This window comes from Zingiber officinale, chromosome 1B (genome assembly GCF_018446385.1).
Source record: "Zingiber officinale cultivar Zhangliang chromosome 1B, Zo_v1.1, whole genome shotgun sequence".
Lineage (NCBI taxonomy): Eukaryota > Viridiplantae > Streptophyta > Magnoliopsida > Zingiberales > Zingiberaceae > Zingiber > Zingiber officinale.
The window spans coordinates 23,503,086-23,570,125 of NC_055986.1; the positions used below are offsets into that span (position 1 = coordinate 23,503,086).

A 67,040-nucleotide genomic window follows, 5' to 3' on the forward strand; every position below is an offset into this window, starting at 1 on the left:
AGACATATAAGAAGAATTGGCCAGAGAATTTCAACAATTATCGTGAGATTTGTATGAAGCATTTACAAAATAGTAAAGTTAAGACTTGAAAAATAGTAAACTTAAGATCATCAAGTTAAGCATAACACAAAACTAATATCCATCCATAATTAAAAAAAGACAAATGTCGACATTATCCATAATTACATTTCTTTATCACATTACAACACTAGCACTACTTAACTAGGCCAACCAACAAACAAAACAAGTATATAGCCAAAAGAATTAAATTCACTATCACTAATATCCAGACCATAAGCGGTAGATTCCAATTTCCCCTATTATATCCTGGATAAGCAATGTGTTCACTTACCACCCTTGACTCAACTCTTGGCAACATCTTAAAATGTATATCATTAGTGTCTTCATTTAATCCATTTAATCCAGTATCAGACCTCACCCACTTTAACCATCCATGATGCTTACATCCATAATATAGTCTTCCTGGGTTCTTGATCGATCTAGAGACTAGCACCAATGCTCTTAGTCCGCAGTCCCTGCATCGCACAGTTTCATATTTGGTATGATTGATGCTGCTGTTACTTGATGAAGTCATTCTAGCGCAACCTAAAAAGTAAAATTTGAGAAAATTAAGCTAAACAATAGCAATTTGCTTAAGCAATGGGAAATCACACAATTTTATAAAAAATTTGACCAATTTGCATTAAAAGTAGCCACAATTTGCATTAAAATACCTAAATTTCCTCAATTCATACCCACCACAATTTTAAGCTCATTCAGGACTACAATCAACAGATTCAACAGTGACTTTGAAATTTGAAGCATCGCATGAAGTTACAAGATATGGGTTTGCAAAGAAGCCAAGTAAACAAGTATACATGACTATGATCAACTTTGATCAAAAGATTAAGCACCAACAGATAAATAATGCAGTAACCAAATGATTTTATCAACAGAAAAATTATAGTGTATGATAAGATTATTGCTTGACTTTTTAAGATCATGTAAATACAACCATGGACACATGTGTCACACAGGAATATTGCAGTAGCAATAACAATAAATCACTGTTGTTTAAGCCATTTCTCAATAATTCTAGTACCCCAATCAGTGTTTTGCCTAATACATCCTCTGTTTTTTTCCAAGTTGCAAGTGTTACACATTAGAACCCTATCAATCAACTCCTACAATAAAATTAACTTACAATAAAGGTGCCCGATACAGACAATTGTCACCTTTATTCCCATGTTTTCAAAATTAGATACCATAGGTAATTAAATTTTTGAAGTGAACGAAGAAATGAGATTGCTGGAAATTAAGAAAAGTGAAAGAAGAAATGAAGTTTAATCAGAAGTTAATCAAGTCTATACAAAATGTATTAAGTAGTTTCAGAGATTAGGAATGGTGAAAGAAAAAATGAGAATGCAGGATCGTGTTACCAGTCTTGCTTAAAAGACGGCGACGACGTGGGAAAACCCTAGCTTCCTCTTCGACGGGTGTGTCGCGACGAAGGATGAAGTTGAGGACTCGTAGCTTCCTCTTCAACAAGTGCGTCGCGACGTGGGAAAACCCTAGCTTCCTCTTCAACAAGTGGAAAGTAGAGCTTCGTGCGGAGGAGCTAGTAGCTTCCTCTGCGGCGAGAGACGGCGGGTGCGAAGGAGGAAGGTGGACTCGACTCTGTTTAGGAGGAAGGAGCCGTCGGCGAGAGACGAAGCAGAAGTCCGCTGCGGAAATTAGGGTTGAGAGCTGGTATAAAAAAACTTATAAAAACTTATAAGATTGACGCGGACCTGCCACGAGGGCAGGTCCGCAGCATTCCGCACGAACAGGTCCGCAGCGGATCTGTTCTGATTTTCAGCATATGGAGGTGATGTGAAGGACGCTAAAACACAAAATTTTGCCAACTTTTTTAATACAAGAGAAGCTGCAAATACTCCACTTCTGTGAGTTCTTGCCGCAATAACTTCTCGTCCTATTTCTTTTCAACTGGTTGACTAACATGCGCAATTGAATTATCTAGGGTTCAGGGGAACAAGTTCTTCTAGCTAGTAGCTAGCGTTCAGGCAGAATACCCAGCCAAAAATACAAAGATGGTACATTTCAGCAATGCCATCCTCAAAATGTTTCTACTTTCAATGTAGAATTTAGTTTTAAGCTTTGAGATTGGTTTATAAAAATTCTATACGATTGTTTAACTGATTCCTATTCTCAAAGAGTTATGAAACGAAGTTTCTATTCAATTTCATATATTAAACTGATTCAAAAGGAACAAATTAACAAAAAGAAGTAACATCTAACAAATCAAATAACGAAATCAAACATTCAAATCATAAATAAAAAACTATATCTGAAAAAGAAATAAAATTTTAAAGCATCATAACACATCTCAAATCCCAGTAAATATATTCTCTGTTGCATTGACAGAAGCAAAAGTTTTCTATAATAGTTTCTCAATTTATGATTGTCGATGTTGAAAAATGTCTAGATAAATGACAAAAATTTTATTAAAGGAATCCAAATTAATTGATGTGGAGAAAAATGGTGCAGCTAGCATGTTTTTGTAAAAAAATTGATATTTGATGTCTAATTTACGTCCACTAATCTTAAGATGACTAGTTTGATCCTATCAAAGTTTTTTATTGATTAGTAAAATAAATCGAAAAGTGTTCATAATGTACGATCAATCAGTCTATTTTTAGGTCAATTATCTATTAAAAAAATTCATTTATTAATTCATCAATACTAAAATTTAATTTTTATAGGCCGAGAAATTGAGAAGGTGCTATATTAAATAAAGTATACAATATTTACATTCAGATTAATTATTATTGTTATTAATTTTACGTTTTTTGGAAAAAAAAAAAAACGCGTGTCCAAGTGGAGCTATGATTGGCAATTTTGTGGGCGGAGAAGAGTCCTGAAAGTTTCAGCATGTTAGAGGTCGACGTTGGATCTGCGACTACCCGTTGAGAGACCTCTAATGTTGGCTTGGAAGTGTCTTCAGTGAGACATGATCAATATTGTATCATATTGCATTTGGTGATGTATGATCAGGATTGTGTGGACAAACAATCAATTGGAGAATAGAAAATCTAAGGGGGCGTTTGGTACGCGCGTTTTCCATTTTCATTTTCTGAAAAACGCGCGTTTTCTTAAAAATGATGTTTGTTTTGCGTTTTCCGCGCGCATTTTCTGAAAAATTGTCTATCGTTTTCTAGAAAAACAGAGAATGACAAAAAATCGTTTTCTGTTTTCTAGAAAACGCGCATTTTCCAGAAAATGAAAATGAAAACGGTGCAAACCAAACGCACCCTAAGTTGGCGAGCAAAGTGAAAATTTTCCAACCCAAATGCCCATATTTCTCTCAGTCATGAATCAGAAATGTTTCCAACTTGAATGAGGAAGTTTAGTCAACATGTAATATCAAGTCAAAATCAATTTGCTTCACAAAATAAACACTAACTCGCAATAACAAAGATCTACTACCGGGAAAACAACATGAACTTTAAATTCTAAAAAGAATATTGGATATCACTTCAGCAAGGTCTCCATGGCTTCAAAGAAGAATGCTGCCATATCTGGGCTTGGTGTCTTCACTGCACATTTTACTCCGGGAATACCAAGAACAGCAGTAAGCTCTATGAGGAAAGGAATTCCTTGAGGAATTTTGGCTGACAAGTACAGCAGATCTTTGTTGGCATTCCTTCGTTTTGCGACGAAGAAGACGTTGGCAGCAGCTAAGTGTTCAATTGTAGCATCAACATTGTTGATGGTGGAATTTGTCAAGTCCTTCCCCACTTCATTTGTGTCTGGAAGGGACTTCCATGTCTGCATTTGGCCACAAGACAAAAGCAAATCTACTTAGACATTATTGCATTTACCCAGTCATTAGATCTTGACCAGTAGAATCATTCTTGCTGAGATACAAACAATGTTTCAAATCGAAATAAAGAATTGTTCTGATTTTTATCTAGTTCATGTGAAAAATAAATGGAATCCACAAACCGGGCAGAAAAACTGGTTTTGCCTGTTTTAGTTTATGGCACAAACATAAAACAATGTTTAATTGACAAATAAATGTGTAGTTTGACAACTATGACATTTCTTGTTGATCGGAAGTTTCTAAAAACTCTCAGATTTAAGGTAATATGCTACCTTACTATACCAATCTGAGAAGTATGACAAAGTGTTCATGCAATCCAATCACATAGGAATTATTTTATTGGTATCAACATCTAAGGAAATGAAGTTCAATTTCTAGATGAAAAGCAATCTCATTCTCCACCAAAAAAAAAAGAAGAAATATCTAAGGCGGGTGCTCTAAAAAAAAGTAGTTTCAATTTGGGAGTGAGCATAGAAGGTAGAAAGCTCCTTAACTCTAATTTGATTCTTTTTCATCAAAGGAGAATACCCAACATTATAGATCCTTCCTTTAACTACGATCATCTCTGTTCTTGATTTATACCAATATTTTTTGTTATTTCCTCAAAAGGAAACCAAATAAAGAAAAGAATATATATGAGAAGAAGCAAATTGCGTCAACAATTTAGGCCCCAAATGATCTAGAATCACAAAAAACAATCAGGTCTTGGTCATTTCTTAAATGTACCGTGCAGCATGAATAATTAAAATACATTTCAGAAACTTCTTACCTCAAGAAAATTTGTGCGTTCCATTTTACCATCTTCGCCAAAGAAAACATGCAGTGAAATTTTGTCATTGAAATACCAGACTGGCTGCTGATTATTTTTAACTGCAACTTGCAAAAGTGTGCTAGGAGGGCCAGGTGAGATATTCTGGGATAAAACTAGAGGAAGAAGGGTTCTCGCTGAAGATCCAGGTTGCAACGGCGGGACCTACAAACCGTAAATACAAAATGAAAGAATAAATCAATAAAATTTTTGAAGTTTGAACTACGAAAAAACATGTCAGCAGAATGTAAAACTTGGTGACCAGTCAATTCATCAATAAGCATACTATTGAGATCATATAAAAAACAATCACCTGCAGAGGCCCTGCAGCTGCAAGACCGAATGTATTTTTGTTAAACTGTATCATGAATCCATCTAATACAACCTGTGTGTTGTTCTCAAACATTATAGCATAAAATATCTGGCCATCTTGGCGAATCAGCTGTGCACTTATCTGTAAACCTTGTCCAGTAGATGCAGGAAGCAATACAGGTAAGGGAGGTCTGAATAACAAGTAAAAGGCATCAATCTAAAAAATATTCAAAACAAGTAAATAAACTCTAAATACCAAATGGAATAAAAAGGTGAGGACCATACTCAGTAGGTGTTGTTGGCTGGTCTACAGGCACAATAGCATTATCAAGACCAATTAAATCTCCTAGTACATCTGGCACAGGTGCAGAGATTTCAGCTGTTGCTCGTGCCTGCTGTCTTGTTTCAGCATGAGAAACATTACTAGGAGAAGCACCTGTACCATCAATAGCATGAGACTGTGTCTCAGAATAAGTTGTTTCTCCTCCCTCAGCAAAATCATCATCCTCTGGTTTAGTTGCAGCTGACTTTGCACGGCTTATAAAAGCATCTGGTATCTTATGGTAAACAGAAGAAAGGGTGGCAATATTTACAAGAAGCTCATCCAAAAGTGAGGGATCAAGTTGGTTTGCATCATCACTGATTACTGGTTTTTCAGCTAAAACAACATCTTTAGCAGCCTAAGAGAAGGAAATAAGCATACATCATATAAATGCCATCTTTAGAAATTAGTATGTTTCAACTGACTCTACCTCAGGATCAGTAGAAAGGAGACGCCAATAAATGTATGCACGATCACGCAAATCGGGGTTGTCTGTCTCCATTGTTGCATTATTAAGAACAGCCTATCGCATACATTAATCCATATTAGAATTATGCATTTAAGTAAAACTAGCTGAAACTTAAGAGGGTGACCACATAACATTAATAAAATTCTCAGCCATAAGCAAGAAATTCTACAACAAAATATCAAATTATATCACGTTATTCCTCTAACTAAATTACGATAGAAAACACTTGCAAGCTGTGATTGACCGGAAAATAAAAGGAAAGATAATTATAACTTTCTTCCCTAGAGTCTACACACACATTGTGGCAACTAACAGGGTGCCAACTAGCATGGCAAGAATGCAGTTGGTTTTTGAGGTTTATACTTAACCAATGCAAACTGAGACACAGCAATTCATTGCTTGGTTGAAGCACTGTATAATTATAGATCTCACTAGAAAACCCTTTTCAGCACTCATAAAAGAAGGCAATGCTGAAAATCATTAGCTTATTGATTAATATCTAGTTTGTCCAAAAACTGACAAAATCCATCAACTTTATTTAATATAATTAAAAGTGATAATATTACTAGTGACATAGTATTACATAGAATTGAATGGGAAGATAAAGTGTAACTAATTCCAAATGAATTCATGTCTTATTTTTGTTGATGTAGATAAAGGTGGCAAATAACGAGTAAAAGAGGATCACCATCTCTTTGGCAAGAAAAAAAGGTTTCTGAATTGCATTTGGTAAAAGTAGTTGTATGTGACAATCCAAGGGATCATCTCAGTCAGTGTACACACAAAATAAATAAATAAATAAAAAGAAGCAAATTGATCATCTTTCTTCAAAAACAATTAATAGCAAAATAGTTGTGTGGATATTTGACTTATTGACACCCACAATGAGTATTGAATGACACTTAAATAAATGAGAAAGTATTGTATAGTAAATGCAACTCAAATAAGTAACATGCTACTTCTGATATCTATGAATTAACATGCAAATATTACTCCAAAAATGTTTTGATTTGATGTCGTATGCAGAATCAACACATAATAGCATGTTGCCACAAGAAGCAGAAATTCATTTGTTCTGGATTATCTCATAATTGTCTCATAGTCATTAATTAAAAAGAGATGGAAATGGGAGTTCATTTGGTGATGATATCAAGAAATCAAATCCTAGAATGGATCCTTAAAGATCCAAAGTCTACAAGTCTAATCTTAACTTGAAGAGAGACAAAGCCAGATGAAATGCCAAGTCAGAATAATTTGGCTCTTACATATTTTTTTTAAGGAAAAAAAAAAAAGAATATTGATATCTGAACCAAATTGCCTACATGAATTGTCAGACATATGAGGCTACATGGACATCTACATTTTGTATAAGAAGAATAACACCTGAATCATCTGCTGCGGGCTTTCAGTTGGCTTCTTAAGGAACAGCTTGACTGTTGCAGTGAGCAGTTGCAATTGTACTAGTGCAGGTTCTTCAGGGAAAGTTTCTAGAAAGCTCTCAAGGAGCTCATCAGCATTGTCAATCCTTTCAGCATATTCACCAATTATCCATATCATTGATGCCTGAGGCAAGCAATGCATTTTTGAGATAACAAGAAAAAATTAGCCTAACTCTCATGACAAACAGATACCTTAGCCTCTGGCTCGTCTAATGTGTCCAAACTTTCACATAGTGTCGCAATGATGGATTCGTAGCTGAAGAAAATGCAGAACTAGATAATAAGAATCAAGAAAATGTTGCAGAATGCATTTCAAACAGAGATGATAATGCCACAAAGGCAAAAACTCACACTAAGTAACTCACGTGTTAGGATAGCGTCGGAAGATATCCTTTATGACAATGATAGCTTCTTGCACAACATAGTTGACTTTTATCTTTATCAGCTCAAGCAGTACACTGATGCACCGTTCAGCAGCTCTCTCTAACTTGATGGCACAGCGTCCAATTGCACGTACGGCCTTTCTAACAAAGTCTACATCTACTTCTGTGGCGTACTCTTTGAATTCCAATAAAACCTGCAGTGGATAAATTAGCCTCTGAAATAGGACCATAAATACTAGTTTGTTTTCTTAGTCTAGAAATTCTGCAAAACACATAATATAAACAACCTTCAATAAGTCTTTGAAAAAGGTCCATCAATGTCATTTTTTCTTCCTTAATCTAAACAATTATTGAAAACATGTATTATGTACTGACATATGATGGAATGATACCAAAACATTTTATAACAATATGTACAAGATAAAAAAGGATTGGTTAGTTCTTACTGCAAAGGCACCTCTCCTTATGTAAAGCATCAGATTTCTTCAAATCTTAAAGACTATCAGGGCAAGCACAAAATTTGAGTTGATATAGAATACAAACTTTGCCATTTTGGGTACCATCATCGACTAAATTCTAGCTTGTGTCAGATTAACCAATTAACCTGGATTGCATTAATAAACCACACCCTTGTATTTAAGCATTTATTTATTCATAACCTTGGGGCTAAGGAGGTCACAAATTCTCCAATTACTGTTGTCACCTAATGAGAAAACATTTAAAATGCATTTATATGTGCTGGGATAGAGAAGAGTGCATAAGATTCCTGTAACAAAGAGTTTTTTAACAGCTGCTAAACAGACACTGTGCCCTCCCATTGAATGTTCACATCTTCTTTATCAAAAGACCAAGATTTAAATTAGCTGCTTTTCTCTTGCATAAAAAGGGATGATAAGAAACCAAATGATCATTTAAAATAACAGGAACCAACAAAATCACAGTCACATCTTTATACCTGGTCTATGTTTCGATCTGAGGCTAGCTTTATCATGATCTCCAATTTTTCCATCTTAACATAGATAGGATCATTATACTTGCAAAAGAAAACCTAAAAAAGAAGCATAAGAACAAACAGTAAAATTAAGAAAAAATTAATGAAATTTCATTAAAGAAGCCAATTTGCACTAACCTTGATCTCATGTGCAAGTATTGTAGGTCTTTTCTGCACAATAAGATTGATGTTGCGCAAGGCTACATACTGAATTTCTGGTTCTGCAGAAAGAAGAGTTACCAGAGGTGGCGCCATCTTCTTGCAAAGATTTCGAATCACATCAGTACTAGTTATCAGCTCCATTTGGAGAAGGATCATCTGCAGAGAGATTAAGTCATTGCTATATTTGAAGAAGAAAGAAAACCAATAAATTTTCTCACATAATATATTTGGCTGCAAAATCTGTTTTACAAAGCATTAATTTGACCTTAAGCGCATGCATAGATTTTTCAGATATGAAATCGAGCAACGAGATATAGTAAAGTTAATCATCTAACATTCAGTGAAGCCAACTGTGTCCTAATGCTGTCTTCAAGAAAAAAGTGGGGAAATAAAAACTGTTTTCTGAGGTTCAACTCTCATAGCCTGATGCTCAGCTCACATTGTACTTTGAGCTAAATAATTAAAGAACCAAGGTCATGTGTTGACCATAAACAAGCAATGTATGAATTTTGTACACTAACGATTTCACAATTGAAGATACACAGCATGGGTGTGTATACCTACCTTGACAGCAGAAAGCACAACAGCACAATTTGCATGTTGAAGGCGTGGGGTTACTCTCTCTACTGTATTTTCAGCTTCTCGTGCATCAGAGGCTTTATACCTTGATAAAGCATCCAAAATGAATACTTGACCCCATCTGCAATGAAATTATGTTAAGATTAGATTGCCCACCGTGCAAAATATTAGTTAGGCATTTGTAACCTGAATTCTGGACATGTGTATAACATCATTTTGCACTTAATTTCTAAGACTTGCTGGATGGTTAGGTGCAATACAAAACAGAATTGCAAGCTAAGCTTGCAAAATGATTACTCATCTAGGAAAGATAACATCATTGTAAGGAATCTTGCAGTTGTAAATGCAACTTTCTCACTGTTGAGTTAAGATTTTAAAGTGTATACAAGCAATAAGCAATTAACATACTGCGACATATTGTATGCAGGAGCAAATGCAATAATTACTAAAAAAAATGATCTACAAGTCTCTATTATCTACAAATGGACAAACAAATATATTAATCAAACCTATACAATCTATAATTCAATGTAAACAAGGTTATATTAAAGAATCTATATTAACCAAAAATGTAGAATAGATCATGCAAGTAAACATAAAATACGTGTTTAATTTAACGCTTACAATTTACTAACAAAAAGTAGCTTATAGAAGTGTTTCATAATTACAAGAATAAATCTTACTAAAAGGAGAGAAATATCATAAATGCAACCATTATTTCAAAGGGAGCTAATGTGATAATTAATAATTAGGATTTTTATTAGATTTTATTCAATCTTTTGATTTGAATGAACTACAGAATTTTGTCAGACCACATATGGTATATAGGATGTGATCTTCTATCACATGAGCATAGAAAACTGCATTTGCAACTGCTATAACCATTTTTTAAAATACTGAATCAAGTTTTATCTAAGGTCAATAATAGCAAAGCCACTTAGATAACTAATTACTTTACGTAATTCATATCTTTTTAAATTAATTTTAACATTATATTGTTTTGATGTACTAAAGCATGTCAAACATTCTAAGAAAATACTTGGATTATACCATAAATAAGGCCAACAATAAGAAACAACAAAGAGTAAAGAGGCTTGTGAAAGAGACTGCCAAAGGAAGTGAGCTACTAAAGGAATTAGATAGTGATGTTTTGTGTTTCAACCTATAAAAAATTAAATATTCAAAATGCACGTGTATCTAATTCACATCAATACATAACTTGGTCTAAGTGACTTCTTTATGTTTTAATTGAAATTTGCATTATAAAATGATGATCTGTTCCTTAGTGACTTCTTTTAAGAACCACCAAGTTTTGGTTGAGGTTCACAACTTCACATTATAAAACAATAATTCGTGTTCCTTAGGATGCAGCAAACCTCTATCTTCAAAATGAATATTTCTGAATTTCTAGGAAACCACCTCGCATATCCATGAGAAGCCTAGCTATGTTAGTTATTTAAAGGCCATTTTGCTACTTTGTTTCACCAAACGCAATGCACTGAAATTGACTTTAACGATGCTGAGAATGTTTCAGATCTTGGGTTTGCATAACTTAATCAGAACTCAGAAATGAAATTAAGAAGAATTTGCATTTACTAACAAGTAAAGACGGACTTGACCAGCTAGAGCCTTGAATCATTAGTCTTAATGGCACTTAGTGAGTTGAATAACTACTGGCCAGGGCATAGCACTAAATCACTTTAGAAAACTCCATGTTGTGCATATTTTCAATAGGTTTATCAACACAGTAGTCAGTAAGATTTCAATTAAAGCAAAAGTCCACCATCATCTACCAAATGGCCTTAAGGAAGCCAAATGAATCAACAAATGACCTTTCTTATGTCTTAAATGGAGAAGATGCATTTAGAGGGACTTGATTTAGTGTCCAGGCAGTTTCAATTACTTATGCTAGATCGTTTTCCAACATGTCAGAAACCAAGTTCCATTAGAACAGCTAGTCTCAGTCTATAACAAGAAGTTCAGCAAGCAAAACACAACATCTAAAGCATGTTGCAAATTAGCACAGATGAAACAACTGCTCCATGAAAAAAATAGCCAACTCTGAAGGAGAAAGCTTACTCAGTGCATTCATTCAAAGCAGTCAGAAGCTTTGATAGTGTCTGACTAGTAATCTCAAAGATCGGTTGGCTGCTAGTTTCCTGGATCTCTGCAAGTGCTGCAACTGCATTTGCTACAACCATTGGATTGTTGTCAGATATCAAATCCTTGAGTGTATCCAAGAAACCCCTATCTTCCACCAACTCAGCATTTATGTCATATAATTTAGCTACACATATTGCTGCTGTCTTTCGGACATAAGGATCATCATCCTGTGTAAACATATTTACAATTCAAAAAAACTATAGGAGTATAACATAGACAAATCATTAACAAAGTGGAGAACATATTTCTAAAAACTTACAACACTGGTATAGTTAACAAAAAGTGGAAGGTAAAGAACTGGAGAAACAGAAGACCTTTAGACATCTTTGAAGAGGATCACACAGGTATTCTGTGATTTTGTCAACACGGATGCAGCCCATTGTCCTCACAGCTAAGGCACGAATCAGAGGATTAGGGTCTTGTGAGTCCTACAAAGTTCAATGAAATCATGATCCACAGTTATAATGTCCAAGCTTAGTTAATGAATAATCAGTCCAGAAATGCACTAAAAACACTGAAGAACTTGCAAGTTAATGTGGCAGAAGTTAATATTTGCCTTCCATGAGCAATCTATTTTTTTCTTTAACATCAAGAAAAATCATATCATGGAGTACAGAAGGACTTGCCACTTCAAGAATTTGTGCACAACTTCCATCATGCACAACTTCCATCATCCCAAATTCTAATCGGGATGCTTAACTTAACACATCATATATTGTAAATAAACAAATTCCAGTTCAAATACAATCTTAGCCGGAGGAGGTCTAAATATCAATGAAGAGACATCAATTCAAATCCTGGATCGTCGAATTGAGAGAGATATTGAGAGAGATCAAGAATTCTCACTATTTCTTAGATTCATGGATCAAATTCAATTCAGTGGGATCTTTCACTCACATTTTTTTCCATCAAGAACGCTTTTTGACCCCCGAATTTGGAGTATCCTACTTTCACGTGATTCGCAGGGTTCAACAAGCAATCGATATTTCATGATCAAAGGTGTAGTACTGCTTGTAGTAGCGGTCCTTATATCTCGTATTAACAATCGAAAGATGGTCGAAAGAAAAAATCTCTATTTGATGGGGCTTCTTCCTATACCTATGAATTCCATTGGACCTGGAAATGAGACATTGGAAGAATCTTTTTGGTCTTCCAATATCAATAGGTTGATTGTTTCGCTCCTGTATCTTCCAAAAGGGAAAAAGCTTTCTGAGAGTTGTTTCATGGATCCGCAAGAAAATACTTGGGTTCTCCCAATAAATCAAAAGTGTATCATGCCTGAATCTAACCGGAGTTCACGGTGGTGGAGGTGGGGGAAGCGGATCGGAAAAAAAAGGGATTCTAGTTGTAAGATATCTAATGAAACCGTAGCAGGAATTGAGATCTCATTCAAAGAGAAAGATAGCAAATATCTGGAGTTTCTTTTTTTATCCTATACGGATGATCCGATCCGCAAGGACCATGATTGGGAATTGTTTGATTGTCTTTCTTCGAGGAAGAAGCGAAACATAATCAACTTGAATTCGGGACAGCTATTCGAAATCTTAGGGAAAGACTTGATTTCTTATCTCATGTCTGCTTTTCGTGAAAAAAGACCAATTGAAGGGGAGGGTTTCTTCAAACAACAAGGAGCTAAGGCAACTATTCAATCAAATGATATTGAGCATGTTTCCCATCTCTTCTCGAGAAACAAGTGGGGTATTTCTTTGCAAAATTGTGCTCAATTTCATATGTGGCAATATCTCTTCGTTAGTTGAGGGGAAGAATGAGCATGAATCGGATTTTTTGAGGAACGTATCGAGAGAGAATTTGATTTGGTTAGACAATGTGTGGTTGGATCGGTTTTTTAGCAAGGTACGGAATGTATTGTCAAATATTCAATATGATTCCACAAGATCAAGATCTATTTTCGTTCAAGTAAGGGATTCTAGCCAATTGAAAGGATCTTTTGATCAATCCATAGATCATTTCGATTCCATTAGAAATGAGGATTCAGAATATCCCACATTGATCGATCAAACAGAGATTCAGCAACTAAAAGAAAGATCGATTCTTTGGGATCCTTCCTTTCTTCAAACGGAACGAACAGAGATAGAATCAGATCAATTCCCGAAATGCCTTTTTGGATCTTCCTCAATGTCCCGACTATTCACGGAATGTGAGAAGCAGATGATTATTGTAAATAAGAATTTGTGCACAACTTCCATCATTCACTAACTTTCAAATTGTAAATATATTGACATGTATTTTGCATCAAATGCCCATTAAGTCAACATTAATGTCTCAAAATATGAAGTTTATTTTTAACCTAAATTTTGGAGTTAATCTTGATTCAATATAAGCAAAATAATGTTTTATTTCTACTAATTTTCCACATCTAATGACCTAAATAGCTAGAGAAAATCTAATGGCAAACATTGAGGTCAATCATTAGTTACAAAAAAGATGTAGAGAAGATGAGTGATTAGTTCCTAAGGAAATTAAATGTGATATAGATTGAAAATTTAACTACACCCTTGCCACAATATAGTAAACAAGTTTGAGAAAAGATAAACAAATGAAGAAGTTTGTTAGAAAATAATTCAATTTTCAAGTTTTGGCTATAACTTAAAAAAATTAATCTACATCCTTCCTACAGTATAGTAAACAAATTTGAAAAAAGCAAAAAAAAAGTGAAGAGATTTGCTGGAAAATATTTCAATTTTCAAATTTTGGTTACAACTTGAAAATTTATCATAATAGATGTAGCCTACCAAGTTAGATTTGGTGGATGACCACTAATTCCAAAAGGTTTGTTTTGAGATGTCGGACTTATTTCACAAACACTAAAGCTAGGTAGCCCCCTCTACCTTTCTTTATATATGTGTTAAGGCGACTAGAGAATATTACAAGATAGACCATTTGCCTCTTACATATTTACACATGAGCCCTTTGCCCATAACAGCATTAAACTATGAGAAAATATCCAACAATATAGACTTATATACCTGGCACTGATCCAAATGTGGAATTGGACTGGAGTAAGCCTAAGCTGAATATAGTGGATTGACTCAGTTGGGGCATATTATTTCACTATAATTGATGGGAAGGAACCTAATCTATTTTTTTAATTTTTTGTAAACCACTTATACAATTACAGGAATTATGCTATAAACAAGTCAACAACTACTTGAAGTTTGGAAGCAGTATCAATGAAAGGTAATTATGGTTCCGACATTAAATGTTCAAGAGAAGAATCCACAATGACAGGAGAAAAAAAATATGATTCGTGAGCATATTTCTACCTTAACAAATGTATTCACAGCGAGTATGGCAAGATCTGGTTGACTCTTTGCATAGTTTATCAGGTACAAATAGACAAGTTTCTTCAGTTCCAGATTCTCTGTTTGCATGCAGTTTACAACGTCTGTGAACAATGATGACACATCTTTCCCAACAGTCATTGCAGCTATCACCTTCTTCACGGCATCTTTTCTCTTATCCTATAGAGAATATTAGTATGTAGTAAATACTAACGTGCAACCTCATCACAATCTTCAAAAATTAAACATAAATTTCAAAATATTACTATTATTCTATGGAAACATTCATAATTCTATAAATAGGCAACAGCAATATAGTGAAAAGTAATAAAATAAAATAAAAAACTGGAGGTGAACAAATTAAAAATTTGAGCATGTATTACTTGTGCCCAGGTAAATATTATTATTGAGAATAGCTGATAGGAGAATGAGCCATCCAGGTTAAGCAATAGATTGTTGATAGTACTTACAAGAGGAAAGAACAGCATTAATTACCATAGTGCTTCTAAGTTCTAACAAATAACCAAAGTTCGTCACCAATCAATTAAGTTCCTTGCAATCAAATAGATAAAGATACCCTAAAGTATGGTATGATTGATATATCGATCCACCAAGACCAGTTAAGGTTTTGTTCGAGAAGCAATTCTACCAAGTTAGCTTGTTCAGTTGTTAGTTTTAAAATTAAGGTACAGCGGACTATGGAAAAAAAAAAGTTTACCACCAAAAATTGTTACACCTTTACCAAATGTTGCGAAAATAGTTCGAGAGACACTTGTATCAGATTATATGCTCCATTATTCTTGTTATTGCGTGCAAAAGCTCTTTAATAAGAAAAGGAAAACAAGTTATTTGTCATACGCATACGCGGAACCGGACGAGACTCGTTAATTCTCAAAATACGCTACTGCGATCAAACTACTATTTTTACAAATTCATTCGTCAATCCCAAAATAAAATTATAATCTGGAACACGCTTTCCTCTTTAACTTGTATTTTCTCACAGACATCCGTCTATGAAAAAAAAAAAGAACAGATCGCAAAAATGAAAAAATAGAATGGGTCGAAATCAAACAGATTCATCAGATTTGATGCAGGGTTTCGGGATCCAAATGGATCCGGCCCTACCCGAGGTCATCCGAAACCTAGATGGATCAGATCCGAGGTGAGAAGCGTACCTTGTACTGCGAATTGAGCTCTTCCTTGAGCTCGGGGATCTCTCCCTTCTTGGTGGTGGAGAAGTATTTGGAGTCGTGACCGCTCATCGCTGCCACCCCGCTTCCTTACGTTTCTTCTTTGTCTTCGTCCGCCGCGAAGGAACCAGGCGAGGAAACGGAGACAACGGAGAGGGAACGATGAAGTTGTTATCGGTCTGCGTTGGAGACCACGAGTGGCGCTTCTTCGCCCAGGAGCCGAGAAATGAGCCGAATCAACATGGTGAGTGTGAACCGATTGAACCCGACTTCCGGCTCATAAAATATGGGTTGGGAAATATCTGGAAATTATCATACCCTGGAAGTTCATCTATACTCAAAATATTAATATCAAAATGCCTTAGATTTTCTCTTATAGATGACAATGAATCAAATTTGGATCGAATTTTATATTCTTCGTTTTTATACTCATCTGATATAGGATATTCGATAAGTATATTTATACTCATTAAATGATCAGATATCTTGTATAGTTATAATTTTTTTTCTTTCTATCCAACTATTATCATTCAACAAAAATATATTAAAATTAACAACCTATTAATATATATATATATATATATAATTAAAAAAATAGATTAAATATCTATATAGTCTCCTCCTAATATCAACAAAAATAATAAGTTGATTTTGGAAAAAAAACAAATCTTTAATATAGGTATATCTATTATTTAATCGGGTATTCGGGTCGATATAGTTCTTCCATACTCTTCTCTATTCGGATTGAATATCAGATCCTTCATCGGGTTCAAATGGAATTATCATCTCTAATTTCTCCTCTCCTCAAAATATCTCTTTAAAAAAAATAACTAGATGAGATGACATCGAATCTGATTAACTAATCCGGCTCTATAAAAATTTTCTATTTACCATCACTCAAAATATCTCTTTTAATAGCGAATGAAGAGATTAATATTTGTGGAATGTATTTTTTAAAATAGAAATTATTTCTAGACTAATGTATTATTTTACCTAATACTAGCAACTAGCAATTGTACTTTCATTCGAAACTAAAATTTATTGTATGTTTCTTAAAAAAAAAAAAAAAAAAAAAAAAAACAGTTTAGTTCCTAAGGTTTTTGACTTGTCTATGTACTATTTTTTAGGCAGAAAATATTTCGAATAATCCAGTAATTCAATATTTATGTAATGCACAGACAGTTCCCTGTTGAGAAATATCTCATTTTTCAAAATTTAATTCGTGCAGTGCAAAATTTATATCAGAATAAATACGGTAAATTAATTATAATAAATAAATTATGTTCATTTGATGTTTCAATCCGACCTTAGCTCAGTTGGTAGAGCGGAGGACTGTAGTGTGTAACAGTAATCCTTAGGTCGCTGGTTCGAATCCGGCAGGTCGGAAATTTTTCATATTTTATAATTTTTTTCTCCATAAAGAATTTCACCATTCTAAATAAAATTTTTAGAGTAGTTGTAATACGAATACTATTTAATGTATTGCCCACAATTCAATTTATAAGGTTGTAAATAAGTCAAGTTTAGTCCAATTTTATAGTGTTTAAAATGTATTTGATAAAGTGTTCGAGTTTAAAGTAAATAAGTGTTTAAATGATTATTTAATTTTGACTTGATTTTTTTTTATAAATTTTAGTTTAGTTTGTTTATATATTATCTAACCCTCAATTCAATTTTATTTGATTATTTAAATTTTTTATATTTTAAATTTATTTGATCAGTTATTAAATTCAATAATACAAACTTATTTAATCATTTTAAAAATTTATTTATTTATTTAGTTTGTATAAAAATTTTATTATAAACTTTATTGGTTGACATTGTTTAAGAATAATGTTCATATCAATTCAAATTAAGCATGGTAAATAAAAAAGTAGAAATACCACAGGTTTAGATTTAGAATGAACAATATTCACTAATATTAAGAGTATTATTTATGAATATTAACAACTCAAATACATATATTTTAATTTGTTTGTTTAATTTAACTTAATTATTTAATTGATCTAATAAATATTGAATAAATATAAATAAATTTTTACTAAATTTGAATACTAAATTTGTTGATTTATTTATAACCCTAACAATTTAAATGTTGTTAAAGACATTTATATATATAGTTGCTATTATGGGCGGATAATATTTTGGGCCGAGCTACTTCGGCCCATCACTATCCCTAAACTGTTGGCTGGGTCGTAATTGCTAGTGTCATACAGGGTGGCAGTTGAAGAATGCGGAAGCATTCGGTGCGGCGGGCGAGAAACAAAGAGGAAACTGGGGCGAGTTAGCGAGGGCCTCCTTCTCTATCTTTTGATTCTTCTGGCGAATGGTCTGAGAGAGCGGTAGACGAGGAAGACGTCTTCTCCTCATTCCCACCCTCCTCCACCCTCCGCCGCCTCCGCTTTCGCTTCCGCTTCCGCCTCCGCCACCGCTCGCAATGGAGTCCCCCAAGCAGCACCGCGATTCATCCCCCGATACTGCTCCCCGCCGTTCGCATCCCCCCAGATCTCCAACCGCAGGTAACATCTCGTCGCTTCGCTTCGCGCTCTCTGTTTGCACAAGATAAAAGATAGGCGCGTATCTTTCGAGTTGAAATTGTTGGGTTGTTTTAATCTGCAATAGTAGTGATGAGCAATATGGAAACCGCTGGTGTGGGATTTTGAGGTGGTTGTCTGGAAGTCGATTGAGGTTAGAGCTAGTGAGTGTGCTTGCGTTGTTCTCGAGGCCATTTAAAGTTTTAGTGTTTTTTTGGATAACGAATTTGGCTAGATTTATTTATGCTTAAAAAACCCCCTAGCAGTTGAGGTCCTGAGAAAAAGTTTTCAGTTTCATGATAGGCAAGATTGGAAAAAAAAAAAGGAAAACAGGGTCGAATGGGCAGCACACTGATTTTAAGGTCCATTTTTATTTTTTTATGCGGGTTGACTTTTTTCTTGATTCAGTTTCACTCTCATTTGTAAATTAGCACTGGAGAGGTTCAGTTGATTGTATTCCTTCAAATGATTATTTGATATGTCCAAGCTTGTCTTTATTTCACTAGTCTATAGAATTATTTTGAAAGGTTGTTCCTTATATTTTTCCTTATAGTGTATCATGCTATTTACAGAGTATGACTATACTAATATAGTTTGGAGAACATTTAATAGTTATTTTTGTCTAGCAGAGTAGTTGAGTGATCGGGTTGTGTTGTCTCTTTGACTAAGCTATAAAATGACTTGAAGTAAAATTTGGTGTATGTTATGAATGCTATAATTTGTGGTATACATCTCTCCTGTTTTCCTCGTCTTACCCCTTTTTTCAAGCTCCTTCCATTCTTCTCCATCAGATAGTCTACATGCGTCTTCCTTGTGCAATTTGTGTACCTTTTAAAGTTCTCTGGTATAATTTCAAGTATGTCTGTGTATTATGTTGAAGTTTTTTTTTTTTTTGCCTGTGTTATCATACTACACTACAATTGTATACACTTGATCTCTTTCTCGTTTAGATCAATGAACCTGATTTTTGGGATGTTAATTCTTTAGGGGATGAGGAGAAGCAAACCCACATAAGAATTCTTGTATCTAACACAGCAGCTGGTTGTATCATTGGCAAGGGTGGATCTACGATATCTGAATTTCAGTCACAATCGGGAGCTCGTATTCAATTGTCACGTAATCATGAAGTTTTTCCAGGAACATCAGATAGAATACTATTGATTTCTGGGGCACTTGGAGATGTAATAAAGGCTATGGAATTGATCCAGGAAAAATTGCTTAGCGAGGTCTACACCTGTGTATTATATGATATTTCTAGTTAAAAATGGCTATTTACTACCTGTGTTTTTTCACTTGACTTACAGTTGGAAGATGGCAATGATGCTGAAGGTAGATCAAAAGTCAGGCTTATTGTTCCTAATAGCTCATGTGGTGCTCTAATTGGAAAAGGAGGTTCAACTATAAAGTATACTTTTATTCAGGCATATTCTTTGATAGTTGAGTTGTACATTCCGTTATGTAGAAAGCAGGAAGATTTTTTTTAGGTCTTAAGCAATCTTTGCAATTTGTTGTGGTTGTTGGATATTGCGCCAAATGGTCTAAATTGACAATGCATAATCGAAGAAATAGGACTATTTTTTTTTTTTTTTTCTTTTTGTTTGTGCAGACTGTTTTATAATGTAGACCTATTCTCATATAACCTTATTCTGAGTAAATTTAAGTCGGGGAACTACATTACTTTTTCAGGTCATTTATAGAAGAATCAAGGGCTGGTATCAAGATATCTCCTCAGGATAATAATGCCGGCCTAAATGATAGGCTAGTTACTTTGACGGGATCTTTTGAAGAACAAATGCGTGCAATCTTTTTGATATTGTCAAGATTAATAGAAGATGCTCACTATCCACAGACATTGAACTCACCTTACCAATATTCAGGTGTATCTATTGTGTTCATCACTAAATTTGATCTATCCTTTTCCATTATCATTTCTTGATATATGGATGCTGTAAGATGCCTTATTTGCCCATTGTTAGGCTCTAGATTAATTCTTATTGCCATGAGAAGTGCCTATACCTGCTATCTCTTCTTTATTGTGCTTAAGACCTTTTAGATGTATATTGTATTACGTACGATTGAATATGTATATATGTACAATATACAAATAAAAATATTTGTCCAGAAATTTTACAATTAATAAAAGAATCAGATCTATAGAATGAAGTAAATTTAGATTAGTTAGCTGAACCTCCAAGAATTAATAGTAGACCACCTTTTTTGCCTACATCTTGCCTGCCTCTTCTAATATCTTTATAAAATTGTGAGAAATAATTGAGTGGAATAATAGATTATTCAATTTCCAAAAATATAAAAATGGCATGTTTTTCTCAATACTAAATGAAAGTGCAAGATCCAAAACTTAAGCAAAATTGGAAGATGAGTCATAATAAATAAATTGGCAATAATAATAATAATAATTATTATTATTATTATTATTAATTCAATAAAGATGAGAGAAACAATGTTCAAAAAGCGTATGAATGAAAATATTAAAATATTGGCATTAAATTTCTTTTTTTTTTCATGGAAAACGATATATTGCAGTCATATATGAATATATCCATCAATATTAATGAATAATGTAAAATTGATTCATTAGAGGTTAATTAATAAATCTATCACATAATTTACCATGTTGAAGTTTTTATATTAAATCTACCGACTGGTTGCTTTTCATCTTACTGATAAATTGATAACCTGACATTGACAGTGACAGAATTCCAAATCATCCATTAATCTACATCTTGATTTGTTGGAAAAAACTCAGATTCACGTGAAACTCAGATCTCCACCTCCCGCTTTGTTGACTCAATCTTCTTTTCCTTTTAGTGACTTTTTTTCTCTGGTCTTTCTGGATCCTTCTTTATATCACAATCTTATTGTGCTTTTATGCCCACTATATGACCTGAACTATCGCAGTTTCTATCATTATTGTGAATGAATGGGCATCATTCTTACAACTTTTGTCTTGGGAAATAATCTGAGTTCCCAAGTGTCTGTAAAATATTATTTGCTAATTTATCTTCTTTCCTTCTTCATTTCTACTCTTAGGTATTAATTTTCCTGGTGTTCCTGTTGGATATATGATTCCTTCTGTAGCATACAGTCCTGTGACTTACAGACCAAATGGGTCTGGAGGAAAGTATTCAAATAACAAGGTTAGATATACTCTTCTTGTATATAGTTCTTTCTGATAGAAAATCCAGACATAATTCTCTTACACTTGCTCATGTAGTCATGTTTATATGAAAGAGTGCCAATTCTGTTTTGCATGTTAATCTATCCTATCATTGAATCTCACATCTATTGTAGAATCTCCTTGATGAAAAAAAGGAATGGTCAAATTTTGAATTTCAAATTATGATGTAGATTAGGAATAAGATTTATATTTCAAATTCTGTTTTTAGTTGTTTGGTAATTAATTATTATTTTCTTGCTACCTTTAATTTGGAGTCAAATTAATGGTGATACTTGTATTTCCTGATTTAGTTCTTAGGTTGTTTAGGGATGAGTGTATCAATGTCGTGTTCTATTTGTGTAATATTGAAGTTTTGCTTAAGGAAATATTCCACTTTTCAATCTTCCTGTGATGGTTTTTTCTATTAGTGATATAGTTACTTCCTTTACTTAATCAATTTCGTCTAAGTTCTTGTGTGATTCAACTCAACGGTTCAAATTTGGTGCTGCATCAGCCCTTGTTCCAGTGTCCTTTTCCATGCACAAGCATGTTGAAACTTAGGTTATTGTTGAAGTAGCTACAATTAGTGTTTTTTTCTTTTTAAAACTAGCATTTGGAGTAGGGACTAATGAACATTATTTTTCTTAATAGCTTGAACAGGTAATCTGATTTCAAACAGTAGGTTGTTTTACAAATACACCAATGAACATAATCAAATTTTTTGAGTTTTGATATTCGTGCACCGGGCTGCCCTTTTTTTTTAGCAGTAGGATTAAATTGGTAAGGTGAATTATGGAGAAAAATTTTAACACACGGAGGATATATGTGAAATTGATGTAAACTGAATGCACAAACAAACTTAAAATTTATACTTTTAGATATATAATTTAGCAAGGAGATATATGTGAATATCATTAATAGCAAAAAAAAAAAAATGGATGGAGAGTTTTTAATGTGACATCGTGTTGTTAAGATGCATTATGTTAAAAAATTTTGTTAGTGTAGAAGAGAATATGAAGTTGGATACATGACATAGAGAAGTAATTAGGTATAACTTCAATAGATGATAAAATGTGAGTAATTAAGTTAGATGGTATGAGAATCAACAAAGTGGAAGATGCAAGAACAAAGAAAACTTTAACTAATGTAAGAAGAGCTAAAATTCTAGCCTTGTATTAGAACAGAGAGGCTATAGGCTAAGGACATTCTTAGGCAGACATTTTTATGGGACTTAAGCCTCTCAATAGCTAACAAAGACGTGCTAAGGTTCCCAGGGCCTTTTGAGTGCAAAGGCAAAAGAGAGAAGGGAGCTTGACTATAAGACCCACTCTTCGAGCCTTAGTATGACACAACTAAGTCAAGAATTCCTCGGACAAAAGTCAGCCGTAGTGATCCGGTGGTGCCTAGTGGCAGCATTGTCACCCAATAGATAAGAGTTACTCTAGGAATAAGTTGATCTTCAAGAATTCACATCAATAGGAAGAAAATGATTATTGATTTAATAGTACTAGTGACACAACTTTGTATGAAGCTTAATGAAGAGAGAAAATCCATAGTCGACCCCCAAATTGTTGGGATGAATACAGCTAGCTACCTCGGTGATGATCTATAAACATTGTATTGGACGCTTGAGGTTTACTGTTGAATACTTGACTATCTTGTTTTTCAGTATTCTATTGTGGTGGGCTATGGGGCAGTCTTTCAAGTTTGCATTCCTGAAGATATTCCTTAGTATACACTTGTAAACAGTATTGAAGCGAGTCAATACTCACTGTAGAATACTAATTCAGATTTGCTGTTTCTTTTCTATGTTTATTGAATAACTAGTCCTGTTTGTTGAAAGCTTGAAATTAATTTAGAGTAGCTGAAGTGAAATGCATGGTGCCTAAACTCATTACTATCGCGTCTTCTAGAAATAATAATCATAGTCACTGGTTGAGCATGGTTTGCCTTCTTTTTATTTTCTTAATTGTGGATTAGTAGATGTGATTAAAAATAATAATATTATTTTAAATGTTGAAAACTCACAGATTTTGTTATTGAAAACTGAGTGTTTCTTTGGTTTAGAATCTTTGTTTGATGTTGTACCTCTGGAAATTTTATTTTCTGCAGCAGTGTTTAATGATCACTTCTCCATGTTGCAAGATTAAGCATATCTGGTAATTTACTTTTGAATATATCATAGCTATTTATGCTTCGTTCAGATGCAGGGTGCAGCTTCACCTGCTGTTTTGCATCCATCACGGTCACCTGGGAGGCCTCTTGAAGCCCAGAGTAATTCAGTGACAATTGGAATTGCTGATGAGCATATTGGTGCTGTTGTTGGCCGTGGAGGAAGGAACATAATGGAGATCAGTCAGGTTTTTTTTTTCCTTCCAAAAGGCATTTTCTTCATATGGCTTTTTCTTTGATGAATTTCATTCATTTGTGTAGGTCCTCCCTAGTCCCTGCGCTTTTAATTTATGCTTCCTACAAGTAATTTAGGATACTTTCATCTCTCTCTTAATATCCATTTACCGCTTTTGGTGAAGTAGAAACGATCCTTGTCTTGTTAAAATATATGGTTTATTGAATTTTGGTGGAGTCTCATGCACAAACCCTAATAAAACTTATATGGAGACAGAAGACCTACTTCACTGAGGATTTGGAGGGGGCGGGGCTTTCATATAATGATTCCTGCAATGTTAATGTATTGTAATGTATCACCAATCATAATTATCTTGTTGCATCTTACAAACATAACAAAACTGATTGCAAGATGTACTATAATCAAACTATTGACAACAAAAGGTGAAACTATCACCTCGACGGCCCCTCCAGGGTGGCCCCCCATTGTCGGGAAGGAAGGTAAATCACGGGGGGACTTCGTCCAACAATATCAGTACATGCAAGGAGGGGTTAAGACAACTAGTGGGGCATTCCGTATCTGTTGGGAATCAAACCATATCTTTGTATGAACCAACTGAGGGGGCACTATAATCAAACTATTGGTGGCAAAAGGCGAATACGCTCGCCCCCAGCGCCCCCGTCAACCCGTCCCAGGGTCAACACGGAGGAGGTAAATTACGGGCAGCTACTAACCTTTGGAATAGTGACTAGCACATAAGGGAGGTATTTACCTCAACTTTGCCAAGATTCGAACCCCAGACCTCATTGGTGGTAACACCTCATGTGCTAGCCACTAGACCCATCCGAGGGGACGCTATAATCAAACTATTGCACCTATATATTGTGTATATCCAATACAATCAAATGGTGGTAACTACATCAAACGGTCACACCTCTATAGACCTATTATAACTGTTCTGTAGTACATTATGATCAAATTGACACTTAGCTAACTTTGATCCGTCGGTTCAAAAATTAGATACTTGGATTATCACCAAAAAAAAAAAACTTCGACCCATGAGTAGGGATTGAAACCCCAAAGCTCTTAATAATCCATTGGATGTTCTACATTCTATGCTAAACTAGTGATAGCTGAAACATGTTGCCTTTGTGATTCATAGTCGAATATTATCTAGAGCTCAATTGTGAGATAACTATTTTCTTCATGCGAAAAATATCTGGAAATTTATTTATCTTGTTTCTGCTCTTCTATATCCCTATAACCATCAGCTTGCTGTACTTGGTGGATGACTGGATGCGTAAGTTATGGAACCTTTTCTACATGTAAATTTTTGGATTTTCAGGTTAGTGGGGCCAGGATCAAGATATCAGATAGAGGTGATTTCATTTCTGGCACGTCGGATAGGTACAAGCTCTTCTGCTTTTCCAAATAAACCATACAAATTGCGGTTTCTGATACTTTGTGCGACCCAAAACATTCAGGAAAGTAACTATTACTGGATCACCTGAAGCAATCGGGATTGCTGAGTCCATGATCATGCAAAAAGTTTCTTCCAACACAGACGGTTGATCACGAGGACGAAGGAATTTCAATTTTGCTGCATGACCCTGAGTCTGTGTGCGAGTTGCTTTGGTGAGAGTATCTATCTTATTTCGAGGCTAGATTTTCTTTTGTTATGCCTGTAATTTTTAATTATCATCAACGTATTTGTAACTGCCTGATTTGTCCTTTGTTATTGGAGTAGTTCACAATTACTTTTGATTGAATCGAAAGCCCAACTTACAGCATCAAGGATTATCTAGGGCAGATCTCCCTGAAAGAGACAGGTTGACAATTTAAGCTTATTACGTCAACTTCATCAATTTAATTCTATTAAGAAACAGTAACCACCGCCGCCTTGCACCACCCACCAACAAGTACTTAACTAGCCGCCCGGATCCTGTTCATCCAACGTCCCCTCGTTTAATTAATGGATCTGATGGGATGTGTTGGTGATATCTTAGACAATTTATTGCCCGATGAGAGATTTAGGTCCTAGGAATCGAGTAGTGGAATGCAAATGGATATGAATATTAATATTATTTTTAAAAATAATGGATATGAATATGAATATTATTTTTTAAAATTAATATTTGGTTAATTGAATATTTTTTATTGAAATAAATAAAAAAATTTATTTTTATCTTTAGAGGAAAATAAGGAAAAAAAATTAGATATGAGAAAATTGAATATAAGAAAAAAAATATGATGAGAGAGGATGAGAAGAGAGAAAATGTAATGAGAGAGAATGTGTGATGGGAGAAAATGAAAAAAGAAAAAATGTGATGAGAGAAATGAGGAGAGAATGTGTAATAAGAGATATTGAGAATAGATAAAGTAGGATGATAGAGAAAGTGTAATGAAAAAAAAAATAAGAAAAGAGAGTGTGATGAGTGAGAAAGTATGATGAGAGAAGATGAGAAGAGAGAAAATGTGATGAGAGAAAAAAGTATGATGGGAGAAAATAAGAAAAGAGAATGTATGATGGGAGAGATTGAGGCAAAAGAAAGTATGATGAGAAAGAAAAGGTAATGATAGAATGAGAAGAGAGAACAAGAAGAGAAAAGTGATATAAAAGAAAAAATTGAACAAATATATTAAAGGTATTTTTATCCAAAATTTAATTCTCATTCTTATTCCTATCAAAACCTAAGGAAGAATGTGAGTTTTATCAATACCTAAATTTTAGATTTCATTCTAAAATTTTAATTTCATTTCCATCAACCAAACACAATTAGATTTAAAAATGAATCTATTTTCTTGTTCTTAATGCATCTATGTTGTCACCCAAGCACCTGCGGTTCGAGCCGCAGCTATGACGAATTTGTAGAAAATTTTCCTCCAAATGAGGCACGCAACTAAAGGATGCTGGGCTCTTGGGTTGTCCGCTACGAGCGCTTCCCGATTTACCTTACTTATCGATGAAAAATTTTTATAGGATCGAGTCAGTCACCTCAGGCTTAACATTATTAGTTTGATTAATCATTTTTACCTTAATGCATTTGTGATTAGATTCGTCGCATCCATCCTTGAGATTCAAGATTTACCCACCTAGGCATTAACAACCTTTAATCATAACTCTCTGAATTTTAATTGATATTATGATACTTGATCTTAGTTGAATCTTCATTGAAATCCGATACCACTGAAATATCTTGATCTATTATATTATCTTTTTCTGAATTAAATGTCACGATCAACCCACTTGGTTTATTATAATTTTTCTGAGTGGTCCATAACCAAGTTGCTGCACATTTTGTTTACCGGTTATTATAATAGATCACTGAGACACTGATATCCTGCCGTAGTGGCTAATTATTGTTTATTTTTCTAAGCGATTAGTTAGCCTACGTGTGCAGCTGCTAACCCCTACCTCATCACCTTGTTCGTGAGGCCATCGAAGGCCATTAACGCTATCTCATTAGCTTGCATGTGTACGGTCACAAATGGTCCTGGGATTGATACAATTGGTAACTATAGGAGTGACTGCTTCCATAGATCTTAGGATTAATTTTTAATGGGTAAAAATGCTCCGTTAGATGGTTGATCTTCTCCGTATAAATGGTCGATGTGCTAAGATAAAATATTTTTATGATTTATTTGTATTTAATTGGGAGATTGATGATAGTAAACTATCTGAATGAATATTATCACCTTTTACATATATGAGTGTAAGAGTCGGCTCCAATTTGAACCTCTATACTGTTGAGAGGTTCAAAAGAAAACCAGATGGCATTTTGCTTAGAATTAAAAAAATTTTGATGGGGGCATTTTGCAATGACACCCCCACCAATTTATCATGATGCACTCCCGTCATTTGGTTTGTCAAAGTTGACGATATTGTTTGGATTCCACTCGAAGAAAACTCTATTTTTTGAAAGCCAACGATTTTATTTAGGAAAATCACGTGAACAAAGACTTTTAGCTAGTCAAGAATCAATCACTGTCACTCAGTGTAGAAGTGTATATTTGAACAAATATTTGTTCACGCTTAACAACTCAATAAATCATAAATGATATATAAGAGTAATCTATGAGATGATGATACATCAAACTGTGATACTGTGATAGTATATTCTTACTAGTGTGCTAAAAATTATAGGCTTGCTACACTAGTAACACACAAAAAAAAAAAAGCTGTTATCGGACAAAATGAACACATAAGAACTGCTCGATCAAGATCAAGAGGAAGAAATGACTCTTCTTGTGCCATACAATTTAAAACACTCAACTGATATCCTCATGATCTATCACCAAAAGAAAAGGAATGCTAGATTGAACTTTGGATTGCGTAAAGGTCACTTAATTACATAATTTTATCAACTTGTATACCAGAAATATTAAAACTTTCTCTAGGATAAAAGGGACTGCAAATACACATTCAACGACGTGCGAACAATGATCCATCAAAATAACCTTCAATTCTACACGCATGGAACCAGAGAGAGTCGCCTGATCCAATTGGTGTCCACGTGGATATTGTTTTAATAGATTTTGGAGTAAATTTTTAGAGGGTGTAGAATACTTTACTAGGTGCTTGACGATCTGTTATGTTAGGACAAATCTTTTCCGGAGAAAATGAGTCATCCTAAAAATATTTCTAAGTTGACAACTTCATGTTTTTTTTTGGTCAAATAGGATGACAATAAATAAGATTTAGATCCAATTTTATACCCTCCGTATTTATACTCATTTATTATTTATTATATCTATTAATTCCTATATGTGTTGGGTATTTAAATTTCATCCCTTTATTAGTAAGAGGATGGGTATCCATATCCAATACTAAATATATTTTTTTTCAAAAAGTAAATTATTTTAAACTTATGAATATTTATTAAATTTAAAAAAAAAACATAGGATACAGTGGAATATATATATATATATATATATTTTTTTTTTTTTTGAATGACGATAATAAAAAAATTAAGATGGAACGAGAATAACATTGAGTATAGATATAATCGGGTTTTAAAAAATTTTCTACTCTCTTTCAAATTTGATATTAGATTTTTTATCGAATTCAGAGAAAATTATCATCTTTACCAAGAGGTATAAGTTTCTTTAGATTTTATAATATATAAATTAAAAAAAAATTAATCTATTAGATGAGGATGAAAAAAAGAGAAAGATAATAATACACTATGATTAAAAAATACTTGGAGAAGATATTTTTATCTATTTCACTGACTTGAGAAAATTATAATAGATGAGGTCATAATCACATCATATTTTATTTAGTATACCATATATAACTTATAATTGTATTGCACGTAATTCTATTCTTAATTAATTTAGCAAGGAAAACGACTCAAAATCCTTTTTTTTTCAAACCAAATTTTTTAATGGTGCTAATCCAACGAACCCTTGATCGTCACTTGCATGCTTGAAAAAATAAATAAAAGTAATCAACGCATGCGTGAAGCTTCTTGGTAAATACAGGTAAAATGTCAGGGATTTAGTGTGACAGTGAGACCAATAGCTAGCAAACCTCTGTTCCGACCCTCGTTGCTCGCTATCTACCCCCATCTTGACCGCATTAATTATCGTTGGGGTTACCCTACCTAACTATTGTTGTTTTGACTTCGCCAATTAGAATCTAGAGCTTCAAGTTTTTAACATTGCATTTGCTTTGTAATATTTTGTATATTTTTGCCTTTCAGGTAGTCTCATAGTAGAACACATGCTCCCAAACCGCTCTGCACGATATGCTCCAATAAAGAGGAGTGATATACTCCCTGACCCTTGTCCATACCGCTCATACTGAGTGATCGAGATATCTAAAAGTGATCCTAGCACCTCGAGTATATTCATTTTGAGATGTTTAGATCACTTCCGCACGCCTTGACTACTCAATCATGGATGAGTGTGGACGAGCAGTCGGAAAGCATATAAAACTCCAATAAATTGATTCCTTATAATATCTATTAATTTTTTATATAGTGATTTCATCCTATCAAATACTAATAGGAAGTAAAAAAAGAAATCTTGGTTTTGAGTTTGTTTGCATTAAGAATAGGAGAAGTAATTTCTCTCCATTTTAAAGTCTAATTTTAAATTTGCCATCGTCCCTATATATAAGAGTATATTTACTTCAACTCTCTAATTTATATTAATTTACCTAATTCATTACATGTACACAATCTTATACAATTATACTCAATTCAACCAGTGACGTAGCTAGGATTTTCATTCAGGAGGACAAAATGACGGAGTCGAATGATGACGGTGATATTGGCCAAAAACAACGACGTCGACTAAGCGAAAGAAATCAATCAAGAAAATTTCACCTCAATTAAAAGATGTTCCGGCGAAGAGATTGCGTTAGCCAAGTGAAGACGACACACATGCAACAAATAATAGCGACGATGGTAGCAATCGGTGTGCGACGATAGTGACTTGCTATAACGGCAGCGACATGTCGCAGAAGATCTTGTGGGTAAAATTAGAGTTAGGAAAAAGAATAGAAAAGAAATTAGAGGAAGAAAAAAAATGAAAAAGGGAAAATAAAAGTTCAGGATTAGAGGAGGAAGGAGAAAATGGACAGAGAAAAAAAATTAATTCGGGAAGAGAGGAAAATGAGTTTGGCTGAAAGGATTTTAATTGGAATTTTTTGTTAAAAAGACGAGAAAGTTTTAAAATTTATAACTATACCTTTTTTTAATGTTTTTCCCACCGTATTAATATTTTATTTGAATTCCAGGGGTGCGACCGTACCCCTTGAGCCTTATATAACTACACCCCTGAATTCAACTATATATATATTTGATTTCAAATAGTTTGTACCTAATAAAGTGGATGATGTTGTACCTACATTCATATATGTAGATGATATTGATCGATCTATTATAGATAGAATTTAATTGGACAGAACATATAAAATTATAGTTAAATAGTACTGAATTTAAGAGAAATTATATTTTGTTATGGACTTTTTTATCTATATTTTATCACGTACCTAAAAAATATGTGCACGGGAATGATACTTAATTTAAGAGAAATTATATCTCATTATGGACTTCTGGTATCTATATTTTGTAATGTACCTAAAAATTATGTGTATAGATAATGCACAAAATTTTAATTTAAAAGATGCTGAATTTAGAAAGAATTATATTATTTTTTGAATGAATGATACCTCTTTTTTAATTTTTTTTATAACTATATTTTATAATAGTCCTTCTAAATATGTGCAGAAGTAGTGAATTAGATGAATTTAGGTGGATCAGAGAGTTAGAAAAAATATTCTCTGGATTTTAGGATAATTTATCTTTAATGTATTCGAAGCAAATATTAATTGGATAAGTACAAATTTTGTCCATATTAATTAAATATTGATTCGGTTTCCATGATTCCTTTTCAGAACCATACTAATTAATTTGTCACTGAGCTGACGCACATTATTATCTAAAATATTAGTTAAGTTTCTACATCCTTATTCAAATTTTCGTAGAGTATTTTTCTGAAATGAAATAAAAAATCTGAAATGTTTCGGTTGGTCAGGAGCCGCAGCCGCTTTATTTTTCAAATGTGCCCGATGGTCAAACCATTCACCTTCAAAATTAGGTTTTTAATCATGTAATTTACATCTTTTTCAATTTTAGTCCTATTATAAGTTAATTTACGTTCTTAGTCCTGTAACTTGTAATATTTTCCAATTTCAATCCTTTTTCCTTCAAAATTGAAAGTTTTCAACGGAAAATGTCTAGTTTGTGGTTGGAATATAAAAAATACATGGGTCATAAAAAATCAAAATCCCCAAATTCAATTTACAACTCATCATTTTCCGTTGAAAAATTTCAATTTTAGAGAAAAAAGGATTGAAATTGGAAAATATTATAAGTTATAGGACTAAAAATATAAATTGACTCATAACAAGACTAAAATTGAAAAAAATATAAATTACAAGACTAAAAACGTAATTTCCTCTCAAAATTAGTGACATCAAAGATTAGATAGCTGAATTATAAAAATCAGGGGCAATGTGTAAAAATTCAAGGACGTTTTTATTTAAAAACCGAAAAAAGAGATATGTTTTCACGAATATGAATAACTAAGGGTGGATTTTGGTAAATTATCAAAATATAAACTATTATACTTTAAAGAACGCTAATTCGACCCCTTGCTCGGACATTCCGGAGTCCTCGGGTGTCCGAGGACAGGTCAACGCCCGTCTCTCGCTGCTCCTGCTCGAGCTTTGCTGTACTCGGTGCTCTCCCTAGTAGAGACAACCTACAACAAGCGTACCATCAGGAAACGAAACCGGAGGCTAGCGGCGTCGGAGCGACGGAGTGAAGGATGGGGATTCCGAGTGACGAAGTGGTGATCATTCGGCCGCCGGAGAGGCCGGAAGATCCGAGCTTGATCACTGTCAGTTGCCCTGACAAGACCGGACTCGGATGCGATCTCTGCCGCGTGATTCTCCTATTCGGGCTGAGCATTGTGCGAGGAGGTGAAATCCCTATCTTCCTCTTTTCGCCCTTCCCTTTTTCTTTTCCGCCATACAACGATCGGCTTGGGGATTCTGTAGTCTCGGAGGCGGAATATCCTTCCCCTTTCTAAGTTAAAGATGCCATTTTTTTTTTATCATGAACGATGATTCGTTTTCAAAAATAAGTGTCGGAAATGGTTCTCTGGAAGAAACTGAAACGCGAATCGTTTAGATTTCAGCACGGATGGGAGATGGTGCTACGTGCTGTTCTGGGTTGTGGAGAGAGGAAGGAAGGCGACAAGGTGGGATTTATTGAAGAAGAGGCTCGTGGAAGCATGTCCGCATGCTTCCTCGCTATTGGGGATCGAGATCTACAGCTTCAGCAGACACACCGACCAGAGACCTCAAGTCTTTTTGCTCAAGTTCTCCTGCTATGATAGGATGGGCCTGTTGCATGGTAAGCTTTGCTTCTACTCAGTCTTAAGATCTATGAAGTTTCTTTAGATCTCATTCCTGTTACTCTGATCATTTTTTCAGGCACTTTCAGATCAGATTTGTTTTCAGTTTTTGTCTATATATTTTTTTTTCCCAAGTTTGATTGTAAAATTGCAGATGTGACAGAGGTACTCTGTGAGCTTGAGCTTACAATTTGGAGGGTGAAGGTCTCGACAACACCAGATGGAAGAGTCTTCGACATGTTCTTACTCACAGATACCAGGTTCCTTTTCTTTTAGATATCTAGCTAGTAGCTATCATTCTAATGATCTGTTGCTGATTGTTGTGGCCTCATTAGCTACTGATATTAGTTCTAGCTATTTAAGTTGCAAAATTGTACATATATAATTCATCCTAAGCTACTGAAAAGCTTTGCTTCATTTCAGGGAACTTCTGCACACAAAAAATAGGCAAGAAGAAACATGCACTCAGCTGAGAGCTGTTTTAGGTGATTCGATGTGCACTTGCGATATCGATATGGCAAGTGAAGAAATTGCTGCATGCTTGCAAGCATCAGCCTCTCTTCCTCCTTCTATGACCGAAGATATGCTTACTCAAGAAACCCAATATGAAGCTTATAATCCTGTTGCTAGTTCCTCCCCTCTCTCAGTTTCAGTGGACAACTCTCTCAGCCAGGCTCATTCACTTGTTCAAATTCAATGTCATGACCATAAGGGCCTCCTCTATGACATCATGAGAACTCTCAAAGATTACAATATGCAGGTAAGAACCCTAAAAGGAATAGCAGTACTCTTGTAGGTTCTAGAAGACGAAAGCTGCAGTTATGGAAATTATCTATGCCATAGTTTTTGTCATGTTGGTTATAGACTAAATGTATTTTTCAATCAATCACTCTTTATTTGTTGTTAGGATACTGGTGAATCTGTTTTTTTTCAGTTCTTAAAATTGATTCATATAGTTCTACTTGTGATCAAGTATGCCATGGATTTAAAAGAGAGACACAATAAAAATTTTGATGGTGAAATTTTGCTTTTCTTCATTTTCCTAAGTCTTTTATTGTGGAATTTTCTTACCAGATCTCCTATGGACGGTTCGATGCAGCTGAAAATGGAAAGTGCAATATAGATTTGTTTGTGGTTCAAAATGATGGTAAGAAGATTGTTGATCAAAACAAACAGGATGCTTTGTGTTCTCGGCTGAGAATGGAACTATCCAGTCCTCTGCACATAACTTTGGTTAGTCGAGGGCCTGATGTAGAACTTTTAGTGGCGAATCCTGTCGAACTATGTGGCAAGGGTCGTCCACTTGTTTTCTATGATATCACACACGCACTCAAAATGCTGGAGATCAGAATTTTTCTGGTATGACTTTAAACTTCCAAATGCTGGACTCAAAGTTCTTATGCCAATTCCTTAGCTAATTTGTTAGAAGTGTTTGTTAATCGCTCATCTAAACCTTAGAGCTATTAGGAAAGGGACAAATTTATATTCATCTTACGGAGTCTCCTACCTTCATGATCTCATCAACTGATTCATTTTTTTTTTTGGTATTTCAGGCAGAGATCGGCAGGCATGTCGTTGGTGATCGGGAGTGGGAAGTTTACAGAGTTCGCCTCGGGGATGATCATGAGCTTTGCGCATCGCGGGACAAAATTGTGAAGGGAGTCACTAAAATGTTGATGGGTTGGCACTAACCCGACAATGAGTCAATTGATATGTACATACACACACATATACAACTCGATCACCGTAGGATGCTCGCTCCAGGTCCCTATCAGCCGAAGACCTAATTCTACGATGGTGGATTTGGCCAGTAGGAGTATGTATGCAAGATCTAAAATGATTCTCTTAAAGATTCAACAATCAAACTAGTTTCGACTTGTTCAAATGTATGCTTCATGTTTCCTTACCTGTGTCGGATGTTGATGCCCTTATTTTCCGAATTTTTCTTTTCTCCACTTGTGAGAAATGTCCAAGATCCTGAGTCTGGTTTCAATACCGGAACAGGGATAATCGCTCAGAGTAACTTAATTGATACTGCAACTTCACCTTTTGCTTCAACTTAGTGCACATTGGTGCTTGTCCAAGGTTATAAGTAACACTTAGAAATAGTGATTCAGATGGCTTTAACAGAATTCAGATTGGGGTGCTATTTGATCAGCCATTTTAATACTCTGGCACAGACTTGGGAGTCCTTCCAAGATACAAAAAATAGCTGGATGCGGCAGTTTCATGCTGCTCTGTCCCCTGTTGAGTTCACCTTATTTTCTTTCCATGCTGCTCTGTCCCCTGTTCAGTGGGATCTTTATTGTAAACTAAAGTTTAAAGATATAAGAAAGTGGGTTTAGCAACTAACCTTTGTCATTTTCCATCCATATGCAGACATTAGAAATTTGGTTTTGATTTATCACTTTCAATAAGCACATGATTACGCATGCAATTAGGATATGATTTTAGTTAGGTGTGATAGGCTCATTTTACGATGCCAACTTCGTTGGCATTTTCCCCGCATCGAGTTACGTTTTCTATTAATATATTGTTGGTATTTTTTTTGGCGTTTAGACTAAAACATAATTAATTTCATTGTGTAATTCTTTCTATTTGAAGAATAGAAGTGATTAATATTTTATCTTTGTGTTTTTTTTTTGGCATTTGAATAAATAAAATTTAGAGGAACATTTTATTAATAAACAGGTTAATTCGCGGCTGTGCGAGCGCCGGTGGTCATACGTCACGCCACGTATGGCCCATCTCGGATCGTCTCCAATGCGCAGTCCACGAAGGCCAAGCGACTTTTGTTGGTTATGCACACGTGTCGAGATGATGTTGGAGTAGTTCCTGTTTCCTATCTTAAAATTATTAAGAAAATTGCGTTAAAATTGTTCCTTCGTCGTTGGTTGTTTGCGTTGCGGAGTTTGAAAGTATCGCTCTTTTTCCCCCTTTTCTCGCCGGTGGAGCTCCGCCGCCGTCTCGCCGAAACGGCACTGGTCGGAGACATCCGGGTCGGGTTGGAGGGGCGTCGATGATGATGAGGAGGGTGGCGGCGTCGCTGGTGCCGCCGTGGTTGGAGACCCTGCTCTCCACCCCCTTCTTCGCTACTTGCCCTGTCCACCCTGACGCCCCCCGCAGCGAACGCAACATGTTCTGCCTCGACTGCGGCGACTCCGCTTCCTCCTTCTGTTTATACTGCCGCACCGATCTTCACTCCGGCCACAGCGTCGTTCAGGTCGGCGGATTCCCTCCCCTGCCTTTGGTTTTATTTTCCCTTTTCCTTTTGTGCAATGTCGGTGCTGAATTGCCGATGGTGGGTTTGCTGTTGACGGCGGCAGATACGGCGGTCGTCGTACCACGACGTGGTGCGGGTGGCGGAGATCCGAAACGTATTGGACATCCGCGGCGTCCAGACCTACGTCATCAACAGTGCGCAAGTGCTCTTCCTCAACGAGCGTCCGCAGCCGCGCGGCGGCGGGCGGGGCGGTGTCGGTGGCGCCTCCTCTTCCTCCTCCACCCCCTACATATGCGAGATCTGCGCCAGAGCCCTCCTCGACCCCTTCCGCTTCTGCTCCCTCGGCTGCAAGGTCAGTATTACTGCCCGCACTATTCCCCTCTTCGATCTCATTGCATCGCGATTGATTCGCGCTGGCGATCCGAGCGATTCAAAATTAATCGACGGCCCGGCCATCGGTAAATAATAAAATGTAGTTGGCGGGGATAAAGAGAAACGGCGACGCGACCTTCGTGCTCACCCCCGACGACGACGAGGAGGCCGAAGGCCGCCGCGAGGAGTCATCGTCAAATGCGGAAGCGGCTGAAGAGAGTAAACCCAGGCGGAGAGGGAGACGGGGCAGCGGATCGCGAGAGGAAACAGGGCACGAAGACGGTAGCCCTGCTTCCCTTCCGCCGCCGCCGGCATTTTCGAGGAGGCGGAAGGGCATCCCCCGGCGCGCCCCCTTCGCCTCCTAACTAACCTACTTCCCCTGTAAATTTTACAGGCAAATTACTATTATTATAAACAATTAAATGGGAAAACAATGTATATCAACAATTGAATCTATTTTTATAATTAATATTATAAAAAATAAATTATAAATCTGAATTTATAAAAAAAAAACATTATGAGAACTATTTTGGCGTTTATGATTGTCATTATAAACTGCTTTGAAATCTGAACTTTGCAAAATTCAATTTTCCATGATAAGTTTCTTATAAGATTTTAAATCTGAATTTCATTATGTTTATGAAATACTTCTCTTATAATTTATAAAATCTAAATCCATAAAAAAAATTATGAAAATTGATATTTATGATTATTATAAATTATTATAAAAGCCATACTTTACTTTTAAAAATCTCAAATTTAATATTTTATTAGTTATTATTTGAATTATATGAGTAGTTGAGTTGGTGATTTGGTAAACAAAAAATGTAAGTAGATCATTATTTGAATTATATAACAAGTTCCTTTCTATAAATTATATACACTATTTTAGTTCTTATATACAGTTATTTGGGGTGTGGGAAAAGATTACACTAGAGAATTGTAATTAGAAATTGCACTATAACTTGTTTCCTCTTTTATCATATCATATCACTCTTACTCATGCATCATCTTTCGTTGATAATCAAATAACATCTTTATCTTAAATTATCTGACATGGTTGTTATGTCGTTGTTATATATGTAATAATGTTGGTTGTTGGGACATAGATTTATATAATAAGTAGTTGAAGTTTTCGTCTGACCAATATGATCATGTCATCCCTCCCTCTATATCCATTTGAGATCTTAATTAGTTTGCTTGCTCTATTACCCATTACTCACTTAAATCTATCCTCTTCCACTTGACCAACCTAACTCGTTAGAATAACTCGGTTCTTCCTAATTTTCGGGCGAATCCAACTCTTATTATCGGCCTAACTATTATTATCCATCTTCATTTGAACATGCCAACGCTTGCTAATGCTATGCTCCATCTATCCAAATTGTCGATTGTGTGGGACATCTTTACTTATTTACTCTGGTACTCAACCATTTAATTGACACAAATAATTAGATGTCAAGTTTGCTTTCCTCATTAGTACTCATCTCACCTTCTCCCTAACTTTGAGCATCCAATTAGTTGACTATCTCATGCACTCATTAGTATGTTGTTAGGTTTTTTGACAAGTATAAATTGACAAATTTCATATTTCATAAAATAATATAAAATCATCTATTATAATATTAAAATTTAAATTGATATATACTCATAAAATTTTGATAAAATATAAATCTTCAACAATATTTTTTTCCATTTTATTCCATAGTAACATAAAGGTAGAATTCGTCATCCCAACCACCTCACACGGTCGATCCCATAAATATATATAAGGAGATAAATTAAGAAATTATAGTTCACTAGTGTGAAAGGACTTATTTTTAAACCTTTATCTTATGATAATAATTCTGTTCCACATTAGTCAACTCAACTTTACCCTTCTTTATTTTCTTTTTATTCAAAGGTAGATCCGCTACCTTAGCGGCCCCCCTAGTGCCGGTCCCACGGATATGGAGGGAGGTTCATGCAGGTACACAGGTCATAGGCACGTGGCGGGGTAAACCCCAGGTCGTCAGTTCCTGAGAATCGACCCATTTTCTTTTTATTCAAGATATTATGTAACAAGTTCTAATTTTCTTTCCCTTTTGGTATATTTTTATAGAAGTCATATTAAAATCTCATTTTTAAGTAATTCATAACAAAAAGTTTGGCTATTTAAAACGGATAAACATTTTTTACAATAATAAATAAAATGCCTTAAAATGAAAATACTAAATATTATATATATATATATATATATATATATATATATATATATATAAATTGTTTATTTTTCAATTAGTTTCTTATAAAATTTAATGGTTAGAGTATCTTTTAATATTTTCTTTTAAATCCAGTTTACCCAACTAATTCTTATAGTGATTAGTTAAATCCTATGAAAAATTTTCACTCATCATCATTAAAAAATAATTCATCATTAGGAACGTAAATATAATTTCGTCTCTAATTAGTGACAGAATTTAATTTCTATCAAATATTAGTGAAGAAAATATATTTTCATCTTAATTAACGACGGAATTATAATTTTATCAAAAAACAAAATCCGTCACCAAACCAGCTGAAAAACCATAGAGACTAGTGCCAAAAGAGTACTTAGCGACAGAGCTATACTTTTGTTTGACGGGGCTGAAGAAAATAATAAATTAAAAAGTGAACATTTTATAGTTTTATTACGATAAATAATGATAAAATTTAGTTTGCAAATAACATATATACTAAATACGCGACATACAACAGCTACTACGCGATTAGGCCTTGGTTTGCATGAGGGTTGACGTAGCATGTGACAGCCATCATGCCGTGCGATTAGGTCACGCGAGCGGAAGTTGGCCGTTGGCCCACTCTGTGTGCGACAACCACCAAGAGAATTAGCACGATTAGGTCGCGCAAACGACCGCCGTTGTACGATTAGGACACAATTGGTGCCGCGTGTTGCAGACGAATAAGATGGTTGGAGAAGAAGATTAGGATTACCTCTTGTTTGGTGCATCTGTGCCTTGGTGGAAAGAAGACTGGAGAAGAAATCACATGCAAAGAAGAGCAACGTTGGAGAAGAAATTACGTGCAAAGAAGAGTCGTGTGCATGCTTTAGTAAAGAGATCTATTCATTGATGCAAAAGAAAAAGAAAAGAGGTAAACGATGATTGGATTGATGGGAAAATAAAATCTTGGGTAGCAAATAGTGATTTGGTTGATGATAAAAAAAAGAGAATTTTTGGCTCAATTTTCTATCTTAACGATCAAAAAAGAAAAAAAAGATTGATTAAATTCTATTGAGTTTGACTCATAGTGATCATTTATCAAAATTATGATTTTGGTTATCAAATGATTAAACAATCAAGATCAATTTACTTAAGATACTTAGTTGACATTCATAAAAAATATTTGGAGCTATGAAAATAGAGTTTAGCGGCCATTTAAGATATATGTCTTTCATTTTTTTGAGTATAATTATAAAAAATGATCCTTCCTTAGGCCGGGCCCTGAGGCGAGGCGATTGACTTTCTAACCTCATGAAAGGTACAACGCTATTTAACGACTGATTAATGATCGAAATTTCAATTGCTAATAAGTGTATTTCTTATAATGCACCTAGGTAATTTAGAAATATTTACAGTAAATATTTATCAGTTTTATATTTCCAGATCAATAGAAAAATTCAGCCATTATATATATAAAATCATTGAAATTATGAGTTGGCCTAGCCTTGATTATTTTCTAAAGTGGGGGTCGATCCTATGTAAGATGTGTTATTGAAGAAAGAATAATAAAAATATTGGATATTATTTCTATGCAGAGGATAGATGCCGACAGATTAGCTTCGCCGACAATGGCCGATAAAAATATTCCCCACTTTGTTTAATAGATAAAGTGGACAAACTTTTAGAGAACAATAATTTTATAAAATTAAAATATCAAAAATGATCATAATAAACGAGAAATATTTATGCCAATGTAATTATGATTAGAAGTGGACTCAATTTTATGAATCTTTATTGATCCGGCGGTAAGAATGGGGGGCCCATCTTCTGAAGGGTCTCAACCTAAGGACGGATGGAAGGTTGGCCAAGCGGGTAATGGTCCGAGCGGAGCTAGAGATAACCCATCCATGAGCTTGGGTTTCCGACGCCAAGGCAGGAAGATCGAAGGGCCGAGCGGAAGTCCGCTCGGCTGGGACCGAAGGGCCGATCGGGTGGTCCGTTCGGCCAGGATAGGGACGAGGGTACAAAGGTGGCCGAGCGGCCTATGCGCTCGGCTCGGGTTATGGGATATCAGCAGAAGCATGTCTGATGATTAGGCCGTACACAAGATCACACGATGGAGGATCTTGCCGTCACATCATGGGAAGGTTGATACAGTAGCAGTATGGCCTCATAGACGTCTTCCTGACAGATCCATATCTGGGCATGACCCTTCTGACAGACCCATACCTGGGCATGGTCAAAGGCAGATGGTTGCTTTGACTGGCGCGCCCAGGCTTCTTCGAGAGGTCTATATAAGGTCTCCATTTCTTCACCGGAGGTATGCAAATCTTCATCTTGAGGCCACCTATTCGTTATTCCTCGCCTGACTTGAGTGTCGGAGGGCCGTCGCCGGGACACCCCTCCCGGCTCGGTTTTGCTGCAGGTTCGCCGGAGCGCTCGAGGATCCAGCAGGGAGCGCCACGTGCCCAGTGTCCGTTGACTCCTGGTTCGGACAGGATCAAATTGGCGCCGTCTGTGGGAACGCACCTGCATCCGAACAAGAACGATGGACGAGGCTGGACGACAACACACGGTGGCGCTTTCGACGGAAGAACTCGAAGCTCTAGTCGAGATAAGGGCCGCCAAACTTGTGGAACAAAAACAGAAAGCAGCGGCCGAACGGCCGGAGCAACAAGCAACATCTGCGTCGGGCGGCCGAGCGGAAGCACCTCAGGCCACCGTCGCATTCCATCGGGCCTTATTTCGCACCCCTGAAGCCGTACCAGCTCGGAGAGATAGAGGCTCTTCTTCAGACGAAATGCCAAAGCGGGATGACAGAAAAGGGAAAGCTCCCCGGGCGGACACATCTCCCGAGCGGATCAATCGCCAATTCTCGGAGGCTATTCTACGAGATCCCCTACCCAAGCATTACGTACCTCCGACGATCGGCGAGTATAATGGAACAACAGACCCGGATGATCATCTGGGTAAGTTTGATAACACAGCTACACTCCATCAATATACAGATGGAGTAAAGTGCCGCGTCTTCCTTACAACCCTCTCGGGATCGGCGCAACGGTGGTTTCGGAGGCTACCGGACGGATCCATCACTAGCTTCAAGGACTTCCGAACGGCCTTCCTCCACCATTTCGCTAGCAGTCGGCGGTATCAGAAGACAAGTGTCAGCTTGTTCGCCATCAAACAAGAGCCTAGAGAATCGCTTCGAGCTTACATTCAGCGGTTCAACCAAGTGGCGATGGATATCCCAACAGCCACATCGGAGACGATGATGAATGCCTTCACGCAAGGCCTTGTAGATGGGGACTTCTTCCGGTCGCTCATCCGAAAGCCGCCCCGAGATTATGATCACATGCTGCATCGGGCCAACGAATACATAAATGTGGAAGAAGCGCAAGCCGCTCAGAAAAAGGAAACTCCAACCGAGTGGGCACCTGTTCAGGCCGAGCGGAAACAGCATGCCGCTCAGCAGCCACCACGAGGACCGAGGGCCGAAGCAATCCGATCCCCCCACGCCAGGTCGCACGTACAATAAGTGGCTGCCGCTCGGCCCAAGCCGAAGAAGAGGTGGACCCCTATGTTCTGCTCCTTCCACCAGACGGATACGCACAACACGAGGGATTGTCGAAGTCTTCCCTTCGTGGCTAATCCCGTTCCCAGGAAAGCCGAACGACGGTCTCCTCCCATCGACAGGAGACAAAGGACCCATGAAGCTGACCGGGCCCGCACCGAGAGGCAACATCACCAGACGCCCGATCGGCACCGATCCCCAAGACAGGAGAATCGCCGAGCGTCCAGAGAGCGGTCCCGGTCGTCCGCGCGGGAAGAGGAAAATAGAAGCAATACTTCCCGAGGTGAGATCAGCGTTATTGCTGGTGGGCCGACCGGAGGAGACTCCAACCGAGCCAGAAAGGCGGGCGTCCGGCAGTTGCAGATCCACGCAGTTGGATGTAGCCAAGAACGGGCAAGTGGACCAGAAATCACTTTCGGGCCCGGAGACTTAGAGGGAGTTGAAGTGCCCCACGACGACGCTCTGCTCATTAAAGCGGTGATAGCAAATTATACTGTTCACCGCCTATTTGTTGACACAGGGAGCTCGGTCAACATCATATTCAAGAAGGCGTTCGATCAGTTGCAAATTGATCGTGCCGAGCTGTTGCCCATGACGACCCCGCTATACGGGTTTACTGGCAACGAAGTTCAGCCGGTCGGACAAATTCGGCTAGCTACCTCACTGGGAGAGGAGCCGCTCAGGAGGACCAGGACCATAAATTTCGTGGTGGTCGACTCCCCCTCATCCTACAACGTCATTTTGGGACGACCGGCGCTCAGCGAATTCCGAGCAGTCGTCTCAACCTTCCATCAGAAGATCAAGTTCCCCGTGGAGGACAAAGTGGGAGAAGTACGAGGAGATCAGCTAGCAGCTCGGCGATGTTACATCGAAATGGTCAGAGCGGAAGCTAATTCCGCTCGGAAGGCGCCCCGAATCGAGGTACATGCCATAACTGAGAAACCTCCTGCTTTAATTTATGATGAAAAGGAGGAGGTCCAGATCCATCCGACCCGATCGGAGGCCACGACTTTTATCGCCTCTGATCTGGAGGAGGAGCAGAAGGACGAACTGATCCAATGCCTCCAACGAAATCATGATGTCTTCGTCTGGTCGACACATGAGTTGCTCGGAATTTCGTCGAGCCTGGCGCAGCATGAATTGCATGTCCGATCGGACGCTCGGCCAATGAAGCAGAGGAAAAGGGATTTCAGTGCCGAGCAGAACGCCATCATCCGGGCGGAAGTAGAAAAACTTCTGGAGGCCGGCCACATACGCGAAGTGCAGTTCCCGAGCTGGCTGGCTAACGTAGTATTAGTCTCCAAGCCGGGCGGCAAGTGGAGAGCCTGCATCGACTTTCGGGACTTAAACAAAGCATGCCCCAAAGATTTTTATCCCCTGCCCAGGATAGATCAGTTGGTGGACTCTACGGCCGGCTGCGAATTAATTTGCATGCTTGACGCCTATCAAGGATATCATCAAGTGCCGCTCGCCCGGGAAGATCAAGAAAAAGTAAGCTTCGTAACGGCCGACGGCACATATTGCTATAATGTGATGCCGTTCGGATTGAAGAATGTCGGGGCCACCTATCAACGCTTGATGAACAAAGTGTTCAAAGAGCAGATCGGGCGTAATCTGGAAGTCTATGTGGACGATATTCTCATTAAGTCTGTCCGAGCGGCCGATCTTCTCAAGGATATGGAAGAAACCTTCCGAACACTGCACAAATATGGAGTCAAGCTAAATCCCCAGAAGTGCCTGTTCGGAGCAAAAGGAGGGCGTTTCTTGGGGTACATAGTGACCGAGCCGGGAATCGAAGCAAATCCCAACAAGGTGAAAGCTCTGCAAGACATGCCGCCCCCAAGAAATACAAGGGAAGTACAACGGCTGACCGGTCGGATAACTGCTTTGTCCAGATTCATCTCCAAAACCGCCGACCGGAGCTTACCATTCTTCAAGATCCTGCGCAAGGCTACTAAATTCCAGTGGGATGAAGAATGTGACCGAGCATTTGAAGAGTTGAAAACATATTTAAATTCTTTGCCTGTACTGGCCAAGCCGATCGGGGGTGAGTCACTTTATATATATCTGTCGTCAACTGAGCATGCTGTAGGCTCGGTACTTGTGAAGGCGAGCGGCGAAGAGCAGCCGGTGTACTTTTTAAGCCACATTTTGAAAGATGCTGAATCTCGTTACACTGGGCTCGAGAAGTTGGCCTTCGCTTTGGTTCTAGCCGCTCGGCGCCTTCGACCGTATTTCTTGGCTCACACCATCATTGTCCGGACGAACAGTCCACTCGGAAGAGTACTGTTGAATCCAGAAGCGTCCGGACGGCTTATCAAGTGGACGACAGAATTAAGTGAATTTGACATCCAATATCAGCCCCGCTCGGCGATCAAAGCCCAATCCTTGGCTGATTTTGTGACTGAAGTGCAAAGGCCAGAGCCGGAAGCTATGTGGAGAATATATGTGGATGGGTCTTCCATTCGGCTCGGAAGTGGGATTGGAATATTGCTGCTCTCACCTCAAGAAGAGAAGATGCACCTATCCGTCCGGCTGGATTACCAGGCTACCAACAACGAAGCAGAGTATGAGGCCCTTATAGCCGGATTGCAGGCAGCACGGCATGTGGGAGCCGGTCGGGTGACACTTTATTCGGATTCACAGTTGGCCTCTCAGCAACTTTCCGGCACCTTTGAAATCAACTACGTTCGGCTTAAACTCTACGCCGAGGCCTTTGAAAAACTCAAAGCTACTTTCCGAGAGGTGCTTATCCAGAAGATTCCCCGAACGGAGAACCAGGCGGCCGATGAGTTAGCCAAACTCGCAAGCTCAATAACGCCGGTCGCCATTCAGCAACCAATTGAAAAAATACTGCTGGTGGCGCATGTCGACCGGATGCAAGGCCTCACGTTTCCAAGCGACTGGAGGACACCTATTATAGAATTTCTCCGTTCGGGCACCACACCCTCCGATGAATATGCAGCCCGGCTCCTCAGAAGAAGAGCCGGTCGGTTTACACTCATCGGAGATCAGCTTTACAAGAAAGCATTCTCGCGCCCGTTGTTGAAATGTGTAAGGTTGGAGGACTCAGCTTACATCCTCCAAGAAGTACATCAAGGATCATGCGGGGGTCATCCGGGCGGGCGCTCATTGGCCAAGAAGATCCTCTTGGCCGGATACTTTTGGCCAACTTTACAAACAGATGCCGCTCGGATAGTATCTACCTGCCTTTCATGCCAGAAGTATCACAACTTCTCCCACCGACCGGCCGAAGAAATGAAGGCGTCAAGCGTTTCATGCCCGTTCGACCAATGGGGAATGGATATTGTCGGTCCATTTCCGATGGCGGCTGGGCAGAGGAAATTCTTACTAGTGGCGGTAGACTATTTCTCCAAGTGGGTGGAGGCCGAGCCGCTAGCAAAGATCACTGAACAAATGGTTAAAAAATTCATCTGGCAACACATCATTTGTCGGTTCGGCATCCCTCGCCGACTAGTGTCCGACAACGGGCGGCAGTTCACAGGGAAGATGTTAGAGGATTGGTGCAAAAGCTACGGTATTGAGCAACATTTCACGTCCGTGGCCTATCCTCAGAGCAACGGTCAAGCTGAAGTGGCCAACCGGGAAATTCTCCGTATTCTGCGCGCTCGACTCGACCATTTGGGAGGAAGTTGGCCGGATGAAGTGCCGAACGTCTTGTGGGCCATCCGAACAACGCCAAAAGAAGGGATAGGAGTCACACCGTTCCATTTGGTATATGGTGGCGAGGCCGTCATTCCGGTTGAAGTCGGCGTGGAGTCCGCCCGGATCCAGAGCTACGATGAGGACAACGCCGAACGGAGAAACATGGAGCTGGATTTGGTAGAAGAGGAGAGGGCAAAGGCGTCCGTTCGGCTGATGGCGTACCGACAACGAATGAAGCAAAACTATAACCGGCGCGTCATTCCCCGATCATTCCAGATCGGCGACCTTGTCAGGAAGAAAGTCAAGCCGATCGGCGACGTCGGCAAGCATGAAGCTCCATGGGCAGGTCCCTTCAGAATCATCGAAAAGCTCCGCTCGGGCGCGTATTATCTGGAGGATGAGGAAGGTCGACAGCTAGATAGGCCGTGGAGCGCGAACCACCTCCAGCCTTACCGGGCAGGGTGAAAGGTGTGCCTATGTAAATCATCTTATGTACTTTTTTTCGACTGAATACTTGAAATGCAGAAACGAAAAATCAAGAGAACAAATAAGACATCGCCAACAAAAGAACGAAGGCCCCGAGCCGCTCGGCCGGAGGTAAATGGGTCGGGCCAAGCGCTCTAAAATTGAAGGCCCCGTACCATTCGGACGGAGGTATATTATCCTAGCCCAGATGCTCGACGAAGCAGACCCTGAGCCATTCGGCCAAGAGTACGTTATCCGAGCTGGGTGAAAGGAACCAAAAGTGATAAAAAGGAGGGCAAAAGCTTCGCCGAACGGAAGCGTCAAAATTAGCCAGAGTCGTCTAGCCCAGACGTTAAACCGTAGAGCCGCACCGACCGGCTATAAAAACCGAGCGGCAAACCGACGAGCACCGTCGTTAAAAATCGAGAGCGGCGCCGATCGGCTATAAACATCCGCGCCGACGAGCACCGTCGTTAAAAATCGAGGGCCGCGCCGATCGGCTATAAACATCCGCGCCGACGAGCATCGTCGTTAAAAATCGAGAGTCGCGCCGATCGGCTATAAACATCCGCGCCGACGAGCACCGTCGTTAAAAATCGAGAGCCGCGCCGATCGGCTATAAACATCCGCGCCGACGAGCACCGTCGTTAAAAATCGAGAGCCGTGCCGATCGACTATAAACATCCGCGCCGACGAGCACCGTCGTTAAAAATCGAGAGCCGCGCCGATCGGCTATAAATATACCGAGCGGAAGAACGAATATCAGAGTAAGAAACCGCGGAAACTACAAATATTAAAACATTCAGGCCCGATTGGGGGTTGGTCCTTCGATGCTCGGCATTTGTTGACTTCACGCAGGCAGGATACGTGCAGAGCGAGTAGGCCTCCTCGCTCGGACTTTATGCAATGAGCCAAGCCGATCGGACGCGTGAGGGAGAATGCTTAAGAACATGACTGACGCTAAGCATCAACGTTAAGCAAACAGAAGAATATTGTGGACAATGAGTAGGAAGACAAGCAAAGGGACATCGTTTCATTATAAGAAAAATTATGCCGAACGGCACATACAAAAATTTTACATCTGCCGAGCGGATGAAACACAGAAAGTACTCAAAAAACTCGCCTCACTCGGGGTCTTCAAAGTTAAAGAAGGTGTCCGGGATGTCGTCAATCATGGCCGCCAGTTCGGGAGGGGGAATGCTCAGGTCAGCAGGAAGATGCCCCCCTTCTTGAAGTACGTCGTGGTGACCTTGACCGCCTCGAGGAGGGTTGAGGAGACGTTGCCACCAAACTTTTCGCCAAAGCGCTCCGAGCGGAGGTATTCCTGGCGCGCTGCTGCTAGCCGACTTGGCTCGCCCTCCTTATATTTTTTGAGTGCCGCTCGGGAAGCGGTTAAGGTATCTCGGACAGCCTTCAAGTCCATCTCAGCTTTTGTGCGTTCGGCCGAACGGATCTCCCGCTCGTCATCCAGCTCGGCCCCTAGCTTCTTAGACTGCTGATCTAGGGCCTGGACTTCGACTTTCATTTTATCTAGATCAGCAATTACCCGCCTCTTCCGACCATTGGCGCGCTTCACGTCCCCGTCCCGCTTCTTCACCAAGTCATCGAGTCGGACCACCTCTGCAGCCAGATCGGCAGCCTTCTTCTGTTCGGCCTCAAGAGCTTGTTTCTCCCGCTCAGCCGTGGGACCTCCCGACACTTGGAGTTTTTCTAGGAGATCCTCCAACTCGGCTAGCCGATGGCTCGTGGCAATTTGCTCAGCCCAGCGCTGTAAGGGAAATAATAATATCAGGAATCAAACAACAGCATGACACGGGAATGAAGATGGGTTTACCTGAGTGGCCTGCTGCATATTGTTATCGCCGAGCTGCTTGGGCGTCATAAGGGCCACCTGAATCTGGGCGTCCTCGAAGAGCTTGGCGAGCGGACCAGTCAGGGTTATTTCGTGAACGGGGCTCGATGGTCGATCGGCAGACAGTAAATATTCCTCTGACGGGAATCGGAGGGTAGTCTTGATGGTAGGGTGGCCGGACGGCGCTTCTTCAGTCGCGGCCGCCTGATGCGAAGACTCCCCTATGGTGGAAGTTTCGCCCAACCGACGTAAGCGGCGGCGAGTTCGGGGAGGAGAGCCGGAGGGCTGTGCGATAGGCGAGGCCACAGGGGTCCCGATCTGCGGGGGCGTGCGGTCAGGCGAAGTTACGCTGATCGGCGCCTGTGGTTCCCCCTCTTGGGTCGGCGGAAGGCTGGGGTCTCTTCGACGTTTCCGCCGAACCTCCAATGGTGGATCTCCAACCTGGGGAACGCCCAGCTCGGCGGGGGCCGAGGAAACAGGATCCGCCTCAACCTCCGTTGAAGCGGATGGGGCAGTTTCTGTTTCAGGGGCGGACTGCGCCCCTCCCTCTCCTGCATCCGCCGGGCGGCTGGGGATGAGTCCCCGCTCGGCGAGCTCTTTTTTCGTAGCCGCTTCAATCTCCACGGACTTCAATTTCAGGTTAGCGGTAGCCTTGGAACGCCACATGACTTCAGCTGCAGTAAACGAAATTAAAATCAATTAGACAAAAAAGACTAAGAGAGTAAAGAATCCTTACTCATGCGGAAGGGGAGATTTGCCCGAACGGGAGACAATCCGAAAATATACAACACCCTCTTGAGCAGCAACTGGTCGATCTTGTATCGCTGACCAGACAACCAGTTCGCTGCGTGAAGATAGGCTGGATTGCTTCTGAACTTGCCGAGCTCCGGCTGAGTCGGCACCGCGGTCTGCCATTTGGTTCGGAATGCTGGCCGCTCGGGAAGTCGAATATAGAAGAAAAACTCCTTCCAGTGTTTGTTGGAGGTCGACATATTATCAAAAAATTTAAAGCCTATTCTACTTTGGAAGATAAAAGTGCCCGGCTCGGATTGTTTGGGGTAGAAGAAGAAGTGGAATATTTTGGGGTCAAGAGGGATACTAAAGAGGACGACCACCCCGCTCAGCAGCCTAAAGGAGTTCGGCACAAGTTGGCTGAGCGGGATGCGAAAATAGTTACAAACCTCTAAAATAAAAGGATGGGTAGGAAATCTAAGGCCACCCTGGAATTGGTCTAAAAAGAAACAGATTGTGCCGATCGACGGGTCATGTGGTCGGTCAGTCGGGTCGGCTATAACTATTTCATGGTTATCGGGAATCCCATACGTCCGAACTAGGCGCCGAGCACCCTCCTCATCAAACCGACTCTCCATGGCCACATACCAGGGACCGTGAACGCTGGTGGCGGGTTCAGAGGAACTTGCCATCTCGGAGAGGCAAGAGGATAGCAAGAAATCGAAAGAAGGGGAGCGAAAGAGGCGAAATGAGCAGGGAAAACCTAGTAAGTGAAGGAAGAAGACTCACTGAGGAGGAAACAGGCGGAAAAGATCACCGGGGAAAAGGTAGCAGCCGGAGAGTGGGACTAGATCGCCGAAGGCTACAGCGGCAGAGGAGGCAGAAGGAGGAAGCACGAGCGAGCGTGCGGCAGAGGAGGAGAACTGAGACTTTATACAGCCGGGGCCCGTCGGCCTCCGCCGTCCGATCCAGGTCACGAAGGACAAGGACGCCATCGGGCCGTCCATTTCAAACGGGGGGCGTCCCATCGTAAGTGACGCCGCCGCCACGCAATGGTCGACACGTGGCGCCCTGTCATCGAGCGCAATTAATGCGCCCATACCGCGCACGCTTCGCCTTAATGAAAAAGATTGCACGATTTCCGGGAAGATTTAATTTAGACAAGCAAACACCCATGTTGAGCGACAAGACAACCAAAACGAAGAGCCGAGCGGCTGAATTTGGCAGAAGGGCCGAACGGCCCCATGGATATTATAAGCTACAGAAAGACGGCGACCGCCCGCTCGGACACATATGGTCCAGTCAGTCGGACTCACTTCCTCCTTCGACTAGACTTGAAGGGAAGGCAAGTGATCCGGCGGTAAGAATGGGGGGCCCACCTTCTGAAGGGTCCCAACCTGGAGGGCTGGCCAAGCGGGTAATGGTCCGAGCGGAGCTAGAGATAACCCATCCATGAGCTTGGGTTTCCGACGCCAAGGCAGGAAGATCGAAGGGCCGAGCGGAAGTCCGCTCGGCTGGGACCGAAGGGCCGATCGGGTGGTCCGTTCGGCCAGGATAGGGGCGAGGGTACAAAGGTGGCCGAGCGGCCTATGCGCTCGGCTCGGGTTATGGGATATCAGCAGAAGCATGTCTAATGATTAGGCCGTACACAAGATCACACGATGGAGGATCTTGCCGTCACATCATGGGAAGGTTGATACAGTAGCAGTATGGCCTCATAGACGTCTTCCTGACAGATCCATATCTGGGCATGACCCTTCTGACAGACCCATACCTGGGCATGGTCAAAGGCAGATGGTTGCTTTGACTGGCGCGCCCAGGCTTCTTCGAGAGGTCTATATAAGGTCTCCATTTCTTCACCGGAGGTATGCAAATCTTCATCTTGAGGCCACCTATTCGTTATTCCTCGCCCGACTTGAGCGTCGGAGGGCCGTCGCCGGGACACCCCTCCCGGCTCGGTTTTGCTGCAGGTTCGCCGGAGCGCTCGAGGATCCAGCAGGGAGCGCCACGTGCCCAGTGTCCGTTGACTCCTGATTCGAACAGGATCATTTATCATGCACTAGAATTTAGATTAATTTCCTTTCAATGCTGTGGGAAGGTCATGAGGGGATCACTAACATGATGATATCATTATTTTTTTAAATTTAGATTTTTATTGAATTCTCTTTCAATATAGTGAGATAGTCCTGAGGGAATCACTATAACATGATATTACCATTTTTTTTAGAAGTGATTTAAATTTTGAGTGTGAAAAAGATAAGTTAAATATGTAATACAGAAATAAAGAATATATAATTATAGATTATAAAATACCTATTTATTTATAAGTTATACATGATGTATATGATGATTTATTATATATAATTTTCTTTTAAGTTATTTTAAGAATCAGAAAGATAAAGTTGAGAGTATAATTTCAACTTTTCTATTGACCGATTAAATTATATTATTAAAAAATTGACATGTTATTTTAATAGGTTTTATTTGGAGATGGTTTATATTCATTTAATATAAAGTCAGTTAAATAAATAATATTTGAATAATTCATTCAATTAAATAAATAAATTTAAATATAATTTTTATAAATAAAGTTTGTAAATTATTTGTGGATAATATTCACAAGTAAAACTTATGAATTATATTTTATTACTTATAAATTATGTTGATAATGATGTTTTTGTTAAACTTGTATATAAATAAATGAAGATCTTTTAAAATAAAACTATAATATTATATATATATATATATAATACAATTATTAATTCTTAAAAATCTCTTAAGAGTTTTTTCTTAGCACGTGTAATATAATTTTTTTCTAATATTTTTAATTCTTATATTTATATCTCTGTGTTCTTATATTCAAATAAGAGTTTTCTCTTATAATTATATTTTTTCTAACATTCTCATCTTTACCTTTCTTTATCAACGTTTTCAAAAATAAATTTAAATATTTAAAATTTTTAATTATAGATAATTCATGGATCTTGTTATGATTTTATTAAAAATCTATCTCTTTACTAACTAATTTTGACGAAGCTAAAAAAAAATTACATTAATATTTTTTTTTACATTGAAATAATTTTAAAACTTATTATTAATTTTGTCTAATTATTTTTTATATAAAAAATATACGTATTATTATGATTCTCTTTAATCACACATCTAAAAATTAAGATAAATTTTATAAATATCTTGAACTGACAATATTAAAAAATCTATCTTTCTCGACCTTTTGGTTAAGATAAGTGTAGTATTAATTTTTATCAGTTTAATATTTGATATAAAAAATTAACTTAATTTATATATATTTATGTATTATATTGTAACGTATATGCGATAGCTACCATTTTAATAATTATCTTTCTATTATTATTAAAATTAAAAACTAAAAACTTTAAATAATTAAAATAACCTAAAGTTAAAAAATGCTTAGTTTAATGATACTTAATGATTTAGCTAATTTTAAAGACTCTGGACTTGCTTAAATTTATCAAAGACGTCAACTAAAATAAAGGGGGGAAAGTTGTACGCGCAGGCTTCACATGTCGGTTAACTTCCCAAACTACAAATTAAAATATGATGTTCAGATGTTCAGGCGAAACTACAAATTAAAATCAAATATAATTTTTGCGTACAAAGGAGTGATAAATTGGCGATCAACTTGTTGTAAAAATTAAACTAAAATACTCTTCATATTGAGGTTGTGAGTTGTATTTTTCAGATCCTCCCGCAGGAGAGAAAAAAGGTGTGCTGAAGTCAATTGATAGAGGTGAGGATTAGGAGTAATTTTTTATCTTTATTTACTTATTTATTTTCACTTTGTCGCTACTATCCTGGAATTTTGATAAGAAACTCCTTGCCTTTGCAAGTTCAGATATTGCTTTGGCACAGGTAGAGACTGAAAAGAAATTGTCCATCATCAAGGCATGGGAGGAGAGTGAGAAAGCTAAAGCTGAAAACAAGTAAGAAATTGCTGCTTGTTGTTTGTAAGTTTAAATTTTGTAACTTTCTTGTTTGGCTGATGGTTTCCAAGTTTGCTATTGATGATCGTCTCCAAGGATTGTTTCTGAAATTCTGCACACACATCTAGTGTGCTTCAATTGTGAAACTGAAAACATAGATTGGATAATTTTAAGAGTAATAATAATTGCAACAGACCACTTTGCATATGTGGTTGGCTTTAATCAATATGCAGGGCCAATTGGCCTCAGAGCCTCATTTTTGGTTGGCCTTATATCCCAACATCAAGTAAACTGAGAAAGTGGCTCCTTTGAACCAATTTAGGTTGACCGAAATCAAATAAAAATCCTAATTATTATTTGCCTTGATCCCTTCTTAAATAAGGACTTTGTGATATCTTGTTTTTCCCCTTCTGAAGAATATTAGTTTTTGTAATTATGGAACAGTTGTATCGTTAAGTTTCTTGGTGCAGTAACTTGTTGGTATTGTTAAGTTGTTTGGTGTGCTAACTTGCTGGTGTTATTTTAAACACTGTTTGGCATGTATTCAATTATATCACGTTATATAAACAATATGTTTTAATTATAATTATGTATTTTTACTGAATTATTGAGTAGAGAGCTTGAGGTATATTTGTTATACATATGTTAAACGTTTTTATCAGTATAGGTAATCTTTAATTATCTTTGAGTCTGAATTGCATATTCTCTATGCAGTGGTTTGACCATATACTACTGCCTAAATAGAAACCTTGGATGAAATATGTGTTCCTACCACATTTGATTTTTCAACTTATTTTCTTTTCTTCATTGTAAGCTGAGTTGCTTCAGTTACATATTGGATACCCACAATTGCAACTCTTGAGAAAACATGATAGAACTGGAAAGATGGTCAATTCTCAGAGGAAAATTTATAGAACTATTCACAACTGATCATTCAAATGTCAAAATAGATCTCAAAAGAAGTTGTCAGCTATATCATCATGGGAGAACTCGAAGAAAGCAGATTATGAAGCAGAGCTGAAAAAGATGGAGGTAAATAGCTTTTTGTCCTTGTCATTCAATTGTCCTTACTCTTGTTAGGGTCAGAGACATGAGGATGTTTAAACTGTAGAACATGTAAATTTTTATGGCACTAAGTAGGAGTTGCTTGATACAAAGTTGAAAAATAAATAAATAACTAAATAAATAAAATAAAAGGTAGAGACATACTAGCAACAATAGTATCCAAATTCATTCAAGCTGATAGAATCTTGAACGTTAATTTAGTCTTTGTTTAGAAATGCTTTGAGTTAAGCAAGAGGAGATCGTCTACCTTATTCATAAATTAGCGGCCTTCTTGTAGATTTCTAGTTTTCCTGATTACATATTTTATCTGTGGGTTTCTCTAAATATGGTAAACAAATCATTATGTTGTTCTTACTCTAATAGGCATTTTCTTACTCTTGCAATATTAGAAAATTGATACTTAACTGTTTTAAGAACTTTTCATTTTATAATGGATGTGTGTATAATTGCTCCAACACTGTATGGACAGCAAAAATTAGAGAACAAGAAGGCAGAATATGCTGAGACAATGAAAAACAAAATTGCTATGATTCACAAAGCAGCAGAAGAGAAGAGAGCAACGACTGAGGCTATGCGCAGTGAAGAGCTATTGAAGGCAGAAGAAAGTGCAGCAAAATATCGCGCCACAGGGCAGATGCCAAAGCAAGGTTGTAGCTGCTTCAGCTCATGAGAAATGGAGCCAGTAACAAGGTGTTATCTCATGCATGCTTTCTATGTTATGGTGTGTTACTGAGAACTTCAGCTTGTACATTGTAAGAAAATGAAAGGTGTTTAATTTACAAGTCCAATTTTTCTTATCTTGTAATTCTTCATAAATAAGTATTTTGTCTATGTAATTCATTATGATATTTATGATTGGATCAGTAGTACATTCTATCCATTGCACAATTCCAGCATGCTAAACATAAGAATGGCAACCGGGCATTCTTCTGATTCTAGGAATCAAGTAAGTTCAGTTCATTAACATTCATAAGAAAGCTCTTCACCAACAATTGTCATATAGTTTTATCTATTAAGGCCCTCTTGTGATGATGATTCACAGTAAGTAAACTCAAGTCCATCTCCTGAAGGTAAAAGATTAAGCTTTTGCCATTGGCTGACTGCATTAAGAGCCTGAATTCATCTACGTTAGCTTTTGAATGTGGTTAACCAGGAAATCCCACTTCATTTAACCTTGTGTGATTTTATTATTTTCAAAGCCAAAATATGAAGTGGATCATATCTATTGACAAGTGGCTCATGTTTGGATGAAATTCAATGCGATGGATGTCATGGAAAAAAAATCTATTAAGATTTTTCGTAATAAAATTCTATTACATTTTATATAACAGAATTTTATTACGGTTTTTCACACAGAATTCTGTTATGATTTTTCATAACAAAATTCTGTTATGATTTTACCGCGTATGGAATTTATGCATTATTTATAGGGATCATTGTAAACATATTGTACAACAACAATTACAAGAATTATTGAATGCGATTCTTTTGTGTAAAGAGAATTCTAATAAAACTTTGGTCTTTTTTGTGGAGTAGACATGTCGTCAAATTACGATAACTCTTTTTCTTCTCCTTCCTCGTATTTGTTCTCCTTTTGTGTGTCTTTATCTTGTTGATATGCGCGATCTTTTTCTCTCTTTATGCAATAATATCAATTTGGACCTCTAACCAATGTGCAAAAAATCACTAGTCCATATTCGATTCAGGACTTGAGATTTAGTGCCATGATTAAACTGATGCAATGGCAGGCAAGCCGGTGCATCCAGGTTCCATCATGCTCTGGGCATAAACTCCACTTCACTCACTTTTTAATCCACCATTACAATTTAATATTCATCCTCCTCCGCACTATCATTTATATTTGTAAATTCTAATCAAATTGATGTGGCAGTGTCCTGTGGAGTTGAAAGTCTTACTGAGCTGTTAGTCGAAGTCAGGGTGAGTCAAACATGATTCAAAAGGAAATTAGACCTAATCTAGATGAGACTAGCTGGGATTTGATCGAACTAGCTTAAAACACTTATCTCTAGAAATCGAGTTCGCCAAGAGACAAGCCTCTATCTCAGGTCCCAACATCCTATCTCGACCTCACCTGTCGACATTCTTTGTACAATTCCAGCATCTTGTCTCAGCCTTAGCTGCGGACATCCTCCGTGCGATCCTAGCATCTTATCTCAACCTCAGTTGATGACATCCTCCATGCAATCCCAGTATCCTATCTTGAACTCAGCTGCCGATATACTTTGTGCGATCCAAGCATAGAGCTGTAAACAAGTTGAATTGATCCGAGCTTTAGGATGTTCAAGCTTGTTTAATAAGGTAACCGAGTCAAGCCAAGCCGAGCTTAAAATGAACTAAGCCTTTAAAATAATTGTTCAAGCTTGACTTGGTTTATTTTTTTTATGAGCTTGTACTTGTTTGAAGCTTGGCATGAGTTTGGTTCATTTAGATATTATCGAGCTCTCAATTCAAGTTTGACTTGAGTTTGGTTCGAACTTGGCTCATTTAGATGCTATCGAGTTCTCAATTCAAGTTTGTTTGATTATTTGAAACTTTTACTTATTTGATTGATTATTGAACTTGATAATTCAAATTTATTTATTTATTTTATATATTTATTTAGCATGTTGATACATGTATTCAAACTTATTTGTTTAATTTAACGAGATGTTCAAATTTATTTATTTAATTAATTATATATATATTAAATAAATATAAATAAACTCTCACCAAACTAAACACTAGACTTGTTTATCAACGTTTAATTTATTTATCGTATAGTGAAAATTATATATATATACGTCAATTAATTCCGAAAGAAGGATATAGTCTTCTCTTAATTTGTGGATCGGATAAAATTAGAATATAATTTATGCATGTTAGAAATTGATCCGTACAGTATTTATCTCATTTGGAGTATAAACTCTAAATTTTTTATTATTCACTTGAGTATTTTATTATTGAAATTCTAACTTTTGATTCTCAGAGATGTAGAAAAAAACTGGTTAAAATAATACTTATGACATGCATATAAAATATTTGACAAGTCCCATTCAGATTGACATCATACTTTTTTTTTTAAGAAAAAGAAAAGAAATAATTCTGTGCTGAGTTATAAGAAATTCAAGTTGGAGATTTTAAAACACTAGTTGAGGATGGAACTTAACTGGTTATCTCCTCAGAAAGTCATAATTTATAGGCTCATACCATAGTTTATTGACTATGGACATTTTCACCTAAACAAAAACTGAAGTCAAAGCGTTAAACTTACCAACGCTGATTGCTTGAATAAGCTTGGCATGACTTACAGACATAAGCTGAGATGGTAAATGAATAATTGTTTACTATATAAGGTTTTGGGATTAAATCTCAAAATTGATGGGCAGTAAATCTTTGTATATAAGGTTTTCGGACTGAATCTAAAAATTGACGGGCTGTAAATCTTTGTATCTGTATAACTCACCTCTTTATCCCCCTATCTCTTTAGTTATTGTGATTTATCCTCTCCATGTTGATCTTGAGATGGACTGTTGAGGACGCTAGGGGTGAGCCTTTTTTTTCCTACTTAATAAGCTTGACATTATTTATGTAGACGTGATAGGCTACGCGCTCCCAAGTGTGAGGTGTTACCAGAGACGAAGGGTTCCCCTTCGTTACTCCCTTTGCTGCAAACGCCAAGGAGACGAAGGGACGTCCTTTCCCTTCGTCTTCCTATAAAAGCAGCGTCCAAGCACATATCCAGAGAAGGGCAGGTGTGTGCGAGCTCGGCGGAGGTGTTCAGAGAGCTTTGTGAGGTGATCAGCGAGCAGAGGAGAATACCCAGAGGCAGGGATTTGGTTCGTGGAAGAGTTCGAGGAGGTTCCGTGAGATGATCTTTTCGGCGACAGCAACAGCGACGTCTCCGACGGTTCTTCGGCAATTTCTTCGGGAAAGCACTGTGAGTGGTTATCGCTTTGCTTCGCTTTAGTTTTCATGCTCTCAAAATACCAACAATGGTATCAGAGCACGAAATCATGATTTTGAAAGCATGAAAATTGGCATGAGAATAGCTCGTTGTTTTTTTTTTTCTGTCGCGAAGAAGATGAACAGTGCATTTTTTTTTGTTTTAATCGATTGTTCAATCGATTCAAATATTGGAATCAATTGAATAAGGAATTGAATCGATTCAATTGACGGCACAGTGCCTCACTGTTGAATCGATTCATGAATCAATTAAAAAAAAAAAAAAAGAAATGAACAGTGCTCATTTGGCGAAGCACAGTAAAGAATTAAAAAAAAAACATGTATAAAATGCATGCATGTTTTTTCTTCGCTTCTCCACGATCATGTACAGTTACTAATATTTAATTAAATATTTATTTATTAATTAATAATACATACCTATATGTATTTATTTAATTAAAATAAATAAATATTTAATTAATTTGTGATTCAATTTATTGAAAATTAGAACCCTACCAACTTGTCCTATCAAACCCAAGTCTAATTTAAATTATTAGTTGATTTAAGCAGACCAGTTTGATTCAATAATACCTGAAGCTGGTTCAAATTATTTGTTGGTTTAACCAGCTCGGTTTATTATTAAATTAATTAGGGTGATCTTGATTACAGAAGTTGGGTTGATCAAATATGACTTCATCATCCAGACCGGTCTCGAGTTACCACGTGACGACACTGGAGAACTAGTTTCCTGCATCAACTGGGATACTAGGATAATGAAGAAGGTGGAAGCTGATGTCAAAGCGACTTGCATGCTACAATGTGGTCTAACAAAGGAGGAACTCAATAGAGTAGGACCCTTGTCAAGTGCCAAAGAGCTATGGAGAAAACTGATCGAGCTGCACGAGGGCACCTCTGACGCTAAGGTAAGTAAGCACGACTTAATTTTCAATAAATTATATAATATTAAAATGCAAGAAGGTGAGACGGCTAGTCAGCTCCATGTACGTATCTAGGACCTCCTCAATGGCCTTCATGCGATCGGACAAAAGGTAGACAACCGAGACATAATCAAGTATTCTTTGAACGCTTTCCCGAGGAACACTTTGTAGGCATCCATAGTTGATGCCTACAAAGTTTCCAAGGATTTATCATTAATTAAATTAGATGAACTCTTTTTCTGAATTAGAATTGCATTAGTCTGAATTAGAATTGCATGAGCAGACTAATGCACACCCGGTCGAGAAGGGTATAACTTTGGTAGCAGTTGCTAGTAGAACGCGTGAACCGAGATTGAGACGCAAAACCAAACCCGAGTCAAGAGATGAATTGGAGGATGACGATGAAATTGTTTCCGAGCTATTGAGGCTTGTGCGAAAGATTTGCAGAAATAAAAAGGCGACTCAAACGAACCCGAAGGTCAAGACTGGAGTCACCTGCTACGGCTGTAACCAGAAGGGGCACTACAAGCCGGATTGTCCAAACAAGAAACAAAGAAAGAAAGTGCTAAAGGCAACCTGGTCTGAGTCATAAGATGAATCCGAAACTGACAAAGAAGAACCGACGAGCTTCCTCACGTTACCAGTGCAAGCAAACATCGTCGAAACCGAGTCCAAGTTCGAGTCTGAAACCGAGAGCGAGTCAAACACTGAGTCCGAGTGAAGCCAAGGATTCACATCCATTTCCGAAGGACCGAACCCCACTGTAAGTTCGCTACTCGCCGAAACTCAATTAGATGAATTAAAGAATTTAGTTCCATATTTATTAAAGAAGTTGGCTAAATCCAACGTCCGGGTCAAGTCACACTTAAAGGAGGTAACATCCCTTAAGGAAGCGACTGACTCGAGTTCCTTAACTGAGTCAGTTCAAATTGGAAACTCAACTCAAGTCCAACAACTTGAGGAAGAGAATTCCAATTTGAAAATTCAACTTAAAGAACTCAAGGACACGTTGGAACGGTTCACCCTGGGTTCCAAGAATCTTGATCTGATTCTTGGAAAACAGCGAGTCGTTTACAACAAAACCGGACTTGGATTTAAAACTAAAATAAAATACAAATCATATTTATCGCTAGTTAATAGAAATAATAGAAAAATTGTCCAAGCATGGGTGCCAAAGTCCAACTTGGTTAATCAAGTTGGACCTGGTCACTATTGGGTCCCCAAGGATCAGATCCATTTCCTTGATAGACCATATCGAGGCTATGATCCAGAGGGAGCCAATAGAAAAACTATCTCAATAAATAGATAAAGTTGATTGATGCTTGTTTATTTATTTTCCTTGCAATATACATGCTTAGACTATGATAGCTTAAGGATCTAGGCATAATTTACACTTGCTAGTTAAATCTAGGAGTTTCAAAAAGAAAATTAAATATATATTCTTTGAACGGTTCTGTCTAGGAAGGGATGGATGATCTCATACCCAAGAAGGCCTAGAGCCTCGCCCTGACCTGGGAACCAATCATGGAAAGACATATTTAATTGACTAATTGGAAAACCTAAGTTTAACTCAAATGTAAATTAATCTTTAGAAATAACTAAAAATCAAAGATAACCCTCTCACAAAATTACTTAAGATTACCTGATTGATAACTTAGAATCGAGTGAGATGGACCTAGGGTTAACTTAGTTGAACAAATTTAATTTATTCAATGTTTAATTAAACAATTTAATTTTAACTTAAAAAAATCAATTTCAAAATTATTTAAATCTTTTAAAAATATTTGAAAAATCATTTTAAAAATCTTTGAAAATTCATTTTAAAAATATTTTAAAAATTATTCTTAAAATCTTTTTAAAATCTTTGAAAAATCATTTTTAAAAAACTTTGAAAAATTATTTTAAAAATCTTCATTTTAAATCTTTTAAAAATCTTTGAAAAATTATTTTAAAAATTATTTTAAAAATCTTTTAAAAATCTTTGAAAAATTATTTTAAAAATATTTTAAAAATCTTTGAAAAATCTTTTTAAAAATCTTTTAAAAATATTTGAAAAATCATTTTAAAAATTATTTCAAAATTCTTTGAAAAATCCTTTGAAAATTAATTTAAAAATCTTTTAAAAAATTATTTCAAAATCATTTAAAAAATCACTTTAAAAATATTTTAAAAAATTATTTCAAAATTATTTGAAAATTAATTTCAAAATTACTTTAAAAATATTTTAAAAAATTATTTCAAAATCATTTTGAAAATCAATTTCAAAATTATTTGAAAAATCCTTTGAAAATCAATTTAAAAAATTATTTGAAAAATCCTTTAAAAAATCAGTTTCAAAATTATTTGAAAAATTCTTTAAAAATTCTTTTCAAAATTATTTGAAAAATTCTTTAAAAAAATCCTTTTAAAAATCATTTGAAAAATTATTAAAACAATACTTTGAAAATCATTTGAAATATTATTTAAAAATACTTTGAAAATTATTTCAAAATCATTTGAAAAATTATTTAAAAATACTTTGAAAATTATTTCAAATTCTTCTGAAAAGTTTTCAAACGAATTTAGCATAGTATTTCTCAAAATAATTATTTAAAGAAGCTAAGTTCTTGTTGACAGTACTAAGGTTTTTCAAAACACTTTCAAAATTAACTTAGTGTTTTTCAAACTTTTTTTCAAATTTAGCTACTCTTTAGGGGAGCTAAAAATTACATGAAACATAAAATCCTTATCCCTAAGTAATTTCTTTTTGATTTATGTCAAAGGGGGAGAGAGATCAAAGTTAAGTAAGGAGGGAATATAAGGAAATTTTCTTTTCTTATCTCATTTATTCCTTTGCTTTGAATTCCTAATATTACTGCTATATTTTCTTAACTTTGAACGATATTGTCATAATTAAAAAGGGGGTGATTGTTGGTGCAGGAAGCATCAATGATTGAACCTATGTTTTGATTATGTCAAAGGGTTCAAAGTTAAGGTGTTTTATTTTCTAATGTGTTGAACAAGTTTGCAGGAAAGTCCTAAGGTTACTTATGCAAAAGTCCTAACTGCGGTTAGGCAAGTGAAAACCCTAGGGGGCGGTAACCCTAGATCCTAGGGGGTGGTAACCCTAGACGGAAAGTCTTAGCAGGTCGGAGCTTCGGGAAAAATCCTAGCGGGAGGTAACCCTAGGTTGAAATCCTGGTGTCGCGAACCGGGTAGAAGTCTGGACGGGTCGTGGACCGGATATCCAGCATGAAGACTGGAAGCATCGGACGCTGAGCAAAAGTCCAGTCGGTCTGGAGGATCGAACTGGCAAAAGGTAAACTCTCCTGAGTGGAGTAGGTGAGGACGTGTTCCCCGGAAGAGGGAACAGTAGGCATCGGTTCGACCTAGGATTTCCGATCGAAAATCTGAAGTCAGAACCGGACAGTCTGAAGACTGTCAAAGTATTTTCGATTATCATACTTAATATGTGCTAACTTTGTTTTGTAGGATATGTTGTGTTTGTATGGTCTAACATGTCTTGCAGGGGCAAAAAACAAAGTTATGCCTTGGATGAACAGTACCCGAGGTGCCCTTATGGAGCTTGGAGGCGCCTCGGGTGCAAAGGAGCTGAGTTTGTGCACAGCAGAGCTGGAGACACCTCAGACTGAGCTAGAGGCGCCTTGGACAGCTTGGAGGCACCTTCAAGGTTGATGGAGGCGCCTTCAACTGGATCATCGAAGAAGATTTCAGCGCTTATCCGTGCGGTTGACTCGGCGGGCTAGAGGCGCCTTGGATGGTGATAGAGGCACCTCCAACAGGTTATATAAGGAGATTGAAATAACACCTTTCAAATGCAAGTTCACAAGTAATCCAGCTATTGTTTGCTGCTCAAGAGACGCCCTAAAGTGCTGTTGCAAGTCCCCGACGACCCGGAGTTCCAGTTTCAATATTTTTGTTGTCGATATAGCCTTTTAATTATTGTTTTGTAATACATATTTGTAACCCTGCGCTTTAATAGTGAATTGCCCAAAGTAAACGCTCAACGAGCGTGGGCCTTGGAGTAGGAGTCGCCCAAGACTCTGAACCAAGTAAAACCACTTGAGTCCTTTTGTGTGCTTTATTATTTCTGTTGCTAATTCTTGATTGTTTTACGATTCTAAAACGCGTGAAAGCCACGAGCGCTATTCACCCCCCTCCTCTAGCGCTTTCGATCCAACAATTTGATCCGAATGTTAGATTTAGCTAATTTACCCATAAGATAATTAACTAGATTATGCAACCGAGACATACTTACATCGGGATTAGGCCCTTCGGAAACGGATATGGATCTGTGGCTTCTCTATGATTCTGCTTTCGATTCGTTCTCGCTTTCGGATTCATTGATTTGGTCCTGGACTGTTAGTGCAAGGAAGCTCATCTGTTCGAGCTTTTCATCGGACTCTTCTGATGAGGACTCGTCCCAGGTTGCCTTCAGAGCTTTCTTCTTTCTTTGTTTCTTTGCATCCTTTTGATTCGGACAGTTAGCTTTAATATGTCCCTTTTGGTTGCAGCCGTAGCAGGTTACTTCGAACTTCACTTTTAAGCTTGATTGAACTTCCTTGGACTGTATCACCTTCTTGATGTCCTTATTGTTGGAGCTTTCTTACCAAGTTGACGAGTTCGACTGTGATCTCATCGTTGTTATCGTTTGAGTCTGGTTCTTCTTCTGACTCCGTTTCAGTTCTGCGTCTTACTTTTGGTTTATGCGCTCTGCTTGTACCTACAATCAAAGCTATACCCTTCTCGGATGATTAAGCGTTAATTTGTTCATGTAATTCAAATTCAGTAAATAATTTGTCAAGTTTAATTAAAGATAAATCTTTAGATATCTTGTAAGCATCTACCATGGATGTCCACAAGATATTTCTCGGAAAGACATTTAGAGCGTACCTTACGACGTCGCGGTTCTCCACTTTCTGTCCGATTGTGTGGAGTCCGTTGAGCAGATCTTGTATACGGGCATGCAATTGGCTTGCCGTTTCACCCTCCTGCAACTTTATATTATATAATTTTTTAAAAATGAGATCCCTCTTACTTACCTTCGTGTCTGGTGTACTCTCGTGTAGCTCAATCCGTTTTTGCCACAACTCTTTTGCACTTGAGAAGGGGCCGACTTGATTCAGCTCCTCCTTTGTAAGACCGCATTGAAGGATACATGTTGCTTTTGCGTTGGCTTCTACCTTCTTTATTATGCTAGGTTCCCAGTTTTCGCATGATACGGGTTTTCCTGCGCCGTCAAGTAGGAGCGAGATGCCGGTCTTGATGATCATTCATACCTCAAACTAAGTATGGATGTAGGACTCCATTCGGCCCTTCCAGTAGCCGAAGTCTTCCTCGAAGAAGAGCGGTGGTCGGGCTGTGCTATAGCCTTCTTGATGGGCCATTTAAAAAATAAATCTCGCACACAGAAAAATAAACGACAAAGATTCCAAGACTAGGTCTTGGATTTAGTAATGCGGGTTAAAAAAAATAAACATGCGAACTCGAGTGGTGTTGCACCAACTTCGAGAAAAATTTGATTACGAGAAAACTAGATTAGAAGGCGGCAATAATACCGATTTCGATCGACTCCAAAAAATTGAAAATCACTACAAAAAAAAATACTTGATTGGTGGTTGCACCAAATTGAAGCGACCACGTTCTGATACCAATTGTTGGATCGTGACGCGCTAGAGGGGAGGGGGGGTGAATAACGCTCGTGACTTTCACTTTTTGATTTAAAACTTATCGAATAACGCAATGGAATAATAAAGAAACAATGCACAGAAGGATACCAGCAAACACATGGGTTTACTTGGTTCGGAGCCTATGACGACTCCTACTCCAAGGCTCACACTCGTTGAGCGTTTACTTTGGACAACAACTATAATCGCGCAAAAGGTTACAAGAGATTATTACAAAACTATACTGAAAATGTTATACCGACAACAAGGAATTGAAACTTCACAGTTTGGGGTTGTTGGGGTCTTGTTGTAGCTCAGTCAGATCGTCTCGTTAGCAGTGCACTGAAGAAGGATTGCCAAAACTGTGTTGTGCTAAGCCTCTGCTCGAGACAGGCTTATATAAGCCATTGAGGGTGCCTTCAAGTCCCTTAAGGGCGCTCCATTACCGGCGGATTCGCAACGTGGATGAGCTTTGACTCCTTCGTAGCCTATCCACCTGAGGGCGCTTCTGATGCCCTTGAAGGTGCCTCCAAGTCCATCCGAGGCGCCTCAGCACTCCATGAGGGCACCTCCAACTCTGCTACACGCACTTCCCAGCTCTTGCACCCGAGGTGCCTCCAAGCTCCATGGAGGGCACCTCGGGTACTGTTCATCTGAGGCAAATCATGCTATTTTGTCCTTGAAAGATATGTTAGTCCCCAAAATACCAAACATATCCTACAACACAAAGGTAACACATAATAATAACATAAATATGAATATCTAACAATCACCGGGCTGTCTAGTTCTGACTTCAGATTTCTGACCGAAAACCCTACGTCGAACCGACGCCTACTATTCCCTCAGTGGGGAACGCGTCCTCATCTACTCCACTCAGGAGAGAATACCTGTTGCCAGTTCGATTCTCCAGATCGACTGGACTTTTGCTCAGCGCCTGAGTCTTCAGGTCTTTCCGCTGGACGTCTACTCCACGACCCACCGAGACTTTCCACTTGATCTGCGACACCGGGATTTTCACCTAGAGTTTCTGACTCTAGGACTTTTGCCCGAAGACCTCGACCCGCCAAGGCTTTCCGCCTAGGGTTACCACCCCAGGACCTAGGGTTACCACCTCCTAGGATTTTCTGTCTGCCTAACCGCAGGTAGGACTTTTGCTTAAGATACCTTAGGACTTTTCCTACAAATCCATTCAACTACATTAGATCACAAATAACCTTAACTTTGAATCATTTGCCATTATCAAAACTCAGGTTCGATCGTCGGATGCTTCCCGTACCAATAACCATTTTCCATTTCCAACCACATTCAACAAGTTAGGACATCTCCAATAGTTAAACCTCTAAATGAAATTTTTTTAGCTCTAATATGTCACATCAAAAATGAAAAACTTACTATTCTCTCTACAATAAAAAAGTCATCTACAACTTTTTTGTGGATCCTACATTAGAAATCAAATAAGTCTCTATTTTACAAATTATAAATTACAATGCAACGCTACTTTATCATTAATTACAGGCTCCATCTTCAAAAGAAAAAAACTAGATTTGAATTTTCAATATTGATATTTAACTACAAATCTCAAACCTCACATTTATAATGGTTCAAGTTTTTTTATTGAGATTTTTTAATTTTACAAACCTTACAGAACATCTCCAATGTAAGCTTTGTCAAAGGTTTATAAAATTGAAAAACTTTTTTAATTTTTTTTTTTATGATTGTATAGATGAGGTTTGAGGTTTTTAGTTTAAGAGCAAGTTAAAAAATTAAATTTACTTTTTTCTTTTGAAGATGTAGTTAATAATTAATAATGATAGTTAATTATATGTTTGACCTTTTAAAATAATTAAAAAATAAATTATTTTATGAAATATTTAATTATAATACTTTATTTCATAAATTGTTTGAAATAATTAAAGTATTTCTTTTAAAAATAAATATATTTGAGATGAGTTTAAAAAATATACAAATTATTATAATTAAATTAAAATTCATAAGTTAATAAATATTAAATAAAAATTATAAATTTAATTAAATGAAAATTATAAATTTATTGATTTTTATTATAAATTAAATTAAAGATTATAATTAATTAAAAATATTAAATAAAAATTATATAAAAATTTAAATGAAAAAAATAACAAATAAATATATGTGATTTATAATGCAGGATTCATAACAAAGTTGCATAGAGATTTTTTTGATGATATAAAGAATAGTATATTTTTATATTTATGGTATTCCTATGATATCTTAGAAATTATAAAATAATTTATTGAGAGATTTAATTATTGAAAATGTCTGTCACTGACTGGCTGAAGGACGAAGGATTGAATTTTAAATTCCATAGCACGTTAATCTAATATCTTGATATTAGAGGGGTTTTTTTTTCAGA

General features: G+C 37.5%; 5 protein-coding genes and 1 non-coding gene across 8 annotated transcripts; 5 read left to right on the plus strand and 1 right to left on the minus strand.

Moving 5' to 3' along the window:
• Positions 1-3,371: 3,371 nt before the first annotated feature.
• Positions 3,372-16,267, minus strand: LOC122052865 (beta-adaptin-like protein C). Its single transcript, XM_042614603.1, has 15 exons — positions 15,989-16,267; positions 14,796-14,993; positions 11,826-11,939; positions 11,428-11,678; positions 9,334-9,469; positions 8,746-8,925; positions 8,572-8,664; positions 7,599-7,810; positions 7,426-7,489; positions 7,178-7,357; positions 5,756-5,848; positions 5,289-5,683; positions 5,005-5,194; positions 4,653-4,856; positions 3,372-3,828 (listed from the first exon to the last, which is right to left on the minus strand). Exons 1-15 carry the CDS (start codon positions 16,073-16,075, stop codon positions 3,532-3,534), a joined length of 2,694 nt encoding a protein of 897 aa, XP_042470537.1. The 5' UTR covers positions 16,076-16,267; the 3' UTR covers positions 3,372-3,531.
• A 1,037-nt stretch (positions 16,268-17,304) lies between these two features.
• TRNAY-GUA lies at positions 17,305-17,389 on the plus strand. The gene is given in 2 exon segments: positions 17,305-17,341; positions 17,354-17,389. It is a non-coding gene; the product is annotated as a tRNA-Tyr (tRNA).
• Positions 17,390-18,216: 827 nt separating this feature from the next.
• On the plus strand, positions 18,217-25,831 carry LOC122052874 (protein BTR1-like). Of its 2 annotated transcripts, none has more exons than XM_042614613.1 (8): positions 18,217-18,522; positions 19,525-19,763; positions 19,842-19,942; positions 20,224-20,414; positions 21,589-21,695; positions 23,920-24,075; positions 25,408-25,469; positions 25,547-25,831. In XM_042614613.1, exons 1-8 carry the CDS (start codon positions 18,441-18,443, stop codon positions 25,632-25,634), a joined length of 1,026 nt encoding a protein of 341 aa, XP_042470547.1. In that variant the 5' UTR covers positions 18,217-18,440; the 3' UTR covers positions 25,635-25,831. The 2 variants fall into 2 exon arrangements, with proteins under 2 accessions (XP_042470547.1, XP_042470556.1); XM_042614622.1 differs by having other exon boundaries at positions 23,926-24,075.
• A 6,395-nt stretch (positions 25,832-32,226) lies between these two features.
• Positions 32,227-35,038, plus strand: LOC122052889 (ACT domain-containing protein ACR10-like). 2 transcript variants are annotated; one of them, XM_042614632.1, is made up of 6 exons: positions 32,227-32,556; positions 32,768-32,992; positions 33,148-33,253; positions 33,417-33,753; positions 34,068-34,352; positions 34,547-35,038. In XM_042614632.1, the coding sequence occupies exons 1-6, from the start codon at positions 32,403-32,405 to the stop codon at positions 34,682-34,684; spliced, it is 1,245 nt and encodes a 414-aa protein (XP_042470566.1). In that variant the 5' UTR covers positions 32,227-32,402; the 3' UTR covers positions 34,685-35,038. The 2 variants fall into 2 exon arrangements, with proteins under 2 accessions (XP_042470566.1, XP_042470574.1); XM_042614640.1 differs by having other exon boundaries at positions 32,775-32,992.
• Positions 35,039-35,885: 847 nt separating this feature from the next.
• Positions 35,886-37,119, plus strand: LOC122052904 (protein RGF1 INDUCIBLE TRANSCRIPTION FACTOR 1-like). The gene is made up of 3 exons (XM_042614649.1): positions 35,886-36,216; positions 36,320-36,568; positions 36,693-37,119. Exons 1-3 carry the CDS (start codon positions 36,013-36,015, stop codon positions 36,951-36,953), a joined length of 714 nt encoding a protein of 237 aa, XP_042470583.1. The 5' UTR covers positions 35,886-36,012; the 3' UTR covers positions 36,954-37,119.
• A 3,522-nt stretch (positions 37,120-40,641) lies between these two features.
• LOC122033370 (remorin-like) lies at positions 40,642-54,884 on the plus strand. The gene is made up of 5 exons (XM_042592403.1): positions 40,642-40,648; positions 52,776-52,844; positions 52,950-53,037; positions 53,988-54,069; positions 54,572-54,884. Exons 1-5 carry the CDS (start codon positions 40,642-40,644, stop codon positions 54,770-54,772), a joined length of 447 nt encoding a protein of 148 aa, XP_042448337.1. The 3' UTR covers positions 54,773-54,884.
• The last annotated feature ends 12,156 nt before the right edge of the window (positions 54,885-67,040 follow it).

What these genes read in the sequence shown, in the direction of transcription:
- LOC122052874 (XM_042614613.1), top strand. Translation starts at nt 18,441, where the DNA reads ATGGAGTCCCCCAAGCAGCACCGCGATTCATCCCCCGATACTGCTCCC. An exon ending in CCCCAGATCTCCAACCGCAG is followed by an intron (nt 18,523 to 19,524) that starts GTAACATCTCGT and finishes TTAATTCTTTAG; the next exon opens with GGGATGAGGAGAAGCAAACC. An exon ending in AAAGGAGGTTCAACTATAAA is followed by an intron (nt 19,943 to 20,223) that starts GTATACTTTTAT and finishes TTACTTTTTCAG; the next exon opens with GTCATTTATAGAAGAATCAA.
- LOC122052904 (XM_042614649.1), top strand. Translation starts at nt 36,013, where the DNA reads ATGATGATGAGGAGGGTGGCGGCGTCGCTGGTGCCGCCGTGGTTGGAG. An exon ending in CCGGCCACAGCGTCGTTCAG is followed by an intron (nt 36,217 to 36,319) that starts GTCGGCGGATTC and finishes TGACGGCGGCAG; the next exon opens with ATACGGCGGTCGTCGTACCA. An exon ending in TCTGCTCCCTCGGCTGCAAG is followed by an intron (nt 36,569 to 36,692) that starts GTCAGTATTACT and finishes AATAAAATGTAG; the next exon opens with TTGGCGGGGATAAAGAGAAA.
- LOC122052889 (XM_042614632.1), top strand. Translation starts at nt 32,403, where the DNA reads ATGGGGATTCCGAGTGACGAAGTGGTGATCATTCGGCCGCCGGAGAGG. An exon ending in GCTGAGCATTGTGCGAGGAG is followed by an intron (nt 32,557 to 32,767) that starts GTGAAATCCCTA and finishes CGAATCGTTTAG; the next exon opens with ATTTCAGCACGGATGGGAGA. An exon ending in TGGAGATCAGAATTTTTCTG is followed by an intron (nt 34,353 to 34,546) that starts GTATGACTTTAA and finishes TTGGTATTTCAG; the next exon opens with GCAGAGATCGGCAGGCATGT.
- LOC122033370 (XM_042592403.1), top strand. An exon ending in AAAGCTAAAGCTGAAAACAA is followed by an intron (nt 53,038 to 53,987) that starts GTAAGAAATTGC and finishes ATGTCAAAATAG; the next exon opens with ATCTCAAAAGAAGTTGTCAG. An exon ending in CAGAGCTGAAAAAGATGGAG is followed by an intron (nt 54,070 to 54,571) that starts GTAAATAGCTTT and finishes CTGTATGGACAG; the next exon opens with CAAAAATTAGAGAACAAGAA.
- LOC122052865 (XM_042614603.1), bottom strand. Translation starts at nt 16,075, where the DNA reads ATGAGCGGTCACGACTCCAAATACTTCTCCACCACCAAGAAGGGAGAG. An exon ending in AGCTCAATTCGCAGTACAAG is followed by an intron (nt 14,994 to 15,988) that starts GTACGCTTCTCA and finishes TATTCTCTATAG; the next exon opens with GATAAGAGAAAAGATGCCGT. An exon ending in CAGCCAACAACACCTACTGA is followed by an intron (nt 5,195 to 5,288) that starts GTATGGTCCTCA and finishes CTTGTTATTCAG; the next exon opens with ACCTCCCTTACCTGTATTGC.